Raw genomic sequence first — 59319 nt, 5'->3', positions numbered from 1 at the left:
TCAGACTGAAGTCTGTAGTTGGGTCATAAGGAATCCACATATGCATCAATATGACACATCAGAGCTGAAAATAAATAAGCACTGGTTAGGATCTCTGGTTTTATCTGAAGAGCAGCAAAAATGAGCAAGTGATTAAATTTGTTGTCCACCTCTGACTTGTATTCTGTCAAATCAATCCTGACTTAGCATATGGGCTCTCATCCAGTCTGTCTTGAAGCTGAAAGGGTCAGATTCAGACTGCTACTTGGAAGTGACCATGACTCACTCTAAGACGAGATAACAGGTTCCCAGTCCCAAAGTTGCCTTTTATTTATGTAACTTCAGATAAACCATTTGAAATTACCCCCTTCATTCTTAAGTTTTAACCTAAGGGTTACAGAGACAGTTTAATCTGAACTGATGAAATCTCTTCTATTTGTTTTCTCATTTGCACATATTTTTGTGGCAGCATTAAAGCTGCTAGACTGTGCTAGATATGCAAAAGTAGCAGAGCATAGTACACCAGTGCAGTAAGTGTACTGTCCCAGCATGATTTAAAACACAGATCCCAATCTAGCCCAAGAGAGATGGACATAACATAGAGAAACTTAATCTATTTTTAAAAGTCTTGCTCCAATTGCTGGCTTCATAGCACATACTGTGGTCTAGACCAATAAGAAGCAGAAATTTGCGTAAGAGCTGATGACACTCTATATACTCCAAAACCACGTGTGAAATCCACAGGATATGGGGATGTTGACAGAACAATGCAAGCAGCATGGGGCTGAACAATATGCCAAGCAACCAGAATTTTTTGGCAGCCTGCACATACTCCAGTAGTTAACATCAGGGGGGGGAAAAAAAGGAGAGTACTTTCCCTTTGGCCAGTATAACACTGTGCCTTCTTAAAGTAGCATTGCAAAAGAAATGAAGTTATTAATGAGAAAACACACAGGATATGGCCTAGATAACAGTCTTTCTGAAGTGTCCGATGCCTCATAAAAGGTGCACCTAGAGATACCCAGGTGGGTATTTTGTGGGTTTGGCTTGTGGGCCTGATTGAGGATGTGGGGCCAAGATATGATCTGCTGTTGTACTCCTGGCTTTTCTGTGCAGAGCCAGCGTAGCCACAAGTAACACTGCTCAAGTATTTAGACAAGCCACAAGATGCAGGGGCATAGGGAGACGTGGGAGGAGCTGAACAGTACGGTCAGGTCTGTCTCTGCATCCCCCAGGTAGCTGTGAGCATGGGATCTGAGATGCCAGCACTCACACACAGAGCTTACTGTCCCCTCTGGGCCCTACACATCTGCCAGAGGAAAGCAGATGGCCTCAAGGGCAGGTTAAAACAGTCCAGATCCCCTCGCAGTTCAGTGGGATCAAGCAGGTGAACAAGCTATGGCACAAGATGAAGGAGTGCTCTGAGGCAGCCAAGGACCAAACCTGAATTTGCAGAGAAGCAGCTGTTCAGAAAATTAGAAATGGAGATTTCTCCATCCCCATTTCTACCACTGTCATGGGGAACATTACGGGGCAAATAGAAAGAATTTCCTCAATATGGCTTTTAGAGACATTTATCTTCTAGAAGCTTTTATGTTCTTTGCGTATAATTAGCTTTAGTTAAAGCAAGAAGATGCATCATTCAGTTCTTCATTTCACCTTCCTTCTCTGCCCAACTACAGTCCCCAGCCTGATTACCCACAATCCCAAAAGGCCACCAAAATAGAAAACAACATACATACCTGTTGTTTCATGATGCTGCTTTTCTGTTAAGTATCAAAACCCACCAGACCAGGTTAACCTGCCCAAGTAGCTGAGCTGGCCAGCAGTGCATCAAGAGGGAAATGAGAGCAAGATGTGGAAGTTCATCCACAGCAGAAATGTGACAGGGAAACACATCAACCACTACAGCAGGAAGAAATCAAGCATTTTAAACTGTAAAAAGCTCATTCAGATGCCTAAATAGCATGTCTAGCTGTCCCACAGCCAGCAGACACTGTTTAAAGAGTCCATAACTAAACCAGCTGGAGAGATTGGACAGTTGTTGAGAGCTTGTCAAGTTCTAAGGCCATTGGTTATAAAAAAAGGTTGGCTAAAACCACTTCTATCCTTGAGGCAATGTTGGGAAAAAGATTTTTCCCACAATATGTCACAAGTCAGTAACCAGTGCAAGGAATGCAGTTTATGCCTCTGCCTCACACACCTACAAGAGGAGGAGTGAGTTTCTTCTGAAACACTGGAGAGGTACCTTAACTTGTTCCTCAGTGCCCTACTGATGATACCCAACCCAGCTGAAAGGATCATGTATCTTGCTTCTATGCTCAGGGTAAAGTTACTCCCAGATGTGAAATCCAAGAGGAAACCTCCCCTAGCCCCTGTCCAGGTCAGGTCACTGGGGCTGCCAGTCACCCTCACGGGCTGTTGTGAACTTTTCAACTAACGTATTTCTTTTACAGCCTTGTTTTCTTCTGCCCTCTTCAGGCTGCTTACATGGGAAAAAGCTTATGGCTTGTTTCTGCATCTTTTAGCCATGGGAACATTCTCAGACTATGGCAAAGTCTGTGCCTGTGAGCAAGAGGGTCTCCTTTTGTGTTCTGTTGTGAAGTTCCTTGCATTTCTCAAATGCTTTAGGCAGTGGGGTTCAAAATACTTCAGTAACTTTAAAAAAACCCCACCACCTTGGTGACATTTGTTTATCTTCTCCATCTCCCACATGGAGTCAAGCCCAGGTCTGCTACTCACTCATATTAGCGGCAGTGATGGTGCCTTGGGGCTGCTCCAGAATGCCCTAAGCCAGTAGTCAGAAGCAACCAAAGATGCCCCAAGATGCCTTCAGCATCTGCCCATGTACTGCACGGGCTGTGTGGACCAGAATCCTCCCATCACTATGTCTCAGCTACCCCAGTGCTGCCACCCACTAGAGAGCAGACCTGGGTAACATCTCCAAAGCCCTGCACAATCCTGCTGCAAGGGCTGGGGCAGGATTTGTCAGCAACTTGAATGGGGTAAGAAGATGATTTTGAGGTGTTCATTGGACTTCAAACCACTCCTCACAAAACAGTTGTTAGTGGTATCCCACCTTTGCTTCTCAGTGATCTGCAGCCCACCATGAAGCAGAGCTATTATAAGAACACAGGTCTTCCTCTCTCCTTGACTCTGAGCAGGAGACCAGATTTCATCTCCTCTGTATCAGAAGTCCCATAAAAATTTTTTACTAAAAACTCAACAACTCCTGTGGATTAATCCTCATTTTAATAAATGCCTTAGTAGTAGCAACAAAAATTACTCAACTGTAAAAGCAGCACAGAAGGCATTCCTCACCACAGACACTGTAACAGAAAGTGTGGTGAATCTGGTTTTTTTCATTAAGGATTCTCATTAATATGCTTTATCAGAGCCGGAAATCAGGACAGATTCTGCTCTAATTAACCTGACAACTTTTTTCACAGCACAGACATACTGAATGAAGTGTCTGTGTTCATAGTCCATCTCTGTGATTCCATGATTCTGAGATAATACAACAGTGGGACTACCTGGGGACACATAATACAATAATCTTCAATGCTAATAGAAAACTTACAGCAAAAAGTCTCACCTTTAAAATCTGGTGAGATGTTTCAGACCAGGCTGGGGTCTCCAACAAGATACTGCCATAAAACATGCTTCTTGGTTTTGTATTCAGCCTCTACTGCTTACTTGCACTTACCCCAGGACTCTTGCAAAATGCAACCAAAATTCTCAGCAAACATCCATGTATTAACTTACCTCTTTTTAGCTCTCCCTCTCTCAAGTGAGAAGCCATTAAAGCCTCAGGTCTGTGCACATTTGAGGAGCAACATGTGATTGACAGAGAAGGGAAACCAGCAACAAGGCAAGCAAAACATACACTTGGGACTGGAAGGGGAATAAAAATGTTCAGAGCTCTGCCTTAATTTCAGGAGGCCATTCCTATTCAAAGTAGATGTAAGCATGAGCACCAGCATGACTCTGAACCTATGTTTTCTGGTTTCAATTTGGGCTAGACTCAGCAGTTCTGAGAACATTCTCTGTTTGTTCCTAGTTAACAATTTGAAATGTCTATCCATGCTTTCCCACAATTGCATGGTTTTTTCTTTTTTTTTTCAGATTTCCGTATCATTTTTCCATTTTGAATCCAGCTTTGCTGTATCCAATACTTGCTGTATTTCATGTAGTGTTTTTGTGCTTGCTTCAAATAAATCAATCATCTTTATACAACACAAAGTTATTTGGCAGCATTATAAATGCACCAAAATACATTCACAATCCCATAATCTATGCTTTCTATTTGCAATTATCTTTCTGCCTTCTGCTCAAAAGCAAGATGGCCAATTTGCAGTCACAGGCACTCATGTGATCAGGATCTCGGAGCCATAGTAGGCCACAGCTTGGGCATTCCTAGTGCTCTGTGTTTTCCTGGACTGAGCTTCTCATAATCCAAAATATCTACAGTGTGTTTTACATCAACGGCAAATTCAAGGATGCAAATGCTGAATTTTCTTCCAAATGCATACAGCCAACCTGTGGGCTGATTAACTTCAAAATATGTTTTGACAAATAGAGAAAAATTGAAGTTCCAAATTTGAGACCATTTTTCAGAGTTATCAAAAGAATATTATTAAAATATTGAGCATTCCCAAAATAAAGTCCAGTTTTAACTCTGTTGCAAAAATTAAACCCATGCAATTATAAGGACCTAATATCATTGAAGGAATTCTGAAAAGTATGTACTCCTTTAGAGAAAATTTTTCATTTAAAAGGGGGTCATAGCTTCTCAATGCTTCCTGAACACATTGAGCACCTTACTGCCAGCAGTGAGAAATCCCTGCAGCTCTCAAAGCACTCCTGAAAAACAGGCTTCAACTTTTTTATCTCAGATAATCTTTGGGGTGAGACTCTTGGGAACAGCTGTCATTGTGTCAAAATTAAGCTTAAGTATTTAGCTCAAGATCATTAAAAAAAAAAATCTGCAGAATGCAAAGAAGACATAGAAATTCTGGCCTTGCGTATTGCTTTTAAAATGACCACACAGAAGAAAATACATAATTATGCAAATCGTTTAACTGAGTTGGTTACATAAACCACACTGGTTACAGGCAAGTTATTCAAATAATGAGGTTTTTTTACTTATTAAAAACAGGCTGTTACACTTGGATCCTGAGTTATCTTTAGTTAAATACCACTTAAATTCACATTAAGACACTGTGTTCTCATCAACAGATTTTAGATTGAGTCAGCTCTGTGGGCCCTACAAAGGGTTATTTACTCTCTTAAAACAAACACCATTTTATATGACTGCTGGAAAGAAAGCTGTGTGAGCTTAATCAGGCATAACTCGCTTAAGAGTCACCAAACAAGCTTGAACAAATGGTACCCAATATTTGTCAGAAAAATATTTACACCAGTTTCCCCAATCCAGTGTTCAGTGCCATCTGGAAAATGAGCAAAAAAATGTTTCCCTCCTCAGGTAGGAGTAAGCAAGCAGTCAGTTTAAGTGGTACTTACAAAAGTTAAATGTGATAATGATACAACATCAATCACCTTAGGGGAAAAGCAAGGACTGTAGCTCTGCCCCCATCCTGGCTGGGCCGGAATTTTCAGAAATGCTTTCTCAGTACTGTGCACCAAGCTGCTCAGAAGATGAGTAAAGAGAGAGGTAAGCCATCACTTGTGCAGCAATCAGCATTAACATGAGCTTAGGGAAAAGAGCTTTTGGCCCTTGATCTTTTGTTGCTCAGTTGAAGACAACCATGAACAACCATGAAAAAAGCTGTAGCTGAAAAGGTATATGTAGCACTACATGCTGAACACCAAAATAAACATAGTCTCATTTTGAAATTTAAGGGGGGCAAAAGAATCCAACCACATTCAAATTCTCTCTAGGTCAAGAGAAAGTCTGTTTTTTGATTTTGTTTGAAATGACATTTTTCCAACACCCAAGTTCAATAAATGCATCTTTTCATATAGAAAATAACTCGGCACAGCCTCTCCTATGAAAATATTTTTCTCCTGGCAGAACCAGGTTTCATGCCTCACCTCAGATGGTCTGACTACTTTGAGAACAATCAGCCACTTTTATTTATTAAACAAACATTAAAAGACATTCATTCTCTTTAAAAAGCAGTTTTCTACAGCCTTCATAACACAGGCAACAGAATAAAAAATAGGGTTGTTTTGCACTACTTGCTTTAATTTTATTGTCAATCTATATAATTAATATAAAGTTACTTCATTCTATAAAGATCAAGACAGCTTACAATATAAAATTCCCTGAGATACAATATGCAATTTGAGGGATCACATAATTCTCCATTCCATTTACATCATAATCAAAAAGTAATGGTAATTCTTCTCCTTATAAAACCCAGAAGATAATGATCTTCCTTTCTCTCCCTCTACCCCAATATTTTAAGGCATGGAATAAAAACTTTTTCAAAATGTATTCAAGGAAACTTTTCTACTTAAAATAGAAAATAACTTCCCCCGTTTTTACAACTGGGTTGTATACGTCATCTGCAATGCCTTGTGGAGTCTGGTACCCAATGTACAAACCAATTCGCTCAGGCAAGCTTTATATTTATCATTGAACTGGAGCTCTACAAAGTGCATTACAAAAGCTGGTCCTCTGCCTGTAACAGTACACTACTAGCTCGTGGTGTGGATGAGCCAAAAACCAGAGATTTACAGAGATATTGTAATACTGACTTCAGCACTTCTAGGCCTGGGCTGAGTTTCTTCCCAAATAGAAAGTGACAAGTTTGCAACACCCATGTAAGAATGATGAAATTATAAAAGGCTTCTCTTCTCCCAGTGCAAGTGCTCTGCAATAATTACTACAAATCTGCAGTTTTCACCATACAGTTCTTGAAAACCCTCAATGCACAATTTACAAATACTGTGCAATTCTGATCACTTTATACAAATATGATGCTTTAATTGCTTTGCAGCTCTTTTCTGAATTTTACAAAAATATTTCACCAAAGACTTCAACTCTTTTTTTTTAGAGAGGCTGAGAAAAAAAATTAATGTTTGCGATCCCTGGAAATTCCCGTGCTCCTGTAGCCTGATGATCTGCCCGTGGCATTACTAATAATTACACAGAGGAACTGTGTGCCTGGAAACTTTCATTAAATGCTAAAAAAATTAGGAGGACTGAAAAAAATGCACTAGTTTCATCAGACTGGTAAAAAGTAGTGTAATCTTAAATATTATTTCATCACTTTTAAGATTGGTTTTTTGTATACAGTTATATGAACTGTGATAAAAACTGAACAGAAAAAAAGATACTATAAATTCAAAGGGAGAGAGAGAACCTATCATCCCAACACTTAGGTATTACTGTTAATGCAACACCTAAATTAGAGTTCTAAAAATATCAAACCCAGTGTTATGGGAATAGCAACCACTGGTAGAGAAATAAATGACCATGCCATGACGAACACACTTTTACTTTAAACACTTTAAATTTTACTTTAGATCACTTTATACCTCTTGAAGTGAAAGTGCAGCATTAGGAACCATCCCTACTACACCCTGCATTGCACAGACTGTTTTCACTCCCTTCCCAATAAATATTCTACAGCAACTCTGGCACTGACAACAGAAAGGTTCATCAAGTACTTTCAACCATCCCTCCTTGCACAAAAGCAGAAGGGAATAATTGCAGAAGCCTGCAAGATCTGAACTGGTAAAACTACGCAAATTATTAATGAACTTCATTATTATTAGTTTTTTTCCAATAATCCTTGGTTCCATGCTTACCTAATCATGGGGAACATCTAACCAGAAATAAATCACAGTAAACTGCCAGCTCATACATTTTAAAAACACTCATCCAACATCCCATACTGCTTAAATCAAATCTAATCCTTTCCTAACCTAAATATGACTCACAAATGCCAGTGAAGTCGCCTGTTCTGATGCCCATCTTTTATTTGCAACTGACTTTGTTCTTTTCCCACCTGTTCTGTGCCCATGATTTTATTCTGAATGAAGTTGCCAAGTAACTCCATGGATTATCCAGCTCCTTCAAAAGGAGCAGAATGAATACCTTATTCATTTGGGCAGGTCTCTTGTAGGTTGTAATTTTTTTGCCACCAAACTTCATAGCTGCAAAAGACAGGGAGGCTCAGCTTGGCAAGGATGTGGAATTGTAACTGAAGTTTCTTTCTGGCTTTCACTGAGCAAGATTACATGTAACCAAAAAGTACCAACACATCGACTGCTAGGATGTCTCCAGCAAAATGTGGGAGTCTAAAAGGGAATAACTACTGTAAATGTTCCTGACAGGCATTGGGCAAAGGAAGTTCAACCTTAAGAACCTATTTATGGATTAAAAGATTGAGCTAAAAAAGGACCTCAAAACCAAAGGAAAAGAAAATAGTAAATCCTTCCCTTTTTATATTCTTTCCTCACACAATCTGTATTTTACCAACAGCATAGATCTTATTCTCTACCGTAATTTTCTTTTTGAATGGGAGTGATTTGGGAGTTTGGGGGTTTTTTGGTAATAATTATTTTGCAAAAAACAAAACAGCATTCTGACTAGTCTGTCCCCCAGCAGAATTTTTAAAAATGCATGCCATAAACCAAAAACAGTTGCTACACAATGGCACTGTCTACTGATACTTGAGAAATAAGTTAGCCTTTCTGTGTATATACTCAATACCGTAATAAAACCCCTGCCATTCTGAGCCTTTCCCTGCATTTCCCTGTATGGCAATAATTTTGCAGAGAAAAACATGCAGATACCTGTAAACATATTCTAATTCCTGAATAAAGGGAGGGTGGAAGTGTTCCAAATTTTTTCCCTACAGTCTGTCTTTTCCTGTACTTAAAGCTCTTCTCTACTTTCATACATGATAAACTTGCCTATGGTTTCAGCAGGTAGTAGCAGAAATACCCTACATCATGTGAGCTGTTTGTCCACTCAGATTCTCCATATGCTTTTTCCTAAATGAAACACTTATTTGGTTCAAAGCATTATTAGCAGGCTGCTAATTTCAAGCATTGCTAAAATGTGCTACTGTATCATTACATTCTTACATTCAACACCTGCGGCTCAGAACTGTAAATAGTTTTCACACGCATAAAAATCAATTAAAAACATTCATTTTTGTTTTAGTATCACAGAAAACCAGCACTGATCATGTATCCTCTGTGAGCAGAGGAAAGTTTCACGGTCCAGGAAGTTGTCATAGCCGCCTAAATTGGTTTCAGCTGTACGGCTGAAGAACTTGGCATCGGATATTTATGTTGAGCTGTGCAGAACTTTAAAAGTTCTGTAACTGTACAACATTTGGAAATTTAACTTTGCTCTTTAGGAATCATCTGGCATAATGTCTCTTTGTACTTCCATAATTTTCTCCTTAATAAAAATCTTCCTTTTGTAGGCTTTTCACAGCTTGTTTTCCTGTACCTGTACGCTTCTCTCACTGATGCCAGTCTTCTGTGGCTAATACCGACTACCTTGGCTACCGATCTCTGTAAGACCCATCGTCCCCTACACCTTGACGCCGGCCCAGGCTGTCCAGGCAAGCCTCACCCGCCAGGAACATCAGCTTTCAAACCAGCTGGCCAGATTTCGAACAGTCTTGATTTGATTCCCAGCTGCCCGAACAGTCTCGCAGACCTTGCAGAAATGCTCATCCCAGAACGAGGTGACGTGGACTTCGTACTTCTTCCTCCAGGCAAAGTACCGCCTGTAGTTTGGTTTGTTTTTATCGAGGAATTTCAGGTAGGTGGCCAGTAGCCGGGGGCTGGGGAAGTCGTCAACGTGGATGAAGGAGTCGGGGGGAATGAAGCGCTCGTAGTTGGCCCTGCGGGGTCCCAGGACGACGGGCACGGCGCTGGCGGAGAAGGCGTTTCTCCAGAGCTTCTCAGTGATGTAGTCGGTGTGCTGGGAGTTCTCGAAAGCCAGGTAGAACTTGTAGGCTGAGACGGTCTCCACCAGGCCGCCCTCGGCCAGCGCCAGCCCCCGCGCCCCGTACACGTCGATGGGCAGGTGCTCCTTCAGCTGGCGGTAGTAGCGCACCCGGGCGTGCTCCTCGTTCCAGTTGCTGATGACCCAGGCCACCAGCCGTGTCTTGCGGGGCAGGACGAAGGGCCGGGGCGCCGGCGGGACGTAGAGGTACCCGTAGGGCACGAATACGTCGGAGTCGCGGCGGTAGGACATGGTCCAGTTGAAGAGCCCGGCCAGCCCCCGCAGGCCGGGCGAGTGCGACGGCGACTCGAAGTTCATCCACACCCAGCGCTGCCGCGGGGGCCGCGGCGGGAACCCGCGGGGCAGCCCCTGGGCGCCGTGCCGCGCCAGGTCGCGGTGGTGGAACAGCACCGCCTGCGCCTCGCCGAACCGGCTGCGGTCGGCGCTGAGGCGGCAGCCGCTGATGTTGTAGCGCCGCCGGCAGTCGGGCAAGCGCCGCGGGCGGCCGAAGGGCTCCCACCACAGCAGCACGGTCACCGCCTCGCCGTCCGCCCGGGCCGGCTCGGGCAGCGCCGAGTACAGGACGAGCGCCGCGGCGACGCCCAGCAGCCCGGCCGCCAGCGCCCACCGCCGCCCGCGCAGCCGCCGCCGCCACCGCCGCCAGTAGCAGCTGGGGCAGCGCCGCGGGGCCGCATCCATCCCTGCCGCCCGCTGACGCCGCTCTGGCCCTCGCAGGGCACCGGCGGCGCCGGGGCCGGGCAGCGCATCCTGGGGCTGGGGCTGCTGCCGCCGCCGCCGCTCTGCCCCCACCCCCGGCCCCGGCGGCGGGGAGGTGCCGGTGCCACCGCCCCCCCTCCCGGCCATGCCGGCCAGTCCTCAGCCCTCCGCCTCCCGGCCCGAGTGCCGCCCCCCGCCCCTGGGTGCCGCCTTGCCCCGCCCGCCGCGGCCGCTGCCGCTCCGCCCTCGGGGAGAGCCGTGCTCGGGTGCCCGGCGGGGTTTCGCGGCCTCGCCCCTCCCCGGTGCGGCGGCACCGCCACGGCAGCCGGGGTGACGGTGCAGGTGACGCCCGCCCCGGGCCGCTCTGTTGCTCATGCCCGACTCGGGGCCGCAGAAGGAGTTTGTGTCCCCGCACTCGGGAGGGATCCCCTGCGAGAGCCCAGGCCCCAGCACGCACGGGAAGGGTTGTGGGGACGCTCACAAGGGGTCTCAGGGCGCCCGCACCCTGGCACCTCTGGTGGGTTGACCCTGGCTTGGTGCTGGGTGTTTATCACAGCCGATTTGTCACTGCCTTCATCAGCAAGGCAGAGGAGAGAAAATTTAACGAAAGGCTCTCTGGTCGACATAAGGACAGGGAGAGAGAACTCACCAATTACCGTCACGGGCAAAACAAAACCGATTTGGGGAAATTATTTATTGCAAATCAAATCACAGTAGGGTGATAGGAAATCAAACCAAAACTGAAAAGCACCTTCTCCCCACCCTTCCCATCTTCCTAGGCTCAACTTCTTTCACAATTTCTCTGCCTCCTCCCCAACAGCGGCACAGGAGGATGGGGAATGGGGTCTGCGGTCAGTTCATCACATGCTGTCTCCGCTGCTCCTTCCTCCTCACATTTGAATAAGTCACTTATTTAGGAAAAAAAAAGAAAGAAAAAAAAAGAAGTGACAGCTGCCACAGTAGCTTTGAATTCCTGTCAAATTCAATCAGTTTCAAGCACCTCTAGGAGGATTAACCATTTGGAAAACTAAAGGAAAAGAATTTGTAAAAGAGGATTCTTTTTGCTCCTTTACAGCTTTCTTATAATCATACATATTTACTTTAAAATCTCACAATTATTTAAAAACTACAAAACCTTATGGTTACCAGAAAATTATTTTTTCCAGCTCTGTTTCACAGAGTTGCTATGAAAAAGTACATCACATAGACTCAAAACTTTTTTCCTAAGTAATTTGCTTCAGTGAACTGAGAGGTTCTTGACTCACACAGTTCTAACAGTGTTTGTACAGAACTGGACGAGTTTCCAGCTCTGACATTGCACATGCTCATATCCAACAACTGTAGAATCAAGGTCCTCTCATATATATGTACGGAAGGCAGCAGAGTTACACCAGGCATAAATTCTCACTGACTGTTTGGATTTCAGCATAGATTTTACATACCACATACATCAAGGCGCTACGACTTGACTCTGTATTAGTAAGAAAAGTGATTCAGGCCTGTTGACTCTAAAAAATAAAGCACAGTTGTGTGTGAGGGTGCTGTTAGGTTAGTAACTAAGTTATGTACATTCATAAACCCATTGTACATAGTCCAAATGGTACTTGAGCTATGTACATAGTCCTTACATACTATGTACATAGTACTTCCATAATCCATGCTGCAAGCACTCATAAAGTATAAGAAATGCCAACAGCTGTGGCTGGAGTTGGTATCTGGCTGCCTGCGCTTCACCATACAGCATTGGTTGGAAGGAATCTCCAAGGAACACTAGTCCACCCTAGTGGATGAGGTGAATCATTGCCGGCGCTAGAGCCTCTCTTGATAAATAACACTGATTTTAGTCACAAAATGGGAATATGGGAAAGTTACTTTACTACAGTAGAAAACTGGAAAAAAAAATACAGAAATGCAATACCAAGGAGAGTAAAATCCTGTGAAGCCTTAAGCTGTGCGTAGATTCAATCCAGAGCCCACCTGATACACGGAACACTACATAAAATGAACACAACACGCAACTGTTAGTTATTTTGTTTATTCAGACATTCTTTCAGATAATATGAGAAACCTGGGACTTGTGAAAGTGAGTGGGAGAGCTCAATTGACTTCCGTGGAATTCTGATTCACTCAATAAATTTGATCATATCAGCTGCAATGACAGTTCTTATTTTCCTTCAGGAGCTTTCAGCATTGATACGTGACTTTAGAGGCGTCTTTATCTAGTCATGTTTTCATTTCCATTGCTTGAAGATTTGCTGCTAAGCATTCCAAATCCAAAGCCTGACCAGTTACATTGATGATGTAAGGCCTGACCCTGCCTATGGTAAGTCAACAAAAATGTTTGCATTAATTCAGCATTTATTAAATGTTTCAGGACAGCTTAACATGGAAATCTTTATAAGCCAAATAGTGACAAATTTGAAAGACCAAAAAAAAAACCACCTTCCATTGTGACAATTCATAGCAAGAGTTGCCTAGTTACTTTTGATTTTTTTGCCATCTCACAGGGAAACTTCAGTGTGACTTTCATCCACACTGCAATGGCATCCATATTAAGACTATTGTTATACAGAGACAAATCTGTTGAATTATTTAGCATAAAATCAAAACATGGATTTCTGTGTTCCTCAACACAACATCAGCTAAACATTCCTAAACACAACATCTACACTGCATCTTAAAAAAAGCTATTACTGAAATCCACAGTAAGTTGTGGTTGTATACACAACATAGATACCCAGAATTATAACGATATTTGGTTTATTATAGCAAATAAGAATTTAATCATTTCAAGATGAGAGGACAGTAGCCTAAATTGTTTCTATGAGTAATACCTTAAATTCATCTTCATGTTACACCTGGCTCTGTGGAAACTAAATATATTATATTTACATGTTGTATGTAGTCCACTAGTTCACAAATCTTTTTAGAATTTATATCTAGAGCAAGATGAAATGTATATTTAAGACATATTTTAGAATTTTTACAAATTACAGATCTGACTGCTTTGTTGCTGCTGTCTTCAAACCCTCACGATATGAAAAATAACAGAAACACATTTTTAATTGGATATTCAACATAGTCACTACTGAAAGTAATGATAGATGTGCCTTCATCTACAAGTCTAGCAACCTCCTAGAAACCTTGGTGTAGTAAATTTAAAAGCCAGATGTGATGTGTTGCTGTAGAGTGAGGGATACAGGGAGCGACCTCAGTGTCAGGACCAAGGTTAGAAGTCAGATGTCCTCAGATCTGTGTGTAGGTGAGATGTTTCTATCCCCTTTTTAATGTCTCATTTCTTGTCTAGAGAATAAATACCAGCCTGGCAGTAACCTATATAAACTTCAGTTTGCCTCATTTCTGCCATAAGACACAGCATGTCCATGGCACGATCACATCAGCTACTCTGTGCTGGCAGCATTTTGTCAAGCGATTTTGTTCACTCTGACTCGGGGAAAACTCCATGGACATCACTGAGAAGTACAACACGATGAAGGCTGAGCAGTGTTGCCAGATGCCTGAAGACCTCCCACAGGGAGCACATCTAGTTTTGTCTGCTTTGGAAATAAACCAGCCCAGGAGATAGCCCCATGGACTAAGGACCACACAGACTTCTTGGCACTGTATATGCAACTTGGGAGTGCTTTAACTGCTCCATGGAAACCACAGCAAGTTCTCATGTTGCTGATAGTCAGGAATTTAAAATAAAATGCTGTATGTTAGTAATGAAGCTGTTGCAAAATAAAAAATATTTTGCTTATTTGAAGGTTGAATATTTGCCATCTCTAACAGCAGGAAATATTTTCGTCTGGAACTTCCCAACTGGCTTCCTCCTCTACTCTGACTCACTCTGTTTTGTCACACTTCAGAAATATTTAAGCCTAGAAAAGTCTTTGAAGCTATTTGTCAACTGTTTTACAAATGCAGTTTAAAAGGTACTGCAAGACATGGTTGTGTTTTCAGTCACATCTATCAACCCAGACATTCTGTCAGCTGGGGAAACCTTGTGGAGTTTTTCATCCTAAGAAACTGTGATCAGGTTCAAAGCATAGCAGGATGCTGTCTGGTACCAAAATGACACTAAGAATGATGCTGAAGTTCCTTCTTCATAAATAGTCCCCGTGGTTTCAATGCAAGTTTTGCCAAGTAAGAACATAAATTCTGTATGAAAAGGAGTGATGAAAGTTTTGTTCTGTATAAATTGCACACTTCGTATTTCAGCATGAAGTTTAAATGCCTGTAATTTGATTACCTAGTGTTTCATATTTAGGATCATGATCTTTCTGCTTGGAAGTTTAAAATTCAGAAATACAACCAGAGATAAAAGATTCAGTTGAAAGTTGATGCCTGAACAGTTTCTGGACAGACAAACTCATGTTTCTGCATATGCAGCAAAGGCAATGTTAAAATATTCTGCCCAGCTACACTTGTGACTGTGAGCAATGTTGGATTAAAACCATGTGAAGTTGATATTTCCAGGTCAAGGCACAGGCATGAACAAATGTGCTGTGCACACTGTGAATGAAGGATCCTGTCCAGGACACTCCTCAATCTTCCATGGAAACACACAACTTTGTTGTTCGCCAGTGTAGACCACAGGCAAAATCAGAGCAGAAAATTTTCCTAGCAGTCCCACACGATCCTCAGACACTTAGACACGTGTGGGTACCAGAAAGCCAGAATTTGGCTCTCTGGATATTTGTTAGCAGGTATCAGTAATTTCAATCTTCCTTAGGTTTTTTGAGCACTGGACTTCATCTTATGCAGCCACAGTGGAAAGAGACAGTGATGTGCAACCAGCACTGATGCTCTCATTTTACCCAGTGAGCGTCTCCCAGGACAGAGGGTGAGGATATGTGGCAAAACTTCTCTTTGGACATCTTTGAACATCAGGGATCAGGGCCATATCTCACTCCAGGAGACAAACCTAGCCCTAATTTGAAGTAAATTTCCTAAACCACATATAATCGAGTTATGGGGCTCTCAATACCAACTGCTTTAATAACTTGACCCCCTCCTGTTGTGCTTTATTACTTAATAATGTAGATGTAGCCTTGGAAAAATGTAACTGTTTAATCACTGTTACTAATACATGCAATGATGTAATCCTATAAGCAATGATAACAATTGTCTTTCAAAACAGTAGTGTTGAGTTTGGCAATGAAATAATAAAATAGAAAAGGAGAAAAGGAGAAAAGGAGAGCTGAACAGTTAGACAGTAAAAAGTCACTAGGATAAAATGTGAGCACAGTTAATTGAAATTACCCAACACCCTATTTAATGAAATATTATAAAGATATTATAAATATCACAGTAATATTAATACTATTAATATTACACAATATGGTATTTTTTTAAATTGCTATGTTTTATTCAGATAAAAGAGGAGACAAATAAAAAGGTCATGAACATGAATATATCAGACTAGGTAAGAATTACCCAAGCCTCATAATTGAGGTAATATATTCAGTGGAAGAGGTCTAACAGGAATTTCTCTTGTAGAAGGTCGCAAAAAAAGGAAGAGGGAAAAAATGTGCACCAAATGGTGCACCAAACCTGAGCTAGTGAAGGAATCCAAGATAGAGCCAGAAAGTATTTTCATTTGGAAAACTTTAAAACGTGATTATGAAAGAGCATGAGAAAGCAAGGAGAGGGGAGTAGGATAAAAATAAAATGAAGCAGAAGCAAGATGCAACAAGCCTAATCAAAGCCTCTGAAAATTCAGTGTTTTTCCAATGTTATTGTGTGATTCATGATCAAATTTGCATCTAAAAAGTGGGAGCAGTATTTTCAAAAGGAGCTACTCCTCTAGTGCCTCAGGTACAATATTCAGTGCCAATAGTTTTTTTCATTTAGAAGTCAAATGGAAACACTGAAAAAAGTTGACTTGAAGCCAACTGAGGGGCTGTTTTGGTTTTGGTTTTTCTTTTATCTGTTCTCACTGATACAAAAAAAAATCAAGCTTTTAATGTCAGAGAAGAGTTCCAGACAATCAAAGAACAAACATCTAATTTAATTCACAGATAAATGTAAAAAAACCCAAAGGAAATCAAAATCCACTTTCATAAAGTTGTCACTGAGACTTCCTTTTTAAAAATATTTAGTGTGTTATAGATACTTCCTGAGAAACTGAGAGCCCCAGAAACAAATCCCATCTCCACCTTTGAAGCAAGGTTATGATAGCAGGGTGGTGACTACAGGGGTGGCTTCGGCGAGAAGTTCTAGAAGCTTCCTCCTTGTCCAACAGAGCCAATACCATCTGGCTCCAAGACAGATCTGCTGCTAACCAAGACTGCACCAATTAGCAGTGGTGGTAGTGCCTCTGGGATAACAAATTTCAGAAGGAAAAAGTTACTGCACAGAAGCAATTGCAGCCAGAGAAGAGAGGAGTGAGAATATGTAAGAACAACCCTGCAGACACCAAGGTCAGTGGAGAAGGAGAGGCAGGAGATGTTCCAGGAGCCAGAGCAGCCTGTGGGGAAGACCATGGTGAGCCAGCTGTGCCCCTGCAGCACACGGGAGTCCATGGTGAAACAGCCTCTGGAGGACCCCATTTCTTTTCTGGTTTTATGCAGTACCTAGAAGGATCCACATTTGTTTCGTAAGTGGCATGATAATACAAAGCAAAGTAATATTCATTTGGTGTTACCTCACTGTAATAATGGTTTAAGAGTGAGAATGGCAAGTTATTTCAGGTTCCATGATGTCTCTGTGGTTCTTTGATACTATGATAGCTCTTATATAGAGAGAATCTTATTTATGCTAAACTTTCATTAAATCAGGCTAGATACCAAATCATGAACTCTTGCCTTCTGAAATGCTCAGTTTAATGGATGAACTCAGCCTAAAGCATTATAAGGCATCTCTTCAATTATATTACAATCACCTGCTGGAACTTAGAATCCCTTTGAAAAAGAGAAGACTATGAAAATGTTGACTTTCACAGTTGCACATTTGTCAGCAAGAATGTCTTGTAATCTTTGGATTGTGACATCTTCATCACTGGTGGAAATATGGATCAGATTCAGCTACTTACCAGATTAAAAAGTAGCATGAAGATATGAATAAAACAACAAAAAGGAAATAGCTCCATATTCAAGCAGAACTTAATTCAAAATCCTATAAATACAGATCTACATTTCCAAAGGTACCTAATTATGCTGATGTTTGATTTGACACATCAAAGCAGGCTCAGGTCTTCACAGCACTGACATTCAGCTATATGTAAAAAAGACAACATCTGCTCTAAGGATGGATGAGACACCACATAGTGAGCCCTCCAAACCACTGGTCACTTTTAGGGAAAGGCAGTAAAAGGAAGAAGCAAAAATGCATTAACTTAAGTTAGTTCAGCAATATGAATATATATTTTTTTCTTTTTCTCTCTTCTATTTATATCTCTTGCATATTTTCCCCTCATTTTTTACAGTTTCTATCTCTGTGTTGCTGAACTGTATTCTCCTCTTTTCTGTTTCCTTCAGGAATTTCTAACTTTCCGTATGTCTCCTCTTTCATTCCCCTTATCAGTGCTTCTTCCTTTTCCTTTCACTAGTTCCTGTCCTTCTGGCACTAAACACAGTGGGCTCACCTTCTTTCTAGAAATGTCTCTTCCCTTTTGTCCATTTCTGTAGCCTGCTCCCCACTAGTGCCTCCTTTCTTCCCCAGATCCTTACACAGAAAACAGTGAGTGAATGGAGCTGGTTTGGTGAATATAGGAGCTGAAGCCAGATTGCTCCCAGTGTTTCTCCCATTATGTATCTTTTCTGCCACCTCTTCTCTCACGATGTCTGCCCGCCCACTGCAAAACAGGCAGCATAGCTAGTGAGGAGAGAAACACTTGTCTCTAGCAGTAGTCCCTAAGAATGAAGGTACATCCAAATTCCCAAAGGAAAATCAACAGATTTTCAGCACCTACATAAATCTGAATAAACTGCCTTGTTTTAAAGCTCTTCTTTCTTCATGGTTCTTAACAGGAAATGGAGAAGATCATGATCTTTGAAAACTCTGCTTGCCTTCACTAAAAGCCTGAGGTACATGAGCTTTAAAATGATGCCAACATCTCAAAACTCTGAATCATTCTATAGTTGTTAGGTCTGCTCTATAACTGAAGTGCTCCTACAAGTAGTAACTCTAAAGTAAAGGCAGCTTGGCAGAAGGCTGTACTAGTGAAACACTTCTTATACCAGTATTAACTTAATCCATGTTGCTCTTGTAAGATGCCACTATCTCCTGATCTCACAAGATGATGATACGCATGCAGCTTCCTGTATTTTTAAACCACTATCCCCCGAGAATGTGGGGAGGAGCTTCATGTAATGACAAAATATGCTGAGTTCATATATTCTGCAAGCTCATGGCACTAAAAATATTCCTTTTACAAGCTAACAAACTCTGTTTCGTTAGGGTTGGAAAAGAGTTAGGTTAGGAGAGAATGTAGGCACACACTATACTAAAATCTGTGAAGAACAGGTCTGCTCCACAAAAGCCACACTCCACAGCCTGTAAAGAGAGCATTTCCCAGAGCACCAGCTGACCATTGCAGGCAAATACTAAAATGCCTGAAAGAATACCTAGATCAAGCTCTTTTCAGGAGGTGTGCTGGAGGAGTGCTTTTCCAAACAATTGAATTTCTTAAGGTTGGACACTAAGAACAGTAAGGTTCATAATGAACATGAAACCAACACTCACCATCTATCAGTAGGAAACAAGTGATTATTCCACACATTTACGAAAGGTTTCAGAATATGAAATAAGGTGATTCAACACAGCAGTCCTGAACAGATTTCTTATGCAAAGATTTTGAAGTCTGTTGCCTACTTACTAAAGGAAGAAATGGGTTAACTCTGCAGAAAGATGCCCTGCAACTTAAAAATGAAGTATTATAGTAAAAGTTTCTTATTATTGACTCTTACTTTTCATTCTTGCATGTCTTGAGTAGAACTGAGGCTGTAAAAGTAAATCCTTTCTGTTCCGTGACACTGGTTTCAGGCTTCTAATGGAGAAATTGTTTTTCACATTCCAAACGCCTTCCAGAGCCACTGTTAACAATTTGGCAAAAGAATAGCTTTATAACTGATTACTTCAGCTTGTTCTGGAATTAATATAATACAACACCATAATATTCTTCCATAGTTAATGAAAAGAGATTGACGTATTTAGAGAGCAATTCAGATTGCTAAAGGTCCACAATGCTCTCTACTGTTTGTAGAACACCTTAGGACTACTCAGGCTCCTAACTGAAGCAAGATATAGCTTGTCTATAACATATAAGAAACCGCAGTAATACCACTGATGCATCCAGCATCCTTTTTTGGTCATTCTGGAATAGCAAATGCCCTCATAAAAAATACAGAAAACAACAACACCCATCCCAAAAAAACCAAACCACACCAAACTAACAAAAAACCAAAGCCATCACCACCAGAACAAAATAAAAAGTTAATTTATTTTGTGGAAAGGTTACAATTTACTGGCATCTAATTTATTTTAAACAATATACTTTAGTAGTCTAAACTATGTAAATAGGTAACCATCCAACCTGACAACTGCTGTCTATCAGAGGCCAGGTCACTTAGTAAGCATTTCTAATTCTCCAAACAGCTGAAAAAGGAATTCAGTACTCACTGAATAATCTGTACACCAGCATCTATCTGTATTTATCATATTTATCATTTATCATTGTTATGCTATGCCTATATCATTATGCTATACATATAATTTCTGTACTGAGCTTGCTATAGATCCATATTATACAGTCCTGTAATAAATATTTGTGTAGTGTTTCTATATTATCTTTAGTACTTTAAGCCTTTGTAACACACATTTCTTTGGGAGACTCCTCAAAAGTCACGAGAACATACAAGGTAGCATCCATTTATTCAACCAGACTGAAATATTCCAGACAATTTTGATCCATTGGCAGATGGATGCAGAAAAAATAATTGTGTTCAGCTCTCAGTAGGTTTAGGCACATGAGCGGATTGAGCAGACCAGTGTTAACATCTGCAATTCAGCTCTGTGTTCAGAATCCCTTTTCAGTCAACAGGAAAATAACAGGCACTTTTAGAGCATGACACGTGCAATGACAGGTATCTAGGACAGGTCAAAAGAATGTCCAAAGTGCCTTTTTTCCTCTGCTTGCTACAAACAGAGGCTACCTAAGTAATTCCCTACAGAGGCTAATCACAGTAATAAGAGTTGCAGGCTCAAAGGGGCTTTACGTCTACTGGGTACTGATTACATCAGCTAATTTATGTACACTTTCTTCTGTGAATCCAACTGTTTTAAATTCATTTTGAGTGAGTTTAGAATTGGGTTTCAATCCTACACAAGAGAAACAGTATTCTAATAACTACAGCACTTCTTTCAAAGAAAAAGGTAATGAAACCTCCCTACTGCTTAGCAATTGTTTCTGTTTTATTAAACTGATAGATCATATAGAATTATCCATGTTCTCTCTAGTCTCATAATTTCTGACCAAAAAAAAAGAAGAGTAATAAAGACTATATGCAATTCTACTGCTTCTAAATGTTTTGCATGCTATTACATAAATGTTCTGGGTTAGTTTTTTCATAATAACAATTTTGCTATAGTTCCTCAAAACAATCACTTGTCCTGACAAACACTTGCCATTTGCTGATAAAGAGGAGTACCTGCAGCTGGATGTTTAACATTGCATTCTTCTTTCTCAAAATGAAGGTGCTCCTCAAGTATTTCTTTAACTCTCCTAGGTAGCTCCACATGCACACATTTCTGGCCTGTTAGTAAAACATAGTACAAAACAACCAGTTATTGTAAAACCCCTGAATGCTGACATGCTTTGCTGAGTGCAAAGTCAAGTTATGCTGCTCTGCATCTGTCTTCAACACACTGTGAACCCAATCATTTACAAATATATGATAGTGTTCAGTCTGGCCCTTCTCCCCGACATCGAGCAATTCCTCAGGATACGAGGATGGTACAGGACAGGACCCTGGTGGGTACACCCAGATGGGGTGTGCTGGTAATCAAAGTCACCCCAGGGCACTCGGGGAGACAGCCACTGTGCCTCCCCATGGCAGACATCCCCAGGCAAGGGCCGTGGATGGAGAGGCACCCAAGATGTCCTTGCTGCAGAAGTCTCCAAGGCGCTGAAGAGGGATGCGGGCACCCCAAGGCACCAGGGCAGTCTCTGCCAGCCAGCGCGCTACTCGCAGCCCTGCCGCGGTGCTGGGGGACATCAGTGAGGAGCCGCGGGGAACGGCTCTGCTCCCGAGGGGACACCGCGGGGTGGGGCAGGGGCGGCCGGGGACCGGGGACGGCCGTGCTCACGGGGCTGCTCGCCGCGGGCCTCGCTGCCCGGCTCCCCGGCCGCCGCCGCGGGCACCTGCGGGCCCGCCGCCCTCATGGCCGCCGCCGCCGCGCCCTCATGGCTGGGCCGGGCTGCTGCCGCGGGGGCTGCCAGGCTGCCCGGCAGGCGGGGCCGCCACGTCGGGGCTGCGCCTCGGCGGCTGCCCGCTCCCGAGGGACCGAGGCGGCCCCGAGGCAGGGTGCGGCAGCCGCCAGCCCCAGGGACAGCAGGCCCTGGCCGCCGCTCGGCGCACGGGGTGGGGGACGGCTCTGGGTACCAGTAAGAGCTGCTCATTTGTGCCACTCATCATGGCCACAGGAGCGGGGCACGCAGATCACGAACTCTGTACCCCTGTGGGCTGTCACCACGGAAGGATGCTGTGTCACCCTCGCCCGAGGCAATGCCGGACTGAGGGGAAGAATGACAGAGTCCAGTTTAGATGCAGATCTACTGATACTCAAAAGTACTGCTTGGTCATAAAAGGAGGCATCTTCAGACATTGCTTATTGGACTGAGGTGGCCTTGAAATCCACATCTCTGTTATTTGTTGATGCATTTCAAGGTATATTGATCTTCCACAGATGTTCTGGAACCAAACTTTGAAAGATAATAGCCATTAAAATCATCTTATACCATTCATAGCTTAGAGGTTGTGCTTCGTTATCTAACAAGTGTTGAACATTACACACTGCTTCTAAAAGGCAGGTTACTGAGACACCCTCCACAGTAGCTTGATCAGAGCACCAACTGCGGGCCAACATAACCCAAACCTACTGCTGCTGCTGCTGCTACTGCTACAATTGTGCTTCATATGTTTTAGTGGAAGGAGCCTGGGATCACTCAGTAAGGCATCTGCATGGGACAGTGAAGTGTTTATTACAGCTCTCATAGTGACAGTACTTCAGCTCTTACATTCAATTTTCAGGTCAATTTGTTTAACAGAGAAGCAACTTTCTCCACTTCTAAATTACAGATAGTAAAGTTGAAGTTGAAAATCATACAGCATGCCCTTACCACAGGGAAATTTTAGTGTACTAACTCAAAACTGAGAGAGAAATACTAAATAAGCTGTAACTAAATCAAACACAACAGTATGCTGGTTGTTTATTCTCACATGGTTGCGGCTCATTTTTTCCAACTAATGCCACATTCTTGCCATTAAGTTTTTAGGCAACTTAATTGCAAGGGAAAAGTAAACAGGATGTTGATAGAAAGTCACTTCCTTGAAAAGCACCAGGAAAAAAAAATAAACCAAAACTACTTTCTTATCCTATGAATAATGCATTTGATTTACGAGCAGGCAATTGCATTGATAAATGGGCTTTCAATTAAAAATATGACAAAATACTTTGGGTCAAATATTTTATTTTATAATAAGCCTTACATCAGGTTCATTTAACATTTTGTGTATCACCCAAATAAGTTACATTCATTCTGAGCTTTCATGCAGTTTTAAAAAAGTTAAAATTTCTCAAAAAATAATTTTCAAGTGAGCTGTAATAAACTCTGCATAACCAAGCCAGAATTTTTCCACATCAAGTAAATATTCCAGTTTTCCCTCCTGCTTTGACACTAGAGACAACTTACAAAGGCCTCTGCAAATCTGCACTAATTCAATGGAAACTCACAGAAATTACTGAGACTTTCTGACTACCTTGACTAACAGCAGTAACGCTTCAAAGTACGAGCGTGACCACTGGGCTGCGCTGCAGGAAGTGACATTTTGCCTGAGGAGAATACTGAAGTATCTTACATTAAAACCTCATTGAAAGAGACAGACCACCACCGATGGGCATGCAGAACACTAACAAGAAAGAGGCAGAGAACCTCACATTCACAAGCTTTTATGGGGACACTGCATTTATGCAGTCTTCTACAATTTCAAAAAGGTAGTGATATATATCAGTCCTCCTTGCAATGTCAAGGGCAGTTTCATCCAAGTTGTTTTTCAAGTCTGGCTTCACATAGCGGTTCATCAGCAGGAGTTCAAGGGTTTCCCTGCTGTTTTTGTTTCCTGCAGCAATGTGCAGGGGTGTCAGCAGACCATTTGTCTGTGCGTTGATGTCTGCGCCCTGCTGGAGCAGGAATGCAGCCACTCTGGTGTTGTTCCACTTGCAGGCGCTGTGCAGGGGCGTCCAGCCATCCACGGTCTGTGCGTGAACATCGGCCCCTTGGGCCACCAATTCGTGTGCAACATCCAAGTGCCCGCTGTAGGCAGCTCGATGGAGAGGAGTGTACTGATCTTCATCACGAGCATTCACTGGAGCCAGCTTTTCCGTCAGGAGCCTCTTCACAGTACTCAGCTGTTTAAAGAAAACAGGGAACTTCACGTGATTCTACGAAACAAGATGTATGGCTTTCATGGTCCTGAAGCTTTATGGAAAAGCAATTTCTGTCAGAGTCAAAAGCACTTAAGTGTAACAAGGGATTTTAAAATGAATCCAATTATTGTTACTAGGATGGAGGATTTTGTGGTTTTTTCATTTGTTTTGCATGGGTTGTTTTAAAGAGCCACAGCATGAACATCATATACCTTTAGGAGTACCTTCCCTTACACCTCTTCGCCTCCCCTCTTTACTGTGAAGACATATGTACCTCCACAGAACTGCAGATAGAGCTTTTGTGTGTAAGTAAGGCAACTAACAAAAATAAATGTACACATGGGTGTAGTCAGCTACAAAAAAAGGAATCTTGGTCATCTCTTCCTCACTTTCAACAATAAAGTTGAAGGGTTTTATTCCATAAAAATATATAAAAATAGTCATTTGTTATCTGCATATGGAGCTTCTGAAACAAAAAAATTTCAGATACTCTCCACCCCAGTTAAAAGGCTTATTTGCCTTGAAGAGCCTAGAATGCTTTCAGTTTATAGAAGTTAAAGCAAAGTGCTATTACTTGAACTTTGAACTGAAATCAAAATTTTGTTCTAAAAGCCAGTGGATCCAGAGATGTTTTAGTGTGTGTCGGCTACAAAGGGGGATGTTTTACATACAGTGGCTCGCAAAACCAGATCAAAACAGCTCAGAGAAAGAAAGGAGGTAAATTTTTGTTTCTGGATGAGATTATAAATGTATGCTCAAAAGAACATTCTTGTAAATGATACATATGAACAGAGCAAGTACCTTACCCGATTGTTTTCAGCTGCCCAGAGTAGCAATTTCTCTGGATTTTTTTCCATTTTCTTTTCTTGCATTTCGTACCATTCCTCGCTTCTTTCTTGCTCATCATCGTCATCATCAGACTGTCCTGACCAACAGCTCTGAGTTCCTACAGGAATCAAATGCCTGTGCGTCTCCAGCAGCTCAAGTTGGTTAAAATGCTCCGTGAAGTCTTCGAACAGCTCGTTGTCATCATCATCTTCATCAGCTTGCTTGTCTTTATTCATTTTCAGTCAGGATCTGTGAGCAGCAGATGTACAACAATATTTACAGTAACTGTAACTGTTATCGGTGCACTGTCAATAAAACCATCTGATGCATGATGTGGACGTCAACAAACAGCAAAACTCAAGATCAAACTCAGTGTTCCTCCACTAACTCGGGCTTTCCCAGGTCTGCCAATACTCCCAGATAATATCCATGCTAGAAAAGCACCGTGTTATCCCGATCCCCGATCGGCACCACCTTCGGACTGGCAGTGCAACACTGTGCGGGGGTTCGCTGACCGCACTCCAAACGCTGCTCACTTTACTAACAAAGCGTCTGGAGAGCAGCCCGGACTTTGGGGCAGGGTCTCTGCTCCGCCCCAACGGCCCGGCTCGGCCCGCAGCACCGGCCCCGCTTCCGTCCGCGGGCCCACATCACCCCGGGCAGGCCGCGCCGCGCCGCCCCGCAAGAGACCGAGCGATCCCCGCTCGCCCCGCAGGTCTCCCATCCGCCCCGCTCTGCTCCGGTACCTGCGGCCCCAGCACGGCCGGCGGCTCCGGGGAGGCGGGGCCCGGAGAGCGCTTCCGGGCCGCGTGGCCGCCGGACGTGACGGAAGGGCCGGGGTGGTGCCCGGCCGGAGCAGCGGCGGGAGCGGGAGCGGGGCGGGTGATAGAGCTGGGTCCGTGATCGTGCACTGTGCTCGCATTTCACTGTGCTCCCTGCGCTGACCCAGCGCCTGGTTTTGTCTCTTGCGCTTCGCGTACCGTCTGTGAAGAGAGGAGCTGACTGACTGCGCTGTGCCAGAGCCTTCCCCTGAGGAGCCTTGGCACGAGGATGAGCACCGTCAACTCACAGTAAGTTCCCCCTGTCTGCAGCTCCGTGCCGTCCTGGCACATCACACAGCAAGTGTTGTGTATGTCTGGGGTGAGTTAAGAAGAGCTGGGACCATCAGTTGTGCTTTCCCTCATGTCCTAATGATCACCATGCTTGCCTTCATACACGTGTAGATTACCAGTTCAAAGAGAGAATTAGGCTGTTCAACGAGTATTTTTTAAAGCGAAAAGCATACTAAGGATTCTTTCGTTTTTAATTACATATTTCAGGGGAATGCTTGCAGCTCTTTAGGAGAGCAGAATGACTGGGATAAACAAATCTTCCAATTGGCTGTTTTGGAGATGTGCTGTTTGCAATACAAACAGTGAAATACTTTGACGCTCTTATAGGACTGATACTTGGTAGAGTTGGATGGCAAATCTCGGCGTGTCATGACTTTGGACGGATCAACGTACCTTATTGAAGACTGTGTTGAAATTCCCTATGTGTATTGCTCTCTGACACAAGTTTTCCTGTCTTCTTCAGAGATGATGAAGATACCTTTAAAATACTCGTTGCTACTGATATTCATCTTGGCTATTTGGAGAAGGATCCAGTACGTGGAAATGATACATTTGTAACTTTCAATGAAATCCTGGACCACGCTCGAAAAAATGAAGTAAGTGCTACTTTTGGGAGAGGGGAGGACTGGGGCTGTTGAAAATATGGTCCAATCTGCCAGAAGCTGTAAAGCTTAGTCCTGATACAGTCTCTAGTAACACCAAATCAAATGGCTGAACTGTTGGTTACGTTCAGTTTCGTTTCTGTTTTAGTAAAAGGAAGGCCTGTTTCTCTGTTAGAGCATTCTTACTGAGTCGTGACTTTGGTGGCATTAGCAGTGTTTTGGGATTGCCTGCACCAGTTTCAGTGGTATTTAGAGAGGGTTTGTCACTGCAAGGAGGAAAAATAATTGAGGAGAGTGAGAGTAGTGATATACAGTCTGACAAATCAGCAGAGATTTGTTAGAAGCTTTTGAAGTGTGGTGCAGTGCTGAGTCGCTGAAGTGTGCAGCTCTGGTGTCGAGCAGCTCCGGTGCCTGTGCAATCGCCAGCAAAATCCTGTAGTGTGGTGGACAGGACAGGGGGACTTCCTGAACCGGGACAACGTCGGGGGGAGCCGAGAGTTGGAGTTGGGAGTTTCCAGGAGCCCGCAGCGGCTGATGGGACCTGGGTGAGGTCAGGAGCAGTGGCAGCCAAGTACTCCCCCCCCACCTGTGAAAGAAGCTCCTGGGGAGTGGCAGCAAGCAGGAGCACCTCCAACATGGTAAACACACATGCCGTGGCATGACATTCTGTGCAAGAAGGGCCCTTGAGCCCTGCCAGCTCCACCAGGGAGCAGCGGTGTCTATCTGGCAGAAACCCATGGCATTTCTCTGCATCCACCACAACTGACAGAGCTGCCCAGATGGAGCTCTCTGTTCAGACACAGCTCCAGTTGAGGAGTATCAGGGAGTGTGTGTGAGAGAGACTACTGGAATCACACCTTGCATTCCTTGGGGCAGGCCTGACAGGCAGACAGGACACATGATACAGGGGATTCCGTGTCCTCACTCCCTCTGGATGAACTCACTGAATTAAGGGAGAGGGGGCAATGGCAACAAGTTCCTGCCCAGCACAGCAGGTGCATCTCCTCCGGGACTGCCCCACCTCTCCACATGCCCTGGCATAACAGGTTTGAGGCTCTGCGAGTGAAACCGAACAAGAACAGTGGTTCATCTAGCATAGAGGTATTGCTGAGGTTAAGTTGCCTGTGCCCAATATCAAAACTCCTTCCATGAAGAAAAAAGATGGGTTGTTACAGGAGACTGCTTTCTAATGGGAACAGAAGGCCCAATATGCAGACTGGATTCACTTCTTAGGGAAGCCTGCTGCATCTCTGGGGCCTGAGTTTGTTGACAGCAGCTGAACATGAGCCAGCGTGTGCCCAGGTGGCCAAGGCGGCCAATGGCATCCTGGCCTGGATCAGCAATAGTGTGGCCAGCAGGACCAGGGCAGTGATTGTCCCCCTGTACTTGGCACTCTCGAATCCTGTGTTCAGTTTTGGGCCCTTCACTACAAGAAGGACATTGAGGCACTGGAGCGTGTCCAGAGAAGGGCAGAGGAGCTGGGGAAGGGTCTGGAGCACAAATCTGATGAGGAGTGGCTGAGGAAGCCTGGAGAAAAGAAGGCTCAGAGTTGTATTGCTCTCTACAACTGCCTGAAAGGAGGTTGTAGCCAGGTGGGAGTTGAGCTCTTCTCTGAAGGAACAAGCAATTGGACTAGAGCATATGGCCTAAAGTTGCGCCAGAAAAGGTTTAGACTGGATATTAGGAAAGATTCCTTCCCTGAAAGGATTGTCAAGCACTGGAACAGGCTGCCCAGGAGAGTGGTGGAGTCACCATCCCTTGAGGTATTTAAAACTTGGGGACATGCTTTCGTGTTGGCCTTGGCAGTGCTGAGTTGACATCTGGGTTTGATGATCTTGGAGTATTTTCCAACCTAAACGATTCTATGATTCCATTTTTAAGGACTGGATGTTTGTTAGTCAGATTCTTTGTAATTTTGATGAGGTTGTTTTCCTAATACTTTTCCAAAAGCTAAATATATGCAATATATGCAGAAACTGCATCTAGTACCTTCTCAAAATAATGTGGTGATAGCTACTGATTTCTTCCCACTAGGTAGTGCAGCAGTGAAAAAATAAAGTAGCTTTTCATGCCTGTCAAAAAGTGTTCAGGAGCCCATTTGGAGACCTTTATTACAATAGTACACTGATCCTTTTTTTACCACTCTCAGTTGTTTTCTCCTATGGCTCTTCATGAATGGGTCTTTTTGGGGTTGATTTTGTTTTAATTAATAATTCAATTTTTTTTTTTCATAAGGAAGTTAAGTATTGTTTCTACTACTACTAATTCCTTTTAGCTAGAAGTATACTTCCTCAGATATGAGGAAGTATGTGGAACTCTCTAGAAGAAATAATTTAAACAATTTGCTTAGAAGTCTTCCAAGGTAATACAAAATGTTGTATTAAAATAATGAAGCTTTTTGTTACATGCAGGTGGACTTTATTTTATTAGGTGGGGACCTTTTTCACGACAACAAACCCTCCAGAAAAACAGTACACTCTTGTTTGGAGTCACTAAGAAAATACTGCATGGGTGATCGTCCTGTTCAGTTTGAAATTTTGAGTGATCAGGCAGTTAATTTTCATCACAGCAAGTAAGTATGTTACTATAAATTGTCATGTAAGGCTTGGTTTGTGTATTGGGTGAGTTTGTTGTGATTTTTAATTTATGTCCTCCATGACTGGAACCTGGAATTTTTAGGCCTGTCTGTGTGGGACGGTTTACAGGATAACTTCACCTGACATCCAAGTCTGTAAAGGAATGCGTACAATATTTTGAGAAATTTCTGAATGTGCTGTGATTCTTGATGTATTTATGTAATACATAGTTTCCATTTTGCAAGTACAATACAAGTAAGCCAGTTCACATGAGTTGTTTTGGTAAAACTAGCAGAGTTCCCTGTGTGTAAGCACAGGTTGCACAGCCTAATCCACTACTGCCACACAATTTTTTGTACAATTCTTTTCATGGCTTGTTCTAAAAAAATAGGGGTTTATGCTACCCTGTTCCCCATGGGAAGTGTCATTCTAGTCCGTGAGTAAGAATCTTCTTATGCTTAAGATTAACCTTAGGCTTATTCATAATCACTTCATTCTCATTTGTTCTGCAGCCATGATCTATTTGTGATGAAGTTAGTTTGAGGAGAATATTGAGAATCATACACAAATTTGCAGATACAGTTTAACTTCTTTTCCTCTTTTTGTACAGGTTTCCATGGGTGAATTATCAAGATGAAAATCTCAACATTTCTCTTCCAGTTTTTAGTATTCATGGCAATCATGATGATCCCACAGGGGTAATTATTATCATAATTGTACTGTTGCATTACAGAGATATAGCAGTAGAGAGACTTGTATAGAAATAAAGTTCTTGGAGATCACACCTAGTTTTAGTCAGTTGCTCCACTCTTTGTGTAAATATTTTGTGTACCTTTAGGAATTTTATTAATAAGTGACAACAAGTTAAGTGTGACATTAAAAAGCAAATGGAAATAAGAGATCCATATGAACTGTGTTTAATTTCTTAATTTATGTAGGTTTCTGTCATTGAGAACAGAATGACTTTTCATGCCAAGAAGTGGCAGTCTTTCAGAAAGTTTCTGAAACATTCCATCTGTAGTGACTGAAAACTTTTTTCTTAAAGAAAGAGAATTTTGATATTTTGGTTTTTGCATATGTAATTGACATGCATCATCCATTTTCAAGGAGGATAATCTAATAATAGTGAAATGGTAGCTTAAAAACAAGCTACTGAAAGTAAGCTGGAAAAGGATGTTTAGAAAGCATTAAACTGCATGTGTTGAATTAATAATTTTGCATTTTATGTGAAATAGCAGTGTATCATGGAGATGAGTGTTCTAGCAGGAGTTTAACTTTGAACTTATTATGAGTTAGTTAGCTTAACCAGATAATTTTTGTAGTAGTTTAGAGACGGGCTGGTTTGGGTGTTTTTCTGTGGGGTTTTTCTTTTTCTTTTTTTTTTTTTTTGAATGGTTTAATATTTAATTGCACATTGTTCAAATGAAGCATGACTTGTAAGGAAAGGGATTTTCTTCTGTACTCTTGAGTACTAACAAAGCCCCTAGTATATGTGATGGGGTTTTTCAGCTGCAGAAGTTACTTAAGGAAAGATATTCACTCTTACTTTTGAGACTTTCATTTAGACATTAAACACTAAATGTTCTGTTCAAATTTTTATATTTGTTTCTTAATATTTGTTATAGGCAGATGCACTGTGTGCATTGGATGTTTTAAGCTGTGCAGGACTGCTGAATCACTTTGGACGTTCAACCTCTGTGGAGAAAATAGATATTAGTCCTATTTTACTGCGTAAGGGTAGAACAAAAATTGCTCTGTATGGCTTGGGTAAGTGTTTGTCTGCCAGACTGTGACTAGACTGTTCATGTATTACTGAAATTTAATAGGTCTAAATAAAGTTGGAACAAACTTATAAGGCTGCAACAAACATGAAGTTCTACATAATCTAAATTAAAGCATATCAATTCTGTGACAGTGTCAGGTTTCTCCTCTTGCTGTGTGTCACTGCCTGACAGGGTTGGGGGTTTTTTGCTCATTTAGATAAATCTTGCTAAGCTTGATTTTTGTACTTTTATTGGTGTTAAATGAACCGTGCTTAAGTTAACCACAGACAGTGCTTGTGTATCGGGTCAGAGCAATCACACTCTTAAATTCTCTCTGTTGTGTATTAAGCTTATTTCATCCTACTTAGGCAAAACTTACACACCCTGTGTTCATGTGCCATTTTGGTTATATTTAAAAACATAAGGTGTCTGAGCAGAAACCTAATGTCTTGCGTGTCTGTTTGAAGTGGTTCATAAGTAACATTGGCCATGGGTAATCTCAGTTTCTTTAAAGAAACTTTAGAGTTTCATACTTTAAAATGGTTCTATGATAGATTTTCAACTTCAGTTTTGTTTCTTTGTATTTTCTCCACTGAATTCCCCTCTACCCTCACTTCTTACTTAGAATGGTTATTTTTGACTGCTTTCTGTCTGGAGAAGTTAACTGTTATGATCTTATTTTTTCACCCTTATGTTTTGTCCGGTTATGAGTGCTTAAACACTTAATTCCAAGAAACTTTTGTAGCTATAAATTAAGTCCTAGTTGGCCATGATTTTGTGTTTAATGGTATACTTTAAAAGCTTGCTAGATGTTTGAAGGGTCAGTAGTTAGTAGAATGTTCTAATACCACAATATAAAAGTTTTCGATGACAAAATCGTTACTGAGAAATGCAACAACTTTCTAAAGTACCAGTGTTGCTGCATGAAGATGTTCATGAGTGTTTCTTTGTGTTTGTGCCAGAATTATTTAAACCTTTTTGACTTTCTCTGATTCAGAGAGCTTTTGTTCTCATACAAATTATGGACACTCCATATGGGATTTATTGATATGCATCATGAGCCTGGCTAAGGATAGTTCGGGTTTGGGTTTTTTTTTAGTAGTTAAAAACATCAAGGAAATTATCAGCGACTTCCAGGGATGGGACATACCCAACTTTCTTGGGCAAACTGTTCCAGTGCCTCACTACCCTTACAGTAAAGAACAACTTTGTGATATCCAACCTAAATCTATCCTCTTTCAGTTTAAAACCATTCCCCCTTGTCCTGTCACTGCTTTCCCTTGTGAAAAGTCCCTCTCCAGCTTTATTGTAAGCCCACTTTAGGTACTGGAATGCTACTATATTTTGTTCTTCTTGCTTTTTTGATAGAGTTTCTGGCAAAAATACTATAAAATACAGACTTGTTTACCACACAAAAATTTTTTTTTGTTGTTGTTTGTCCACTTCAGGAGCTATTCCAGATGAGAGGTTGTATCGTATGTTTGTCAATAAGCAAGTAACCATGCTGAGACCAAAGGAAGATGAAGATAGTTGGTTTAACTTGTTTGTGATTCATCAAAATAGGTAACAGTATTGAATGAATTACAGCGACTTACTGTGTTACTTCATTAAACTGCCTGGAAAAGGATAGGTGAGCAAGCCAGCTGTGTTAGTTCATGCTTCTTGTGAATAGCTGGTTTCTTAAGATTTTCACTAGTGAAAACATTGTTTTACAGCTCTTTTTGGAGAAGAATCGCAAAGGAAAATGAAATAAATGAGTTAGAGGAGTTGGGAAATTTCATCCCAAACTTTTATAGTTAGGGGCAGTGGAGGGTTTGTAGTGTAATATGCTTATAATTAAGTCCTTTCTGCTTGTTACAGCTGGGAGAACATCAAACTTCATATTGCATTTTCTATCCTTGTTTGAACTGTAGTTCAACAATAACCCTATGTTCCCTTGCACTGCTGTGCTTTGCAGACAGGTAACGTGTTTGGTCTGCCTACAGGCTTCTCCCAGCAGTGGCAGTAGGAACAGGCAGAGTTCTTTTCCAAATACTTTCTTCTAATTTTTCCTGAAGAAGAGGGCAGTCCTCATGTTCAAATAATGGTGAGGCAGATGTAAACAAATACAGCTCAGATAACCCTGTGTACTGATGCCTATCAGTAGGCTGAAGGAACTCACTCCCCCATCTCCCTTGTCTTCCAGAAAGGCGTTGGGGATGGTGTGTCCCATGTCTGTTTAATTCAGTGGGTTTTACCCCACCATTTAAAAACAAACAACCAAAACTGATGGCCATGAGGTGCTATAAAAGGATTCATATAGAAAAAAAACTAAGGTCTTGTAAGCCAAGTAAGAAGAAAACAGAGGTCCAAATAAAAGGAAGGGAGCAGAAAACAGTGAACTATGTAAAATAGCAAGCTGTGTAAGTTGCCTTTTTGTTTAACCAAACACTAAACAACTGTGTGAGGAATAAATGTGAAGAAGACCTGACATGTATGTCAGATATTGTTGCTGGAGTTCCTGTATTATTTTAAATCACACTGATGTTTTTTTCCTCCTTCACTCTTCCCTTGCCCATCCATTACTCTTCTCTTCTCTTCTCTTGAACAGGAGCAAACATGGAGCTACCAACTACATTCCAGAGCAGTTTTTAGATGACTTTATTGATCTTGTTGTGTGGGGTCATGAACATGAGTGCAAAATAGCTCCATTCCAAAATGAACAGCAACGTTTCTATGTTTCTCAGCCAGGAAGTTCAGTGGTGACATCTCTGTCCCCTGGAGAAGCCATGAAGAAGTGCGTGAGCTTTTCTTTTTGTTCTTGTTTATCCCTTGTCTTACATGTCTCAGGTGTTGTGTTGAGAACAGAAAAATACTTGTACAGAGTATGGAAAGAGTTGTATTACTGTGTGGATTAGCTTCAGAGTATGACTCTTAAAGTAGAAAAGTAGATGGAATGAGTGCCTGGTAAAACTTTTACTTTGCTTACAATTTAATCTAACGTTAGAAGCTAATGGAATTTAGCTAAGAGGAGTTACATCCTGATAAATTGGAATACAAGGAGCTGAGTGCAGGTGCTTGTGTATGCACCAAGCACAATCTAAATATAATAAAATGGAAATTTGGTAGGGCCAACCTTGAAGTACAGATCTTCCTATAGCTTTTGAAATTTTGTCCCTGAAAAGTAAACATGAATTTGAAAACAAATATTTATACCATAGTTCTCTTACCTTCTAGTAAGTTACCTTTCTCCTTCTAGACACATTGGTTTGCTGCATGTTAAAGGGAAAAAAATGAAAATGGAGAAGATTGCTCTAGAGACAGTGCGAACTTTCCATATAGAGGATATTGTTCTAGCTGATCATCCAGATCTTTTTAATCCTGACAATCCTAATGTTACTCAGGCAATACAGGCGTTCTGCATGGAAAAGGTAACTTGTGGTGCTAACAGTTTATGGATGACAGTGTGTGGACAGGGGATGGGATCTGTGACTGGTTTTGAGACTGGAAGATGAGAAATCTTGTGTCTTGCCCCATATTAAAACTAACTCAGACAGTGTTTCCATAGGAAGCTAATTCCATGACATTCACTCTGCAGCCTTGGCTTCCAGATTCCTTGATTGGGATGACCTGTTAAAGTAGGCTGGAACTGGTTTTTGGGTGTCATATCATCTTTGTACAAAAGCTTGCACCTAAGAGTGGGGCAGTGTTGGATGTGCACTTTGGAACCAGCGTAAATACATTGACCTAAACCCTGAGAGCTTGGCCGTGCAGTCTGAAGTGGCAGAAGTAACTAAGCAAGTTTATTAATTGATTAGTTCTTAGGTTTATTTAAGTCTCTTCCTGCTTTTCCCTGGAACTAGAAATTTAGCAAAGCATAGTGGCTATAAAATATGAGTGATCAGTGGTGTAGATACTGCTGGACTACACTGTATCTGAAGAATAAACCTTTCATTGTCATGTTGTTCTTGGTCATTTTTAATGGCTTTTGGCTGGATACTGGTACATACGTGTTCAGGAATGAGAGCACATTATATAAGGATTTATTTTGATAGCTCCTCTTGCAACTGGATGTATTTTAAGTTATACTTGAAATGTTCAGGAATCTGTAAGAGAACAAAATGGAACTGAATTTCTAATTCTCCTTCACAGGTGGAATTGATGCTGGACAACGCAGAAAGAGAACGCTTGGGAAATCCCCGCCAGCCAGAGAAGCCTATCATAAGATTAAGAGTAAGAAATTCAGCTTGGATTGCTTTGTTTTTAGAGGTCACTGTGAAGGGCTTCAGAGCAAAGTCATGCTTCTTGTGTAAACACATAATATATACATTTTTTTTGCTGTGTACAGGCAAATATAAATCACCTACCATGCTTCTGTTTACCTGTGTAACTAGTACTCTAAGGTAAAGGATGAGATTGGTCATAAGTGTACTTCACTGCTGGCCTGAGTAAGGGCATCAAAAGTGGCTATTTACTGTGAAGTTTTTTTAAATCATATTATCCTGTGTGTGTTCCTAACCTAATCAGAAACCATTGTGAAGGCTAGTAAATGAAACAAATTTGGAGCAAGTTATAAATATGAGCTGTTATTAGCTATTCTGTTAATGTTATTATTAGCTGTTATTAGCTAACTATTAATGCATAGTAAGGCGTTAATTTTAGGTTGACTTATTTCTTCTAATTTTTTCTTTGAAGCATAACAAATTTGTTTTGTGTGACTTCTCTGTTTCTGTTTGTTTCATATTTAAATTTGTTCTTCCTCTCTTAGGTTAATTATGCAGGTGGCTTTGAACCATTCAGTGTCCACCGTTTCAGCCAGAAGTACATGCATAGAGTGGCTAACCCAAAAGACATCATACAGTTTTTCAGGCATCGTGAACAAAAAGAGAAAAAAGGTGATTATGAAAGAAGCAATCATTGGCTTGCCTTTGTTTTCATTCTTCTTTCTTTATTTTGTTGCCCAGCACTTGCAAAGGCTTGGTATCTACCACCTAATGTGTTATAGGAGGAGTAAAGATGCATTATCTTATTTAAGTGTATATATTGTACAATTATTTCTCTTCTGTTTCTGGGTTTGTCAAAAAATTCTGATATTCAGCACAGCATTTTCTTACAGTTACTCTTAAACAGTTCCATTTTCCTTTGGCCTCAGACCTTACTCAGTTGCTTATAGTAATACATATAGCCCCATGCCAGACTGGATTGGTTCTGTGATTGGTCTGTTGTTTCACAGACTATGGTTCTGTGACAATTACCATGAAAGGCATTAAGTGGCTCACTCCTGAGACTTCTTAGAATAAGATTATTTGGTTTGGACACTCTGAAGGAAAAGAGATGGGTATAGTGCTTTTTCCCTTTGTATTTTAATTTTATTTTGTAGTAGTACATTTGTTTTTCCCTAAAATAGTAATGAAGGGTATGGGCTTAAGAGATGTTCATATATTTTTAAAAAAGGTCCAAAGGTAGGACAGCACTTTTTTGCCCTAATTAATCATGTGTATGAGGTGCTCTTGGCTTGTCTCTTCTAGGTCTGTTTCTATTCAAATATTTGTGCAAAACAAATGATAGCTGTTAGTATTGCAGCATTTCTCACCGTGCCTAGAATTTTTAATAAATGATTAATAGATATTGTCATCCAAATACTGGATTTGTAATAGTAGCTAATGAAGATTCAGCTTGTACAGGAACACAATGTGCTAAAAAACTTTTACTGGTTCATATTAGTACATTGTAAGTGCATTGTCTAATTCCAGTGACAGTTTTTATGAATACTGCCAGTTCTATAAAGTTCAAAACAGTATTTCATGAATAAAAACTTCTTTTAGTGAGGTGTTTTTAAAATTTTACTGTATAGGTCTTGGTTTATTTTGCTTTGGTGTTCTCTTTTCATAGTTGCATAGTCTCATTACCATTTTCAGAATACACACTAGCTACCACATCTGTCACCATGTTTCACCAATACATTTTACTTTTCCTACTTAGCATGCATGTCAGCTTCAGGAAGGGAATATAAAAATGATACCATGGCTTTTGCACTGCTGTATTAGATAGCCTCCAGTACAAGGGAAGTGGCTAATGGAGGGCTCAATGTTTTCTTTGCATGTGCACATTGTGGTTCAGTACAGGTGATGTTAAGACTTCAGGAATTCAGAAGTTGTTACTGTTTCTTTTGTCATAGCTGCTTATATAACCCCTCAAACAAAGCAATGGTTTGTGCTTTCATGTGGTAGACATCTTAAAGCAGTCTGTAGGCACTTTATGTTACTTTGTGTGGTATGTGCTAACCTCAGATGATTATCCCTCTAATTCTTCTGCCATTCCTACCTTGCTGCCTGAGAATGGGGGATGAGCTATGAGCATTTTCTATTGAAAATCAGTCAGCATGCTGAGGAGGAAAATTTCTTTTCTTGTAAATGGGTTACTTATACAAAACTTCCGTGCTTCGATGGCTCCTATGATTTTCTTCTATCTATTCTTCTATTCTATTTTCTTCTATCTTCTAGAGTTCAATTATAAGACTCTTCAGAACATAGTGTTCAAGATATAATTCCAGATGTGTGTTAGTTATAAGAACTCTTTATATCTGCTAGAGGTGGAGCTGTCTGCACAAATACTGTGTTTCCAATCAATAGACTCTAAAAAGAACAAAAAGCTTTACATATAAAAGGGACCACAGTTCTTAAGAGGCCTGCATTAACCTTTTTTCCTGCTATTGTCAGTGGGATGCTAATAATTAAAAGCTGCAAATGTGGATGATGCCACTGTGCTTTTCTATTCTAGACATTGATCTTAATTTTGGAAAATTGGTTAGCAGACCTGCTGAGGGAATGACACTGAGGGTGGAAGACCTTGTAAAGCAGTATTTCCAGACAGCAGAGAAGGTATTTTTCTTCCTTTTATAATTTCCCTTTTTAATGTCATACGATCTTTTTTTTTTTTTTTTTCTTAATGGAAGTAGAGTGCCCTGAAAAGACTCTGACATTCACCAAGAAGTGAATTTATTTCCCATAAAACTGAGAATTACTACATGAAGTGTGTGTCTCAGACTAACAAGTAACTGTTGTGTATAGGTGGTGTAGGTATGTGAACAAGCACTGGTTTGAGAGTGTGGTAGCTCTTCGTGTGAACGTGCAGTGTCTGCCCTGTACTGAGTGACATGTCATGTACTCACGTACAGGAGGAAAATGTGAGGCAGCATGCTCTGAGGGAAGAGCTACCTTAATTTACTCTAGGGCTAGTGTGAGACTGTAGCATTTACTATCCAGCTGGCTTGGAGTCACTTGTTACTTTGCAGTGTGTTTGTGTCCTCAGCTGTAGTGCACTTCCACATTTTATTCAAAGCAGAGCAGGGAGAAGGAAGAGAGACCCCAAATAATTTGCCTTCTTCCCACCCTGCTGTTAAATCTAGTATATTTCCCTTTCCCAGTACCAATGCAGTAACATCTCAGAGATAAAAAAATAATCAGTGAGCCAGGTGCCCAAATGCTTGATGTAGTTGATCAAGCATAACTTGCAGAAGCTGTTTCAGAACAGCAAGAATTTTAGAGCAAGAACTCTTGAGGTGAAGGTCCTTCAAATTACATCATCCTGCCTAACCTTGGACACATGCTAGGTGTCAGTATCAGGACAGCATAAATAATATTCTTTTGTTATGCTTATTTTATTTAAACATTTTGTTTCATAATAACTAGAAAGTTTATTCCTCTGGGCAGCATTATTTCATGGAAGTTTTTATTTTAGATAATAACTAGCATTGCAGTTTCTTTACTGTTCATAAAGATTTTTGCTTTGACTAATTTGGAAAATTCTCTGTAAAGTAGGTGTGACATGCTAGTAGCAAGAGAGTTGTAACTGGTTTATGACAAGTAACATTTGCTTATTGCTGTGCTTTTCTCTGATTGAGATATTCAATGCACATTACTGGTTTTGCAACCAACTTAATGTAATACTTATCTGAAACAGCTGGAATATTGCTTGCTTTCTCTAATGGCAAATGCTCCTTAACAAATTATTTTCCCCAATTCTGAAGAAAGTACAGCTTTCACTTCTAACTGAAAGAGGAATGGGAGAAGCAGTGCAGGAGTTTGTGGACAAAGAGGAAAAAGATGCCATAGAAGAGCTGGTGAAATTTCAACTAGAAAAAACACAGAGGTTTCTCAAGGAGCGTCGCACGGATGCAGAGGAAGAAAAAATAGATGAGGAGGTAATATTCTGTTAATGTTGATTGCCCAAGAGAGGTCAAGACAGTAGAAAAATTAGTGCTCAAACATGGTTTAATAGATTGCCTGTGTGTGGAGTATGTGCAACACTTGCCTCTAGTCATTTTCTGCGATTAATAAATGAAAAATTAATTTATGAGGAAGTTTTAAGTATATGATTTCAAAGCTTTTATTGAAAATGGGGTTTAGGTTGCACACATGTACATAGAAAAAAATCTGTCTAATACATGTAAAACTACTTATTTCCACTATTGTGAGAAAGATGATAGATAAAATCTCTTCATAGCTTTTCTGTATTGGCTTGGGGAAGAGTACAAGAACAGGACAAGCATAAAGAAAATTTATCCTTCAGGTGCTCTACTTGCTTCTAACTGCTTGACTGCTTACAGCTCAGGGTATCGCAGAGATAGGTCTGGTTTATGTGTATTGAGCAACCTTTGATAGACATTTTTATCATCTCATCAAGCTCCCACACAAGCCCATGTATTAAGCTGTAATACTCAAAATTGTAGAAGAAGTTGTTCAGCTTATCTGTGCACTGTTTAAAGAAGTATTTGATGGGGAAGGAAGGCTGCATCTACCTATTTTCTTACTGATAGCTTTAATTCCTGAGGGGTTGAAAGAGACCATAAACAATCAGTACCTGCAGGCTTTCCGTGACACTTTAGGGTGGATTTTTTGTTGTTGTTTTGTCTTCAGAACTAATGCCTTCTTTCTGTCACGCCTCATATCTTTTTCCATATTTGTCAAGTTGAGCTTCCTTAGTTGTACATGTACTGCAACATTGTCTCTTCTCATAATAGTTATTTTCTATCTTGGTTCTTCATCTCTACCCCTTTTTCCAGTTATTCATATTTCAATGTCCGTTATTGTCAAAATTATGTATACTCTTCTTCTCTTAAACACAGTATCTCCATCATGTCCTGAGCTTTCTTCCACCCCAGTGATGTAGCTCCAGTTATTAACAGAATGTGAGATTCTTAAACTGTAGGGACAGCATGAAAGGGCCCCAGACAAACTTCAGTTATTCTTGCACTCTTCACTTCTCACATGAGCTTGATTTAATGATTCAGTGATTAAAGCTTTGCACTTACTGTGTTTTGATTATTGTATGATATGAACTGTTATTTTGACAGGAACTTTTTTTTTATTCAGGTGCGAAAATTCAGAGAGAGTAGAAAAAAGAATACTGAAGAAGAGGATAAGGAAGTCCGTGAGGTAATTCCTCTGAATTTTGACCATAGGCTGAAAAATAGTCATGACTTCTGCATATAAATGCAGTCATTTAGCAATGCTTCAGCAGTACTTCACCATTATCCTTGCCAAAAAGTGCCTGTCTGCCTTTAAAGCTTAGTAAGTCTGTTTTAAATCTTGGGATAATATGTACCTAAGCTACTGCTTGATTTGGCTTTTGAGGTCTCTTGTACAAATTTGTGAACCTGAATGTGCATTATTTCTTGCTTTTAACTGAGGTTAGACCAGGCAGGTGACTTTGAAAAATCTTTCAGCTTTAAGCTATTTGTGATCTCATTATCACATGTGGATGGACTGTATTGGGTGGCATTAATGGAACCAATTGGGAGTATTGGTAGACCTTTAGGTACTGTGTCCTTATCAGCAATCTTAAATCTTAGATCTCCCAGGTACTCGTACCTAGATTGCATGTGTATTTCCAAGGAGAATTGCCAGCTACTGATAGCATGGATGCTCCTTTGTCTTTGCAAGTTATGTGGGACTGGAATGAAATTTTGAGAGAAAGTACACCTGGGGTGAAATTCAGTTCTGCTAATCTGGGATATCACCTGAACTACTTGTCTTAAGCACCCACTGTCATCAGTAAAGTTCAAGTCAGTGAAGCCCGTAGGGTGCTTCCTCTGAGCAGATGTATGTAGCTGACACAGGATGACCTGAGCTGTTCACCAAACTCCACTGACAGTGTGTCACATTAACAAGTTCCATTCTGTTGTCAGAGCTTAGCTAACTACTGTATATGTATGCATCTAATTAAATAGACTCAGTATTTTCACAGATGTCCCTGCCTTCCATAACACTGGATTTGTGTCTTCTAAGCCTCACTGGTTTAGAACTATACATTTTTATTTATAGTTATAGTGTATATTTATTGTACACAACTACAATTTAACAATGGTGTGTGTCATGAGTTAGGATTCTTTTTCCTGTAGTAATTACTGTTCCATTTCAGGCAATGATCAGGGCCAGAGCCCACAGATCTGAGGATGAAGTTCTGGTTGCAGCCTCCAGTGATGAAGATTCCATGGACACGGAGATGATAGGCACTGGTAATCCAAGTGATGGCCTTTCTTCAACACTGAGCCGAGGAAGGGGTCGAGCAAGAGGTAGGGCAAGAGGTGCAAGAGGACAAAATTCAACAGCAAGAGGTTCGTCTCGAAGAGGAAGAGGTAAGAAAAACTTCAGAGTCTTTGTACTGCAGTTCCTGACCTTTTTTTCTTTGAAAGATGACTCTTCTGATGCTTCCATCAGGTGGGAATTTGTTGCTTAAGAACTCCTACTGGAAAAAAAACTCTTCTCAAATACTTGTGGTATACTATTACATACAGTTGACTGCCTTACAAGGCTTAAGTTGTGTCTTTTTCGCTTTCATTAAAAGAAAAATATCTTTCCTCCCAGCTATAGAAACACAGTAGACTCCTAAAAGATGCATTATTGGGAAGGTCTGTGCAATGAAGTGCATGGATAGCCCTTTGTCATTGCTAAAGGTAATGCGTTTGATCAGTGTAAAGAGGAGGTACAGATTGTCTCTCTCCTAATGTAATTTGCAAGAGACTTTAATGTTTCTAGTGACTGAAACAGTGGGGAGTGTTTCCTAACCAAAACGAGTTAAATAGCTCCTTGACTGTGTGTGGTTGTGCACTTTACAGTGGTAGTTGTACTTCCATTATAGATGTACTTTCATTGTGTGTATATATATATATATATAAATAAATAACTCCTTTGAGCTGTCTCAGTAATATGCCCAAAGGTCTTAGAGCACATTGAGTTGAAACAAAGGCTGTCACCTTGGGTTAGTGCTTTTAAACTAGTTCTGTGAACCTGTACTCCAACACTGTTGTGATCCCATCAGAGCAGGGCCCTGTGTCTTAAGAGGTTGTGTCTGTCTTTGAGTACTTGACCCAGAGCAGTTCTTCTGCATGTAAGGAGGCCTTTGATTCAAGGAGAAAGTGAGGAGTAAAGAGGATTGTATGTAGATTTTTTAAAGTGTCTTCCCACTCAGTAATGATAGACTAAAGAGGAGAAAAAATAACTGCTGAACAGATTTGCATTTTGTTTGTTATCTCTACAGGAACCACTAGCCAAGAATCAGCTTCTAGCAGCAGATCCTACAAGCCTGTATCTGTGCCTGCCAAGAATATGTCTATCATGGATGGTAGGCCTGTGATCTGTCTGTTACTCTAATCTGCTCTCTCAAATTGTGGTGAAGGTGTTTGCTTAATGATGAAGTGTCTTAATTGCCTTTTTTTTGCTATCAGTCCATTTCAGCTGTGAGAGATTCTTTCAGTGCTAATGAAATAGAATAACTAACAGTGATGAGAGAAAGAAAAAAGAAAAGGAAAAAAAGAATAGTAATATTCTTCTGTCATGGGCTAAAATGAAATGTGTTAGGAACTTCTGGCTAGAACTGGAAATACGAAGCATTTTATTGTATGCAGTTTCTTAAGGAATAAGTATAGAAAGAACATTTTAGGCAGAATATTCCTCAGGGGATAAAAAGTTAAATTTGACTGATGTTTAGTAAACTTTAATTTAGCCTTACATTGTAGCAAGTTTTATAAATGCCTGTTTTTACTAGAGAAGAAAACCGTATCTTTAAGCAGCCTATGTATGTGAGAGTAGCTCTTCCTTGCACTAGAGGACAGGCACTGAGGGAACAGGACAGGTAATCTGAGTATTAAAGAAAAAAACACTGCTCACTAATCTACACATAAATCCCCCACGAAATACCCCAAGTTAGACGGAATTTTAATAAAAAAATCAGCAAATTACCTTAATTTTAAATTGATTAGAAAATGACCTAAAATATTGCAGACAAATGAATTTTAGCAGATGTGTTCATGTCTAAAATGTTAGATATACAGGAATTTCAATTATAGTAATATTTTTCACTTCCTCTGAACCAATGTTACTGGTGGTTTTTCAGCCAGGCTGGGAAGCAGCTGCACAGAGGGTTATATCCCTGGGTTGACACAATTTATGTTTTGGGCTGGTTTGTTTGTTTGTTTTACAGTATTTTGCAGTGGAAATGCGTGCTAGGCAGGTCTTAAATAAAAAGAACAATATAATGTTGCTTGCATTTAATTGTGTGAGCATTTAAAAAAATACTGCATATGTTTTATTCCAGCCTTTAGGTCTTCAAAAACAGACCACTCTTTAAATTCATTCCAGTCTTACTCTGAGGTAAGCAGCTTCTTGTAAGAGTGAAGTTGTGCTGTCTTTTACTGTTGATTTGAAAAATAAATGCATGGTCAAAATGTTAGCCTAGATCAGCAGATGTTCCCAAGCGATCAGTTCCAGCATGAAGTTTCTGCATGTTAATTTGGAGACCTTTTGTATCCTTTTTTTTTTTTTATGGTGTTTGCCTGAGAAAAGCCAGGTTTTATTTGTGACCATAGTCTAAGATACGAGGTGTATATATCACATATATATCATGTATATAACACATGAGTGTTTTCGTGGGTTCTGCAAGCTCAAAGATGTGAAGAATAAACTTGTGCTGTATTTGCAAATTTGTGCAGTTCTAGTCTGGGACTCTCTCAAGTGTATATTATTATAACTAAATAGGTGTATAGTCGGAAAAAATTAGGGGTTCTGTGCTATAGTACTGAAGCATTATGCACTCTCTCTGTAAGAATAAATTCCATGGAAGACATTAATACACTTCTTTTTCAGGATATTATAGATGTTGATTCTGATCCAGAAGATACTTCTTTTGTTCCTCCTTCTTCCAAAGTAAACCAAAGGTCAGTATGTTTGGTTCAGGAATGCAACCATAAGTGCCTTATTTCTGACTGGCAGTTAGCAGAGTCTGAGGATCTGATTGACTACCAGATTTTTAGGAAAGTCATAGCACTGCTTAGAGAATTTACATAAATTTTACTTGTTAATGTGGGTTATCTTTCTGTAACAAAAAAAATTAGATTACTGATTGAAGTAAACTTGATCAGAGGTTTAGTTTTAATATGTTATTTTGAGAATTTGTATTGTTTTACTTATTTCTATTTATTTTTACTCTGTGTATTGGTGGCCCAACTCTTAAGGGGGAAGTTACTGGAATGTCTGGTAACTGAGAACATGCTGATGCCATTTTTCTTCTCTTCATATGTTTCAAGGTTGCCAACTACATCTTCACTTAGTAAAAGAGGTTCACAAAGCCAAGCATCTAGAGGAGTTGATTTTGAGTCAGACGAGGTATGGTGTATAGTACTATTTTTTTAGTTTTATTTCATGTAAGTTTCTATAGCTCGCTTTTACGGCTATTTGAGTAAAGCATTTCGGAGTAAAATTGAATTTATTATTTTTTTCACTAACAGGGCTAGATTATTGCAACCAACTTTAATTGGATTACCTGCATAATTATCAAAAATAAGGCTGGAAGGGACCTCAGGAAAATATCCAATCCTTTTTCCCTTCAATTTTTAGTCAGTGAATTATCATTACTGAAATGTGGACCTGGAATTGCCTGGGAGAGAAAGTCATTACAATCTCTTCTAGTGTGCTTAGCTATATCCTTTCATTTAATTATATATTTTATTCTTTTAGAAAGGAAGTTTTTTTGTTGTTGTTGTTGCATTTAGAAACAGCTCTTTTCCAGGGCATTTTATTGTTGTAAATTATCTAAGTACACTTCTTAAAAAATTTAAAACACTGTCTTCGAGTCTAGTATGTCTGTTCTTGCAGCATATCTTTGAACTGAAATGGTTTCTTCCACAACTAAACAAGTAGAAATTTTTACACAGTTTAGCACTGAATAGAATACACTGTATTTTGTCAAGCATTGTGCAGTTTGTTTTTATAGGCTGACATGCATGGTCAGAATCCATTCCTTAACAATGTCAGATGTTGGCCACTTCAGAGAAAATACTACATTCTTGTCCCTTCTCCCCACTGTGCTATCTCTTTTTGTACCTGTAATAAAATACTACATGTTTGCTTGAATATGCAAAAAGAAACAGTATTTTTGATTCATGCAAATATCAATAAATTATGATGTGCAGTGTGTATGTGGACATAATTTTATTGAGATATGTGCTGCTTATTAACAACTGAAATACAGATTATTACTTATTCCAAAGTAGCTGTTCTGGTCATACTGACATAAACTTCTATTCTCTGCACATATGTCACATGGTGTTTTAAGTCAATAGATGACCTTTTTCATATCAAAACCAACAAAACCAGGTCTGTCAGAAAGCATGGAATTGTATGGCCAGGCTTTCTAGTTTGATCTAAAGGTGACTTTACTTGTTTATGACTTGAAATGCCTGCTGGTTTTAGTGATGTGTATCTCTTTGCAAATTGCAGGATGATCCATTCATGAGCCCTGCAACATCAAGAAGAAGTAAGTGATTTCTGGCTCACTATGCAAGAGAGACCATGGAAGTTTGTGAAGAAAATGGAAAGCAGTTTGCAAGGCTTTCTCTATATGATATTTCTCTGTAAATGATGGCTTGCCTTCTATTTTCACTTCTGTGAAATGGTTTGGTTTGTTTTTTTTTTTTCTAGCAGCACCAAATTTGGTATAATATGTCTGTTAAATTGCTTGATGCACTAGACTAGAGGGTCTGATATTCTAAAGTACTGCCTGAAAGTGCAAGTTCTTTCTAAAACTCTCAAACTCTGTTTTCTTTTTGGGATGATAATAAAAATGACAGTTATGTCTTTTGTAGAAAACTCCATCTCTTTGGTTTGAATTTTGCTGAGAAGTAAATTTATAGTAGTATGCAGGTATGAATATGGACACAGTCTCAGCACAGTGGCAGTTGTACTTACTTACAGCCTGCTGTGGATACAGTTGAAAACTCTGAATTGGGAGTCATAGTTGGACACAAGAATACAGGTTTCAGTACTGAAGCTGTAAAATGTCTTAATGCTTTCAACTCTACCAAGAGAACTTAAACCCAGTATTGCACTGTTATTAAACATCATAGTATATGGGAGTGGATTCAGCTCTGTAATTCAGGAAGTACCAAAGGGGACTCTCTATTTTCATGTTACACGCACATCCTAGGAAAATATTTTAGCCAAGTATAGAAGAATAATAGGAATCATATCAAAGGCTCTTTCTCCCTTTTCACAATTTTTTTTTCTGTCAGCTGTCAAATTCAGTGGCTTTGTGTTAAAATTGACTTGTGTGGAAGATAAATACAGCAGCCCTCACTTCAGGGGAAAACTTGTAACTGGTGTGTGGAGAAAGACTCTGTTGTAAAGAGGTGCTTGTCCTGAACATTAATGGGAGTGGTTAGATGAGGGGGTAGGATGCTCAGAACATCAACATTATTTCTCAGAGATCACACTGGCTAGTTTTTGAAAAATCACTTCTCACCCATGTAACTTCAATTCCCCTGCCCCAGAAAAGCTCAGAAATTCAGCAAAGCTCAAAATTTCATTAAAGCTATGGTAGTGAAAGATTGTTCCCAGGACCAGGAAGCAGGGAGAAAAGCACACTCTGCTGTGTGTTTAAAGAGAAAAAAAGGCATTATACCTCTTTTTGAATGCTTCCAAACTTTTTGGTGTGTCTAGCTGATTTTTTTATATTCTTCTTAGATCTTTTATTCCCACCAGGCCTGGTTTCTAGTTTATTATTATCCTATTAAGAGTACTCTTGCACAAGGGCTTTTGATGACTTTTTTTTATTCCCTGAATTCATGGTCCATCCATATAGCTTTATTTCAAACATTACCTTTCACTTAAGGAATTGCATCATGTCACAGATACCTTTTACAAAAACCAGATTCAGCATGCTAAATCCTGACATTCCTGTGCAGCTGCTTCTTTTGCTGTCAGCGGGGTACTGGGGATTGTGGAGCAAGGGTGAAGTTGGCAGGAGCAGGTGCCAAGCTGCCCAAACTACCACAGTCTGTTCTTTAGGAACAACTACAAGTAGGTGAGCTGCTTAAGCAGCTCTTATTGGAGCATGTTCAAATACAAACTAAATCAGAAAGGTGGTGTGAAGCAGAGAAAGGGACACCAGCAACATGGGAGAAACCTGACAGAGAGCTTCCACTAGGTTTTTCCGTGACCCTTTGTGGCTATTTTGGGTGGGCCTGCCCAGTGTGTGGTTGGACCACCTCCTCTGGATCACAAGACACAGAATCCAGCTCAGAGAAGTGTGGTCTTGAGCTGAGTGGGAGAAGATTCCCATCCTACCAGCAGCGTGGCTTAGGAGGTGAGAAGATATCCTGGTCTCCTGGATGCACCTGGTCTTCAAAGGCAATGGCAGCTCTAACTATGTATGCAAGGGTACCCTGCTAGAAATTAAGAATTAGATCAAGGAGCATAAATAAACCAAGCTTATAATTTTTGCTGGAATACAGATTATAGTACAGGAGAACAGAATTTGGTAGATATGAAACAAGAGCTGGAGTCTGAGTGTCAGAAGACAGAATGCCCTTATGCACTGGCCAGCGACACTGGAAAGGAGGGGCACTTGGGAGCTGCTGGAGCAGCATAGCAAGAAGGGGAACATATGCCACTGGCCCCTCTGTTCTTATCCCAAACCTCTAAGAGTGCTGTTCTGTCCTACTTTGTACTATTTTCTTGGGCCTTTATTTGAGACTAGTTTCCTGACAGCATGTTTCTTCTCTCTGAATGGTCAGGGGTGACTGCTGCCTGAGCAACTCCAGCAGGTTCACTGGAAAGCTTTCTCTGAAACAGGTGAATTGCCTAAAGAACTCAAGTTGGACAATTTTGTGGAAGAAACACTCTGGCAGCAGTGTGCAGGGTAGCACTGTGGGCTGTCCATTCTGCTTGTCCTACTGTGTCCAGCTCCTGAGGAGTGGTGAAGAGAAGGCAGCCCAAGCAGTTCACTAAGGCTGTCACAGACATCTTTTGGAAGAGTTGCTTTCATCAGTGAGTGACCAGCTTATAATACAAGCTTTTCAGGTGGTGGTCATTTAATTAATGATTAAATAAAGCCTTTTATGTACAAAACCAACTCTGGCTGGGGATTGTTGACACTGCCCAAGCAGATCTGTCCCCAGCAGAGGTGCAGCACTGTACCTGTGCACTTGGGAACTGGCACAATCTTTCTGTGTAAGATTTGTGGGTCTTTGTCTCCTGGTCCTGATTTTCTATTTCCTGCTGTGTTTTGGGGGGAAAGCAGAGGGAACACATGCTTCCATCTCATCAGTGCTTGGGACCTGCATACAGCTGCCTTTTGCTTTGGATACTGGACTCACTGTGCTGGGACAGTTCCTGTTCTCTGTCCTGTATAATCAACATCTTTGTAACTACCTCTATTTCTACAAACCCTAGAAAGCAGTTTCACATCCGACTTTTTATTTCTTTGGTTGAGAGGAAATACCTGCCAAGGGAAAACTTGAGTATTCCACGTCTCTCTCAGAGAAAAAAGGTCTTTGGGAAAATAGTGTCAGTACAATAAGGCAGCTTGTTATTTACAGTTCATCTGTTACATTCTGTTCTGTGCTGTTCTAATCATGCTAAGAAATAGACTTAAACTTGCCTGCCAGACCTGTAAAACAGCTCAGATTTGACCTGTCCTGGGAGAGAGCAGAGCTGGCACACGTGCTGCCGGTGTATAAACAGCACAGAATTTGCCTGAGCTGGGCTGTGATAGAGAAAAGGGGTTCTGACATCTGAAGAGATTGATTTTGCCTTTCTCGCAGATGTACTTGCCTCGGAGTAGCGCCCGGGGGAGCACAGCTGCGTGGGAAAGCAGCACGTCAGAGCACAAATTATGTCATGCAGCCCAATGACTGCAGAAGATCCCGGCTCGGAGCTCGCCTGGGGATATAAAGCTGGCTGAAGGAGCAAAAGTAGCGGCGAGCCGAGCGGGAGAGAAGCACGCTGCGGGAGGCAGGAGCATCCCTCCGCTCCCGCTGCTCCTGTGCCGTGTTTGCAGCCCCCGGGTGCGCCGGGGCTGAGCGAGGGGAGAGCGGCTCTCCCGGGGCACGGAGCGAGCTCTGCTCTCGCAAATGAGCTCTTCCCAAATTGGAGGAGCAGAGCGGCGTTCCAGAGATGTTGTCCTGTTTTGTCTGGCTCAGCCTCCCCGACTTGGTTATCGCTTTTGTGACCCCAGGAAAGTTGCCCCTCAATGGGAGCCTGGAGAAGACTTTTGTAATCCCGAACGTGTCGGGTTTCTTTTCCTGGGATAATGACAGCCTGGCCGACTGGCAGAGCTTTGTGAACAGGAGCCGGTACGGAGCAGAATCTCAGAGCACGACGGTGAAAGCCCTGCTCATCGCGGCGTACTCCTTCATCATTGTCTTCTCCCTCTTCGGCAACGTCCTGGTCTGTCATGTTGTCATCAAGACGAAGCGCGTTCACTCTGCCACCAGCTTGTTCATTGTGAACCTGGCTGTAGCCGATATCATGATCACGCTCCTCAACACACCTTTCACGCTGGTAAGAGGGGGCACAGATGCCTGGGACAACCCATCCCTGAGGGAAAGGAAGCACCTAAGCCCTTCACAGACATGGTGCAGCCTGGGAGGTGGGGGAATGCACCACCACAGTCCACCCCATAACTGAAGTCAATTTCTCTGGGCCCCTACAGTGCTATAAAGGTGCTCTGGTGGCTCTTCCTGCTTTACACTGCGATAGGCAGTGTGCAGATGTTCTGCAGATATCTGTCCACTCCAAATTACAGCCATTGGAGTTGCCTTTGGAAAACTCCACATGTATTTTTCTTCTCTGATTCCTGCTATCTAGTTGAAGATTGGAAATTACCCATTTGTGGCCCTGATAGTACTTGAACAATAATAACCTTGCAGTGATTGCTTAGTATGTTAGTAGCATCTGATCCTTTTTGTCCTTCTCTTTTCTAAAGTATTTCCAAAGTAATGCTATAAAACTCTTGAAAAAGATAAATGCTCACCATTGTTTAACAAGCTGTTTTGAAAAGCTGTAGTTTGCTTGAAGTGAGATAAGATGTACAGGTCACCGTATCACATAAAGGAGGACTTAAAAGGAAAAGCAAATATATTGACTCAATAGTGAGGCTGCAGAAGGACTCACTGTAAATAAAAGAGAACAAACATCTTTGATACTGGGCTGCTGTGTTGTCCTGGAGGATATTGCCAGGCCACTGAGCAGCAGTAGCCTGCCTCTTCAGGGTTCAGAAGCCAGAAATTTATACAGTTATACAAAGAACCTGGTATCTTAAAAGTATCTTTTACACAGCACAAGGGATTGTGTACTGGAGCTGTACTTATAAGCAGTTGTGGGGTGCACAAAACTAATGGTCATCTTGTTTTAGGCTCGTTTTGTGAACAGTACCTGGATCTTTGGGAAGGGGATGTGCCATGTCAGTAGATTTGCACAGTACTGCTCCCTCCACGTCTCTGCCTTGACCCTTACAGCCATTGCTGTGGACAGGCACCAGGTGAGACTTCTTTGAAGCAGAGGATGGAAAGCTTGGGAGGACATAAGTAAACTGAGAAAGGATGATCCCATGCCCTTTTCCCCTCAGTTCCCAGAGTATCATAAGATGCACGAGGAGCTGACAGGGTAGGGGGGCAGTTCTTGCTGTCAGAATAGTTTCGAGCCCACAGCAAGGTAGGAGGTATCCATCACCTTGCTATCTCTTCCAGCTGGGTAAAGGGATCTTTTATGCAGTAGATAATCCAGTAGCTCTCAAACAAGGAGAACGTTCAAGATCCTGATAGGAATTTATGTGGAGAGCTCTCCTTTGGGGTGACTTGGCCAGCACTAGGGTTGTAAGGGACATCCTAGTTAGCTTTCTCAGCTCTATCTCCTGATGTTCTGGGATGTCCCACCTCCTGTTACCCTGAATACTGGAGATCTGACTACAGTACACTGGTGCTTGTCACAGAGCTGTGGCTTGCTGTTAATAATGGGCTCAAAACTGGGGACAGTTGGGTATTATCAGTTTGGAGTCATCCAACAACCACACAAAACCATTTACAGCTGGCATTTTCTGCTAGAAAGATTGTTTCCAGAAAATGCACTGGCTATCACAAGCATTCCCATGGAGGTCTGGTTAAATAACAAACCCCTTGGTTCTTTGGGTCACTGATACTGAAGAGTTTGAAACTTTTTTCTCCTTTTTTTTTTTTTTTTTTCAGTTAAGGAAATTGAACCTGGTAATGAACACATATTAACACCTCCTGGTGTTTTTCCCACCTAGATGCAAATACTGAAATTTGGGGGTAGGACTAAGATCTGACTTGAACCATATTTCATGGTGTTAAAATTCAGATTTTCATATACAGCTTACAGTCCTTGGGAGCTGGGTGAAGACTGTACTGCTTGCATGCTAAATTACCACATTGAATAATAAATTTAAGGCTGGAAGATTGTATGAAAAAAATTTTTTTTTTTTTCCAGAAATGTAATAAGCCTAGATTTTGGTTTATTTTGTGCAGGTTATAATGCACCCTCTGAAACCTCGCATATCTACTGGAAAAGGTGTTATCTACATCTCTGTAATCTGGATCATGGCAACTTGTTTTTCCCTACCACATGCTATCTACCAAAAGCTCTTTACCTTTGAATACAGGTAAGGATGTGCTTTGCTTTCCTCCAGTCTCCCTGGAGGCCATACTCTGAGCAGTCATACTTTGGTATATTCCACTGAAAGCCTTTAGCAATGTCTGATATCCTGTCCTTTTTATTTTTAAATATTTTATCTTTATTCTGTCCCACTAATCACACAAAATAGGCTAAGAAGTTAGAGGATCTGGCCTGGACCCTTTACCTCTGTACACTGGGGTTTTATGCCATATACCAATTTGACCTCTTTGGGCAAACCAGAGATGAGAAACAAAGCCAACCAACCAACCAAAAACTCACTAAAACCCAACAGGTTTTAATCAACTCTTTAGCCCTAGGAAAGTAGATAAATCTGCCTCAGCTGTCAAGAGCCTTAATATTTACAAAGTGCTTTAATGAGAGAAAGGTCCTTAATATGTGCAGAGACTGTGTACCTGTTTGCCAAAGGACAGAAAATAAAAACCTGCTTATGTGCAGCTGGAAATTTTGCAATTGATGAAATTCATAAAATTGTCATAAGGTCATGAATGCCCATAAGAAATTATCACCACATTGCTCACTGGCTGCTCCATGGCTCAGATCCTTGAAGAGCAGAGCTCTGCTCAGCTGTGACATTTGTCACAGATAAACACAGTGTTTGCTTTCAGGCCACATGGCAGGAGCCCTCTCCCACCTGCCTCCTTGTTTCTGATGTACTTGTCCCGCCATGTCTGGCCATATGTGCCTCTCATCCTGTGCCATCTCTCCATTTGCAGTGAGGATGTTACCCGGTGCCTGTGTCTGCCAGATTTCCCTGAGCCTGCCGACCTCTTTTGGAAGTACCTTGATTTAACAACCTTCATTCTGCTCTACGTGCTGCCCCTTCTGATCATCTCTGCTGCCTACGTGACAGTGGCAAAGAAACTCTGGCTGCGCAATGTCATCGGGGACGTCACCACTGAGCAGTACTTTGTCCTTCGCAAAAAGAATAAGAAGACCATCAAGATGCTGATGCTCGTTGTCATCCTCTTCGCAGTTTGCTGGTTCCCCTTGAATTGCTATGTCCTCCTCCTCTCCAGCCAGACCATCCACACCAACAATGCCCTGTACTTCGCCTTCCACTGGTTTGCAATGAGCAGCACCTGCTACAACCCCTTCATCTACTGCTGGCTCAATGACAGCTTCCGATCGGAGCTGAAGGCTTTGCTCAACATGTGCAGAAAAGCCCCCAGGCCCACGGAACAGAGGCTTCCCTCCACTGTCCCATCCTACCGAATGGCTTGGCCAGAAAATGGCAACCTCAAGAGGTTGCAGGCCTCCCAAGTCCTTCCACCATCCTCCAACATCCAGTCAGGAAAGACAGACATCTCTGCAGTTGAGCCAGTAGTAGCTGTGAGCTAAACGGTGACCTTGGGAAATCTTACAGGACTGCACATAGACTTGGCAAGAGCTAAAATGGTGGGAAGATGTGGAGCCCTGGCCACACCACAGGTGATAAAACCAAGAAAGGAGGTTCTGCAGGGGGCAGTATGAAAGAGTTGCATGTTTAATACAGGCTGATGACACTGGTGTGGAGCCCCTAGAGGGGAGAAAGTAAGCTCTTCCCAGGAAGGAACTTTTGCCTTTGTCAAGGTGACTTTGGACTGGCTTGCAGGATGGGATTCTCTGCATGTGTGTTGCTGTTACCTGCATGACTGAGCCTTGTTAGTTACTAAGACTGTGGGTGTGTTTTGCTGGTACTTAAACAACAGTCTCATCACATCAGGCCTCCCTTCCCCTCTTCTGACTCTCCTTGTAGCAACATGGAAATGGTTGAGAGGTAGACTTTTAGGTTGCTATCTGAGATCCGGTGCAACTGGGTAAGAAAGCATCCTTTCTGAACCGGGATCTGAAAAGTCAAGACCTTTTCAGAATGAATGAACAGATGTATTCCACAAAGCCTTTTTTTTTTTTTTTTTTGGTGGAAATACCCTTAGAGAAGTGGAGGATATGATAGACACTGATAAATAGGGGTCTCTTACTTCACAGGCACTTTTTCTAAGAAAGATCTGAAGAAAAGCAGATGCCTATTCTTCAAGTAGAAAAATAGTTTTTCTTCAAATAGATAACTAAACCCAAAAAACATACAAAAAGTTGGACATGCCATTCACAGCTGGAGTATGGATAATTAAGTTCTACTGTGGATTTGGACTAGAACCTTTTATCAGAGTATCTTTGCATCATTGTCAAGTTGCAGCTAAAAGATCCCACAGTTTGACTTTTTAACTCACCTTTGAATGTTGCTCTCTTACCCTGTAAAGCATCTGTGTACTTGTCACTTCAAGGGCATTTCATCCCAACTAAGAAGTTAGCTCTCTGGAATCAGTTCATAAATGAACCGCTTTGAGAAAAGAGATGATATCTCTGATGGAAAGTAATAAAAGTGGAACATTTGTCTGCAAGTTATCCTCTGATGACTGCACAATTTTGGTGCATTTAAGCTGAGATGCGTCCTATTTGGAGTGGCTAAGAAAATTCACGACTGCAAGTGTCTGAAGTAGATTTCAGAACTTAAAGTTCTTAGCAGAAGAAAATATGGGTTCAAATAATAAAAAAATGTTGTTCCAAAACCTCTACTTTATAGCACAGAGGAGCAATATTTCCTTGTGCTGTGGAAATTAGCTTGACCATCACATCACGGTGCCCCATTCCACATTTAACTTGCAGCATTCAGCAGTGAAGTGAGAAAAATCTTCTTATAAATGGAAAAAAAAAAAGTGAAACTGTTTTTCTCAGTGTCCTGTAATAAACTTACAGTTCTGAAATAATTTTAAGCCTCGTGCAGGGTTTTCACACCTCAGTATTTTACAAGAGTGAAATATCTACCACTCTTTGCAGCTAACCTGCCCTTGCACAAGCAGTTATCAGTCTCTCACTGTGAATCCAGTGCTATTTTACTGCCCTTTATCAAATCCCCTGGAGTCAGAGTATTTTGTATCACTGACCTGCAGAGTTAAACCTTTCCTCCTGCCTTCTTTGACCCCTTATGCCAACTCCCTCCCTCAACATTTACAATACATGAGCCCTGAATTGTTCAGGGCATCATTATGGATGATCATTGTAGCTCACTTCCAAATCAACTATTCTATTCTATTCTACTCTATTCTATTCTATTCTATTCTATTCTATTCTGTTCTAATTTTCCAGTTGTGCAGAGTTTGTGAACCATGCTCCCCATTCCAGTGGCAGCAGAATCCAGCACTTTACTAGCAAATAAGTCTCTGAGAATGCTGGGTACCTCAGTGAGATGTTCTTTCTGAAGCTGAAGGAAACATCTTAAGATTCACCATTTTTGAGTGTAGTTGTCATCCTGCTACATATATAGAATGTTGCTGTAACTCCAGTAGACAAAATCCTCAGATGCCCACTCAAATGCTCCTGGTGGGTCTGAGCGGGACTCCTGCAGTTACAGATCACCTACAGATCCTACAACCCTGCACTGGGTGGCAAAACTTTCTCCTCCAGGCTCTGATCAATCCTGAATCTGGGCACAAGGGGGGGATGCAAGAAGTTGAAGCTGTTTGATTTAATTAAAAAGAGCAGGAGGGATGGACTGGATAAAAGGAAAAGAAGAGGCAGATTGGACAGTGAACATTAGGAGCCTGTCCAGGAATGAACAGGCGGCCAGCAGAGATACAAGTCTCAGAGAGATTTGGACAACACGGAAGAGGGGAACGTGGCTGAAGCTAGAACTAGAAACTAGAAATGGTGTCCTTGGAAACTGTACATCATACACTGGGTGTGCTACAATGTGCTTAGCATGGTACAGGGTAATTTCTAATAATTAGTTATTTTTCATTTTCTTCATATCTGATTTGGGATTCTGGACAGACATTTTGCATTCACCAGTGCTGCTGAAATCAGTGGGGGGTTGTGCTCTGCGCACACAAAGTGCAGTATGAAACAAAGTACTCCCAAAATATTTGCCCTGGGCAATTTAACTTGGGCATCCAGGCTTCATGGGTATTTTTTCATTCTACCCCATCTCTCTTGCAGACCAAAGGGTTCTTTTAAAATGCTAATACAGCCATTGGTGCACAAACTGCATTCAGGTGCCATCTTGGTGGGTGTAAAGGGAGGATCTGAGTGTTGATAAAATGAGACACAATGTGTACAGGGTGGAGATTAATTTTCCATTTTGTGTGTGTTTGCCTACTGCAGCTGGAGGTTTTGCTGTCTTTTGAATTTGGGAGGTGTGGCACAAGGCACTGAACAGCTGTTCATTGCAGGGGACCTGCACAGCCCAAGAACAGACATTTTGTGGGAAAATGAACTGCATTTAGAGAATACATCATCTGGCACACAAATAAAGGAACTCAGGGTTACAAAGGTAAAGTTAATGCTGACATCTCCAAAATTTTGAGTGGTTGGCTCTACAACTTCTATGGTTTAGTGTGTTTTGGGTTTTTCTACTCAAAAGCGAATTGTTATTTGTATTGACAATACTGCTTTCTTATTTTTCTGTTTCCTTGAAAAATATTGTAACAGGCCTAAGAAAATTAACTTGCAAGTGCTAGGAATTAATGAATATTAAGTCTCAGTTTCTAAAACATTCCTAGTGTTTTATTCATTTTCTCTGTGTAGAATTATGCAGAAACCTCACAAGGGAACAAAGGCAGTGCTACTCTGTATTTTGCAGCTTGTGCTATTCTGAATAGCACTCAGGGGAAAACAAATCCTTGAAACCTTTCTGGCACTTCTTGATGTTGGATCGGGATTTTAGCTTCCAGCTTTCATTCCTGCCTCTTTCATAGAATCATGGAATGGTTTGGGTTGAAAAAGACCTTAAAGATTGACTCCCCAGTCCAACCCCCTGCCATGGGAAGGGTCATCTTCCACTAGACCAGATTGCTCAGAGCTCCATCCAGCCTGGCCTTTAACAATTTCAGGCATGGGGCATCCACAGCTTCTCTGGGCAACCTGTGCCAGTGCCTCACCACCCTCATAGAATTTCTTCCTGATATCTAATCTAAACCCGTCCTCTTTCAGTTTAAAGCCGTTATCCCTTGTCTTATCAGTACACAACCATGTCAAAAGTCTATCTCAGTGTTTCTTATAAGCCCTCCTTTAGTACTGGAAGGTGCTCTAATGTCTCCATCAAGCCTTCTCTTCTCCAGGCTGAACAACACCAACTCTCTCAGCTTGTTTTCATACGAGAGGTGCTTCAGCACTCTGATCATGTTTATGGCCTCCTTTGGACTTGCTCCAACATGCCCATATCCTTCTCATGTTGGGGACCCCAGAGCTGGACACAGCACTCCAAGTGGGGTCTCACAAGAGCAAAGTATGGGAGGTACAATCAGCCTCAGGATCAGTCTGAAAAGTCTTAGCAGCCACTGCTGTCAGACGTGGTGCTCAGCAGGAAAAATCTACTACTATATTCCACTACATAGGGGTTTTTTGTGACAGAGAAGTTTCTGTTGTAGCAAAAAAGATGACAAGGGCCACCACCTGAGCTGAGATAAATGGAGGGTCACATGCTTTGCTTTCCCTGCCATAATAAGCTGTAGACCAAGTCCGAGACTCTTTCATCCAAAGGAAAGCAACAAATAGCTCAAGCTTGTACCTGCATCCATTAGAGGAAATTTCATAGAGTACAGGCAAAACTAAGAGTGCTTAGCAGAGTCAAAGCCTCTTGCTCTTACAAAGGAAGAAAACTCTTTGAAGCACACTGAGATCACACAAGGAAAAGATGACAAATTTCTCCTGCACAGAAGAAAGGAACCTCAGCTTTGGTTGGTTTTGGTTCTGACTGCAGGGCAGCCCACCTATTCTCCTGTCAGTGTGGGATGAATTTCTCCTCTCAGCTGATGGAGAAGGCAGCTGTTTAAAACATAGCAATATCCTGTGACTTCAGGAATATTAATTCCATTGTCTGTCTGGCATTTTCAAAGGATATCAGACACCATCTCCAAGCTATCTTTATTTACTTCCACCCTTCTTATAGGAAAAGTGCTGGGAGATTCCAGAGATTTCAAAATCACAGTTTTCTGAGAAGCATAAACCTCTAATTTCTTTAATGAATAGATTAACTAGCCACCACTAGCTGTTACAAACACGGTTTTTATCTCTAGAGCTGAAAGCCCTTGACAAAGGTTGATACCACTGTCTATGTTTTGATACCACAAAGGGAGAGAAATCACTGAACTCCATTATCCTGAGGTCATTCGGTTTCTTCAGCCTAGAGAAGGGAAACCTCATTGCAGTTACAGCTTCCTCATGAGGAGAAGAGGAGGGGCAGACACTGATCTCTTCTCTTTGGTGACCAGTGGCAGGACCTGAGGGAACGGCATGAACCTGAGCCCAGGGTGGTTCAGGCTGGATATCAGGAAAAGGTTCTTCACCCACAGGGTGGTCAGCCACTGGAACAGGCTCCCCAGGGAAGTGGTCACAGCACCAAGGCTGACAGAGTTCAACAAGCGTTCAGGCACACGGTGTGATTCTTGGAGTGTCCTGTGCAGGGCCGGAATGATCCTGATGGGTCCCTTCCAACTCAGGATATCTTATGAATATTCTATTACAGGGAGTCTTAAATACTTGCATATTGAATGTGAAACTTCAAGATGTAGTTTGATGCAGTTTGGGTAGACCACGATTAAAACAGTCTGGCCATGAACTGCATAGAAGTCATTAACAGATCACTCTACAAGACCATGACAACATTGCCAGCTACAGACTTGTCTGCTTGTTCCAAATTTCAGGCTACATTTGTGCAGTGAAGCTACTGAGTAGGGAGCTTGTGCTGGGCTCAGCAATAGCTGGATGAAGCTGTACAGTTCTTGGATGTGAACAGATCCATCTGCACAGCACTGAGCCATGACCCGTGCATGCACTTAGCTGTTTCAAGAGCTCCAGTGATGTCTTAGTCCTCTAAGTAGACTGACCTAGAAACTGCATGTGGACATGCAGAGAGAGACTCAGAATAGCAGTTTCCCAGGAGACTAACTATTATTCACATCTGCCTTATTCCTAAAGCTCTTGTGTGCTGGTGAGAGAGCGCAGCCAGCTCCCTGCTGACACAGTCTGCCAGCATTGTGTCGAAGTCACCGGGCTGTGAGAACTCTGCACCTGAGAAGGCACCTACACCACCTAACAGCTCTTGGAGGCTTGGCTGGGAGTGCCATGCCTTCCCACAGCCTCGGTGTCCAGTGCTGGTGGCTGGTGGTTTGCTCTCTTACTCCTGGTGCTCCTTGTGCCACCGAAGGGG

The 59319-nt window shown here is 41.5% G+C and overlaps 4 protein-coding genes and 1 non-coding gene across 6 annotated transcripts; 2 read left to right on the top strand and 3 right to left on the bottom strand.

Moving 5' to 3' along the window:
* Positions 1-5040: 5040 nt before the first annotated feature.
* Positions 5041-10618, bottom strand: FUT4 (fucosyltransferase 4). Its single transcript, XM_010400681.4, has one exon. It carries the CDS (start codon positions 10616-10618, stop codon positions 9554-9556), a length of 1065 nt encoding a protein of 354 aa, XP_010398983.3. The 3' UTR covers positions 5041-9553.
* A 710-nt stretch (positions 10619-11328) lies between these two features.
* LOC104690120 lies at positions 11329-19633 on the bottom strand. The gene is made up of 3 exons (XR_005603858.1): positions 19549-19633; positions 12079-12144; positions 11329-11544 (listed from the first exon to the last, which is right to left on the bottom strand). It is a non-coding gene; the product is annotated as an uncharacterized LOC104690120 (transcript).
* A 3187-nt stretch (positions 19634-22820) lies between these two features.
* Positions 22821-25934, bottom strand: ANKRD49 (ankyrin repeat domain 49). The gene is made up of 3 exons (XM_039563505.1): positions 25861-25934; positions 25093-25363; positions 22821-24268 (listed from the first exon to the last, which is right to left on the bottom strand). Exons 2-3 carry the CDS (start codon positions 25348-25350, stop codon positions 23810-23812), a joined length of 717 nt encoding a protein of 238 aa, XP_039419439.1. The 5' UTR covers positions 25351-25363; positions 25861-25934; the 3' UTR covers positions 22821-23809.
* Positions 25935-25942: 8 nt separating this feature from the next.
* MRE11 (MRE11 homolog, double strand break repair nuclease) lies at positions 25943-46292 on the top strand. Of its 2 annotated transcripts, XM_010400630.3 has the most exons (19): positions 25943-26184; positions 26690-26822; positions 29240-29400; positions 30015-30102; positions 31030-31171; positions 32616-32730; positions 33758-33943; positions 34406-34577; positions 35299-35379; positions 35915-36041; positions 37927-38027; positions 39176-39349; positions 40521-40583; positions 41569-41785; positions 42688-42771; positions 43744-43799; positions 44292-44362; positions 44732-44810; positions 45924-46292. In XM_010400630.3, exons 1-19 carry the CDS (start codon positions 26165-26167, stop codon positions 45966-45968), a joined length of 2115 nt encoding a protein of 704 aa, XP_010398932.1. In that variant the 5' UTR covers positions 25943-26164; the 3' UTR covers positions 45969-46292. The 2 variants fall into 2 exon arrangements, with proteins under 2 accessions (XP_010398932.1, XP_010398933.1); XM_010400631.2 differs by lacking the exon at positions 25943-26184 and having other exon boundaries at positions 26736-26822; positions 29259-29400.
* Positions 46293-49014: 2722 nt separating this feature from the next.
* GPR83 (G protein-coupled receptor 83) lies at positions 49015-55308 on the top strand. Its single transcript, XM_010400632.4, has 4 exons — positions 49015-49985; positions 50839-50964; positions 51968-52101; positions 52850-55308. The coding sequence occupies exons 1-4, from the start codon at positions 49599-49601 to the stop codon at positions 53472-53474; spliced, it is 1272 nt and encodes a 423-aa protein (XP_010398934.1). The 5' UTR covers positions 49015-49598; the 3' UTR covers positions 53475-55308.
* The last annotated feature ends 4011 nt before the right edge of the window (positions 55309-59319 follow it).

The sequence above is a fragment of the Corvus cornix genome, chromosome 1 (genome assembly GCF_000738735.6).
Source record: "Corvus cornix cornix isolate S_Up_H32 chromosome 1, ASM73873v5, whole genome shotgun sequence".
Taxonomy (NCBI): Eukaryota; Metazoa; Chordata; class Aves; order Passeriformes; family Corvidae; genus Corvus; species Corvus cornix.
This window is presented reverse-complemented; position numbering and strand designations above follow the sequence as displayed.

Excerpts from the sequence above, each read along its gene's own strand:
- ANKRD49 (XM_039563505.1), bottom strand. The coding sequence starts at position 25,350 with ATGAATAAAGACAAGCAAGCTGATGAAGATGATGATGACAACGAGCTG. Across the intron at positions 24,269-25,092 it reads GGGCAGCTGAAAACAATCGG|CTGAGTACTGTGAAGAGGCT; the intron begins GTAAGGTACTTG and ends TTCTTTAAACAG.
- GPR83 (XM_010400632.4), top strand. The coding sequence starts at position 49,599 with ATGTTGTCCTGTTTTGTCTGGCTCAGCCTCCCCGACTTGGTTATCGCT. Across the intron at positions 49,986-50,838 it reads TCAACACACCTTTCACGCTG|GCTCGTTTTGTGAACAGTAC; the intron begins GTAAGAGGGGGC and ends ATCTTGTTTTAG. Across the intron at positions 50,965-51,967 it reads TTGCTGTGGACAGGCACCAG|GTTATAATGCACCCTCTGAA; the intron begins GTGAGACTTCTT and ends TATTTTGTGCAG.
- MRE11 (XM_010400630.3), top strand. The coding sequence starts at position 26,165 with ATGAGCACCGTCAACTCACA. Across the intron at positions 31,172-32,615 it reads AATTGCTCTGTATGGCTTGG|GAGCTATTCCAGATGAGAGG; the intron begins GTAAGTGTTTGT and ends TGTCCACTTCAG. Across the intron at positions 42,772-43,743 it reads GAATATGTCTATCATGGATG|CCTTTAGGTCTTCAAAAACA; the intron begins GTAGGCCTGTGA and ends GTTTTATTCCAG.
- FUT4 (XM_010400681.4), bottom strand. The coding sequence starts at position 10,618 with ATGGATGCGGCCCCGCGGCGCTGCCCCAGCTGCTACTGGCGGCGGTGG.